The sequence below is a fragment of the Barbus barbus genome (genome assembly GCF_936440315.1).
Source record: "Barbus barbus genome assembly, chromosome: 38".
Lineage (NCBI taxonomy): Eukaryota > Metazoa > Chordata > Actinopteri > Cypriniformes > Cyprinidae > Barbus > Barbus barbus.
The window spans coordinates 11,589,564-11,649,156 of NC_136716.1; the positions used below are offsets into that span (position 1 = coordinate 11,589,564).

The following is a 59,593-nucleotide window of genomic DNA, read 5'->3' on the forward strand; positions in this document are numbered from 1 at the left end:
AGGTGGCCTTAACTACTATGTACTTACATTTAAATTAATCATTTGGTACAATGCACTTATTGTGTGCATACATGTTCTTACATTGTACTTATATTTTTAAAAATGCCTATATGTAGTTACATCTGTAATTAATTTCTGTAATTACATTTATAATTACACTTTTAACCCATCCCTTACACCTTAACCCACCCTTAAACCTACCCATACCACCAAACCTGTCCCTAACCTTACCCTTATCCCACCTCAATAGCAGCAATAGTGTGTTGCAATACAATATGAGCACAATAAGTACATTGTACTTATTTTTTTATTTAAGTACATAGTAGTTAAGGCCACCTAATATAAAGTGTGACCGATAAAAATCCTTCCTTTAAAATAAATGTTTTCTATTAAATAATGTAGTTTAAAATGTAATTTATTCCTGTAATGGCAAAGCTGAATTTTCAGCAGCCATTACTCGAGTCTTGAGTGTCAAATGATCCTTCAGAAATAATTTTAATATGCTGATTTGGTGCTCAAGAAACATTATCAATATTGAAAACGGTTAAAATTTGTTGAAACCGTGATAAAAACAATTTCCAGGTTACTTTAATGAATAAAAAGATGAAAATGAACTCAAATTCTTTGAAATATAAATGGTTTGTAACATATAAATGTCTTTACTGTCACTTTAAATCAAGTTAATATATATATATATATATATATATAATATTACATAACGTTTAACCTTACTGACCCCAAACTTTTGAACAGTACTGTATGTATCTACGTGAAGCGGCATAGTACAATATTTGGCCTCTTTGGTTATAAGTTTTAATGCCACAGAACCCCTAAAACACAAGCGAGAACCTACCAAAGTTAGTGTATCACATCCTTTCTCCTCCACTTGCTTGTCAGAGTAATAGTTTGTTAGGTGTACGTAAAATATTGCACCAGGCTGCATTATAACAGCAGTCAGTTATGCCAAAAACTGCTCTGAACAGTCAGACATGTATTATTCCTTACTAGACTAAATTTGTCCCCAAAGCTACACAAGCAGTGAAAGATTTTACTAGTTAAAACTAGTATTTGGCATTTTTTCTTCCCTGGAGAGGCCACAATTTGGACAGTACAATGCCTTAAAAACAGAGCCGATGAGAGTTAATCGTTCGACTTGTGAGCGGACGACACACGTAACACTGAAGCACAAAAAGCTGATAAATGTTCTCTTTAATATAAGCTCATCTGTAAGGTGCTTTTTGACGCTGTGCGGTTGATCTAACTGTGACGAGCAGCTCATCACTGCAGCAGCAAAGTGCTGTACATATTGTACAAATAATGTATGTCCCTTTGGATCAAACATAACTCTCTTTACATAATCTGAAAGACGTGCGTTCAAAGCCAGTGGACGCGTATTGCCTCGCTGAATGAAAAGGTGTCACGTCAGAGCATATATATATATATATATATATATATATATATATATATATATATATATATATATATATATATATATATACACATATACATATACATACAGTCATGGCCAAAAATGTCTGCTATTTTTGGCCATGACTGTATGTGTGTGTGTTTATGTGTATATATATGTATATATGTGTATATGTGTGTGTATATACAGTATATGTGTGTGTGTGTGTATATATATATATGAAATCCATGAGGTGGCTGACAACATTAAATCATGAAAGAAAAGCACAGAAAGGGCTAAACAGAAGGAAAAACAACAAGAGAATGTTTCTCTGAAAGACATCACATCAATTTGATTATTCACATGCTGCCAAGATATTTGCAAATATATATATATATATAATGTTGTTCATTTACACAGATATTTCATTTGGATGGTCTGTAGCAATTTCGAACAGTACAACTCAAACATAAAGGCAGGAAAACAGACAGAGACGCTCAGCCATACAAACACATGCACCCACACGCAAATATTTAGCAGGCATAGGAACCTGACAAAACAGGCCTGTTAAAAATTTCAGAACAACGAAAGCACACAAATCTGGATTCATTTGTTCTCTGATTCCCTCAACAAACTAATTATTAAGCTGCCAGTGAAATTTAACATGCAGTAAAGTCATCAGTTAACACTTCAACTGTCCGGTCTGCTTCTGAAAATACAGAGAGCTTTGCATTTTCAAAACTTTTACTGGAGGAATAAACAGGACAAAGTTGCCCTGTGTTCATACGTAATATATAGTACTGTTTGAGATCACTGTATTTAGTGTCAGCTGTAACTTCTGGTGGCTTCATTTACATAATCTCTTTCTAAAAGCAGCATCTCTGACGAAGTTTTATTCCATGGCATCAAAAATATGCAAATAAGAACTTTATATAGCAATGAAAATATAGCAACCACTGTGCGAACTGAACTGAGAAAAATGTGGGAAAAAAACTGGAACTTCCTTACAGTATATTGCACCGAAAATCAATTGAGTCAAACACACAGCATTCCACTGAAGTGACGAACAATCACACACAGACACACTGATTCACAATTCACATACACACAGACAAGGGGTCAGACATCCAACGAGTCAGACAAAATGCTTTTGCTTTTTGCTTTTCTTTTCTTTATACAAATATTTGTTCTCATAGATTATTATTTACATTACTTTCATAGATTCATTTCAGACCATTTCCAAACGGTATAGTGGAACTGATCGCCTGTTAATCGAAATGGGATGTTTTTTGGCTGAAATTGAGAGCTGATTGATGACAAATTAACTGAGACCAAATTTCCGCGTCCAGGACTAAAATAAATGTACAGCCTACGTCTGCAATTCTCAGATGCAAATCAAACCAAATGCTCTTTGCAACCTCATCTAGGATCAGCCGTTTACGTTTACAGGAAATTTGCAATTGTAGCCACTTCATAAAAAATGAATCAATCCCTCTAGTCGACAGCCAGCCAAACAGCATCATAAAAAGGCAGATTTTCTAAAAAGTTGACAAATGATATGTTAATTAGATCTTCTCCATCAAACTATAATACCATTTAAAAGTTTAGAGTCTGTAAGATTTTTTTGTTTGTTTTTGAAAGTATTCTTTTATGCTCACTAGGCTGCATTTATGTAATCAAAAAAAAAAAATAGCTGTTTTCTATTTTAATATATTTTAAAATATAATTTATTACAAAGCTGAATTTTCAGCAGCCATTATTCCAGTCTTCAGTGTTACATGATCTTTCAGAAATGTGCTGCTTAATATTTGATGGCAATTGAGATATATATATATTTTCATATTATTAATATATTAGGATGAATAGAAACCTTTTGTTACAATGCATATTGTATATTACATTGTAAACCTTTTGTTACATTGTATATTATATTTTGTAATAATATAATATTTGTCTATATTATAAAATCTAACTTTTCATTGGATACAAAGTATGTATGTCCCTTTTGATCAAATAATTAGATCTTTGCTAAATAACACTGAATTTCTTTTAAAAAATCTTACTGACCCCAAACTTTTGAATGGTAGTGTATTTGCCACTGAATCTTGCAGACACCAGGCTGTTACTGCAGTCAGTGCTGGAGAAGGGGATTCTGGGAAACATGACTTGACTGCCAGGTTGAGTCTGACATTCTCATCCTCCACACAGACACTCATGATCACGGACTGGAGCACTAATGGCATCATCGCTCAATTTTCAATTTTGCGCAAACAAAGTGAACTCTACCGTGATGCCACATCATTTGGAACCGACAGCTTACCCTTCCTTGAAACTAGCTGTGAGGATATTTATGGCCTGACTGCAACCAATCCGATGTCAATGGCACATGAATGAAAAAAAACAAAATAGCAATACAGCAGAATTCAATCTACCCAAAAGCAGCTCCCTCTCAGTATGGCACAGCAAAGAGAGCCCTAGCCAGCATTACCCACAAGGCTCTTTTGTCTTTTCTGATCAAAAGGTGAATGAGAACAGATGGTGATTACAACCGGCATAAGTGAAGTGTACAGCTGAGCTGGAGTCTAGTCACATAAAACTGCTAGACGTGAACCACCGCTACACAGACGATCCCTACTTCCCCCCATAAGCAGACAGCTTGTTGTGCGAGTGAAAGTATAACCATGTTTGAAGCGATTCCTGTCAGTCCCAGTGCAGCTGCAGATCATGAGCGTCCAGGAATTCAGAGGTGATGCCCAATGGATTGAGTCCGCCGATGGGCCCAGGCATAGTGATGTCCAGCCACTCCATGTTGTCCAGGCCAGTGTCTTGGAGACTAAAGGACAGAGCGGAGGAGGAAAGTGCAGGCGAGTCGGTGAAGCCCAGCTCTGATGTGTCCATTGGGGAGTTTGGCTGCTCCAGTATCTGGTTTTGAAGCTCCTCCAGCAGGCCCAAAGTCCTCTGCTCTGGCCCAACCAGCGTGCCCTCCAGCAGAGCCTCCAGCTGGTTGTTGGAGTCCAGGGAGGCCAGGCTGGGCATGGGATCTACCATGAGCACCGGCGGGGGTGCCATCTGCACCTGGGCGGGTGGACGGGACAGGGCGGTGTTGATAGGCAGGGTGGTGATGCTGGCCGTGACAGGCATCATCTTAGGCACAGATGGGTCCTGTTGACTAAAGGGAGTGATCTCTGCAGAATATAAAAGAGGGTGGCACAAGAAATTAAAAAGTTAACATTTTAGTTTAAAAAAGTTAAATAGATCTTCTCCATCAAACTGCACAAAAAATTCAAACGTTTAGGGTTAAGACTTTTCTTTTGAGTCTTTTACTCCAGTCTTCAGTCTCGCATGTTCTTTCAGTAATTATTCCAATATGCTTATTAAGAAATTAATACTCTTATTCATGTTTCTCGAACACCAAGTTCAAGAAACACGAACAGCAGTATTAATTTCTTTCAAAAAGAAAATCTTACTGACGGTAAACTTTTGAACGGTAGTTTATTGAACGGTAGCAGATGCCAGGCTGTTACCGCAGTCAGCACTGGAAAAGGGGATTCTGGGAAATGTAGCCAGGATAAGCCTGACATTCTCAGCCTCCACACAGACACTCATGATTATCAAGTGTGAAAATAAACATCTGTATTTGGATTTATAGTTTGAGTTGACAAATGAACATGATCTATTGTAGTCTGCAACAAAATGACAAACTCACCTCCACTTTCTATTAAAATGTCAAAGAGATCATCCATCTGTTGACTCGTTGCTGTGTTAATCTGCAAACCGACAAAAAATAAAAATGACATTTCAGATCAAGGACAGCACTGAAGAAAAGGCAAATGAGAAGAAGCAATAATTGCAATCAACTAAACTGTAACTAAACTAACTACAGTTATCACAGCAGTAAACTATGGACAAGGACTAACTTTGGTTAACTGCAACAAACGTCTTAAGAGACAGTTCTCATGAAATACAAAAGTATTTCTATAGCACCTTAAAAAAAACATTGTTTACTGAATTCTTGGAGAAAACATAAAATGTCATACAATAAAATATTGATATAGTATACTCAGGGCTTGAATTGAGGGGGGATGCGGGGGGATGCCATCTCCCTGGTCGTAAAAATGACATAAAGCATCCCCTCTGTAAAACCATCATCCCCCCTTACCATCCCCTTTGGATTATTAATTTTGTGTATTACGTAAAACTTATCATGCACATGAAATGTTAAAATTCTCTACTTATGATCATTTACGAACTGAATAACGGTGATTGGCCAATCAGAACTTGGTACTGTAACAAGCTACACACAAGCGGAAGCAATTTCGTCATTTTTCATGCAAAATGGTTAAATCGCAACTTTTGAAGTTTTTTAAGACAACAGATTTTTCCTTGATTAGAATTTAAAGACATTCTCCTGACATAATGTATGCGTGACTGTGAGGGACCGAGACGATAGGAGAGCTGATATTATAAAAAAAAAAAAAAAAAAAAAAAAAAAAACACGTCTTGAGAGTCCAAAAGCATTCACTGCGTGATGAAGCCCATTAGAATACAGTTAGAATACCCTTATAATTCCACCAATGAAACAAAAAATACCAATGTATGAGTTTTTATATTCATTGAACAAGCAATGTACTTTTCTGTATATCAGCACAAATGTGCTATTAGTTTTATACAACAGTGCAGAGCAATACGGTGGTACATTCTGTGAATGAATACATTTTTGAACGAATCGAGTGAGCCAGTGATTCAACGGTCCATTCACTTGTTTCCTTTCTATTGAATCAGCCGTTTTGAACGAATCGTTTGATATGAATGATTCAGTAAGTAATTTATTAAAACAGGGACTTGCTGCCACTTACTGGCGGTTTTATTGTCATATTTATTTATCCATGACAGACCTAAATCAGCCGAGGTGCCAGCACAAAACACATTCAGCAAAATATTGTTTAATTATCAATATTGACCAAAATTCCTCTATTTCAGGCCCCAGAAGGATTTTTTTTTTTTATATAAATAATAGTTCATTTAATAAGGCAAATTTTTAATGAAATAGAAATCTTTTTAAAAATGAGACCAATTTTGTAATCATTGTATGAAATTAGCCACAGGACCCTTTAATTTAAAATTGAACCCTTTGACATGTAGGACCACACCATTTTGATTAGAACATCCAGCACGTTGTGATAAACTGCTAAATTTAAATATGCTTTCACGCTTTGACTAGCACCGAGCTAGAGAGAAACTTTCTTACTGCACATAATTGGTGAATTTTTTTCTATTTTGGAGATTGGTAGTATAGACCACCATCCCCATTCCATATATGATAAACAGGCTCACTGCTTAAGATCTCATTTTGTGTTTCACAGAAGAAAGAAAGGGATTGGAAAAACATTGGAAGTTAATTTTTGAGTGAGTTAAAAATTGACAACTGCTGAAACAACCCACTATTCAACCCAGAATGTGTATGAGCATGCATAGATATATAGGAAACCGAAAGTCATCACCTCTGAGATGGCAGCATTCTGTAGGCTGCGGGTCTGTTTGATGGCCTCCTCATAGCGGGGTGGTTCTCTGTTCTTGGGCATCTGGTTGAAAACTGGGGACTGCTGGATGAATGATGTCTAGGGATAAAAATCTCAGTGAGCAATCAACTCAAAACAGAACAGCAACACTAAAAACATCTCAATAAAAGTAGGATGTTCTACTTTGTTTAGTGGCCCATTAATAAGGGTTGATGGGACGGGAGACGTCTGAGGTGAGATCCTGTTATCTGGGGAGCTGCTGAGGAAGCACTGATGTATCTCCAGGCCTGCTGGGTTCTCATTGGTACCATGCTGGAAACCTGACCTCTCTGTGGTGCCCACAGGCAGGGTCTGCATGAAGAGTAAACCAATAGACCATGAGCATCCATAAACACCCACTAGCATCATATAGAGCATTTGACTTTGTGTTATGATCTTCTGCTTGGTATGAGAACAAGTCTCTTCAGGTCACGCTGGCAAGGATCCTCCAGGCACGGCCGTCGATGAAAATGTTATCGGCTCATCACAACCAATGAGCTCTAGTTACACAAGTCATCCAGGACTCAGGCCAGGCTCATTCACTATGCCAAAGTAATGGCCATCTAGCTGGGAAACCTTAGCATGGTGCCCTGCTGCCAGGACAGACCAATTACAGTAGAGTGAAAGCCTAGAAAGAAATGAGACCAACAGCCACCATCCATCTCACTGATGAATGACTTTGCTGGACAGACAAAATTAGATGATCCCAGAGCTCACAGATTATGTTCACTTGTTCTGATTGCTCCTGCTGGCACTGATCCTGTTCTTACTCAGATTACACAGTCATTCAATACTCTGTAAAAAAAAACCCTCTATAGTGTGGATAAAAGTGATATGCCTGTCTGACGTTTGGTCATCTTGAGAGCAACATCAATGATAACTTTACTAAATTTTTTTATAATAAGCAGTTAGACAAAATTGTTTGATTTATCTACATTTCAGATATATTTTATGCTGAACATACTCATTTTGAACATATATCTATGGAAGACCGTTTCCGCTACTGAATAAAAAGAAAAAGAAAAAAGGAAACAGAAAGGAAACACCACTGAAACAAATCTCAAAGTTGCATGACATAAACTCGCAATTGCTAGTTATATAGTCAGAACAGTGGGATATAAACTTGCAACTGCGAGAAATAAAGTCAGAATTGCGAGATAGAATCAAAAAGTCAAAATTCTGACTTTTTTCCCCTTGCAATTGTATTGCAATTCTGACATTTGTTTTCTCAAAATTGTGAGATATAAACTCGCAATTGCGAGTAATAAAGTCCAGTTCTGAGGGGGAAAAAGACAGAGGTTCTGACTGAACTCACAATTGCAATTAAGAGAAAAAAGTCACAATTGCGAGATACAAACTTGCAATTTTGAAAAAAAAAGTTTAAATCCTGCAATTCTGAGTTTTTCTTGCAATTGCAAGTTTATATCATGCAATTTTGACTATATTTCACAATTCTGAGAAAAAATGTCAGAATTGCAAGATGTAAACTCACAATTGTGAGAAAAAGCCAGAATTGTGAGATAAAAATGTCAAAATTACCTTTTTTGTTTATTCAGTGGTGGAAACGGGCTTCTATAAATATCAGCTTAATTACACAGAGTAAAGAAAGCAGATCCAATCACATAATATTGTTCATATGGTGCTTCAAATGAACTTCTTACATACAGAGTGTGTGTGTGTGTTTTTATAATAACTGTCTTATTTTAACAAATTTTAAAATGTCATTTATTGCTAAAATGGCAAAGTTAAATTTCAGCAACCATCTTCACTGTCACATGATCCTTCAGAAATCATTCTAACATGCTGATTTGGTGTTGAAGGACCAATTCTTAGTATTATCAATGCATTATTAAATATTATATAAAACACATGTATATTCTATTACATAATATTTATGCTATTATATTTGTTCAATTATATAGTATACGGCAACATATTTGTATTTGGTTATAAGACTGACCTGAACTATGTGGTTATCACTGAGCAGCTGTTGGGATGCCGGGCTCTCTGCTTTGGTGGGCTGTATTTGGGGGGTCTGAATTATACCTGGCACTGATGGAGAGACAGCCTGCAAAACTGGCTACAAAAAGACATCAAGATTAAATTTAAGTATTGACAAGTATATACTGTACCTAACACATATATACACAAGTTTTGTGTTACCTGTAGTTTGACATTAGTGTTGGGCAGCTGGATAGTAGTGGTATTATTTGCCAGGGGCACTGGAAGAAGGATCTGAGTGCCCCCATGCGGAGTGGTTAGAAGAGTCTGGTGCTGTCCTATGACCTGTGGGACTCCTTGGTGGCTGATAATGAACTGACGGAGAGGAGTAGCTGTCACCTGGTTGGGATGGGCCTCTTCAAGCTTCAATAGCGTTGGCGTAGTGTGTGGACTCAGTGTGCAGTTAGGAGGGACAGTGTTTTCTCTTTTGACAGATGCCGACATAGTGGCTGGACAGGAAGTGTTATTATATTCTGCAGGTGGAACAACCTGTCCACTTCTTTTTTCCACCTCCAGCTGCATCTTCAGTTCTTCCACCAGCTTCTGCTCCTGCTCCAGTTTACGCAGCAGTTCCTTAATCTGTCGCTCCTTTTCGTGTAATCTCCTGTCCTGTTCCCGAGGGTTTCCAGCAGTTTCCAAAAAACTGCGGTTTTGACCCTCTGCCTGTCCCTCCATGGATGCGTCCTCTTTGCTGTGAAGCGCTGAAGAACCAGGAGACACAGGTGGAGTGGAGCTCAGATTTTCAGAGGGCTGTTGGATGGGGGATAGGGTTGTAGTGGTGCTGGACACCTCCATAGTTGTGCTGCAGGGCTGTGTGTTAGGTCCTGTGCAGTTGTTGGGTGCAGTAGAGGCATTGTTTTTTTGGAAAGGCTTAAGCCGTTCAATAAGGTCTGTTTTTGTTCCTGACACTGGAAGACCACGTAACTTTAACTCCATTTTCAGCTCTACCACCTGCCAAAATAAACCCATTATTAGTGAAATTATTAATTCTATAAATACTAGCTCCATAGAGAAAATAAATCATAGAGAAATCATAGAGTGATTTCTGGGTTACCACATATATCACCATAAAAATAGCTACAAATCATCTGGATTGTATGACATTTAATAATTAAGATTAATATTTACTGGAGACAAACCATGTTAACCAAATTTTACATAATGGAAAAGTCATTTATTTCTTTATTTTATTTTTATTTAGTATACACAATCGTATTAAAGTTTGGAATTGGAAATTGAAAATAATACTTTTTTTATTAATTAATGATGTATTAAATTGATAGCCAGAGATATTGTCAAAAACATAAATTATTGGCAATCTTAAAAGGATTTGGCATTTCCAAATAATGTAGGCCTGTTACATTCTTATTTTTATTAGGCCTATTATTATTATGAAGTTACTTTTATTATTAAATTAAAAGTACTACAATTAATTTGCCCTGCAATAATTGCCATATAACTGATGCACTGCGAGGATAAGATTAGGCTATATTTACTCCTCAATTAAAATGTTTTTAAAAAAGGTCTTTTAAACAGGTCTATTAGGCTATAGGCTACCTACAATGAATTAGGCTATAGTCCTATAATTACACTGCAGTCATCAATAATAATCAATGAAATAAAAAGCTTTTATTTCAAGCACCGACTTTCAAAAACAACTTAAAACGTTGTTGAAAAATACGTTTCTTATTTTTTTCAGTATGTACGGGCCACAAGAGAAATATAAAGGAAATAAATGAAAACAACTATAGGCTATACCGTAATCAGCATATGTTGAAGTAGATACGTCTCTCTTTGTCTCTGAGAGAATAAGCAGCGTCATATACCATATCCGTCATTACGTTTTTACTTTCACTTTCTGCTTATAGTGAATTGACTGAGATTAAGACGTTCACCAACAAAAATCTTGCGCAAAGTTTGCACGTGTGCAAACCCTGGTGCAAACGCGTGCTTGTGTGATATCCATTGGCTCGCCTTCATGGTTTAAAACAGAAATATTTCCAACATTGCGACGTAACCAATTGCCCTGCCCCCCATATCGAAAACGTATCGAACCGTGACACCACTGTGTTGTATCGAACCGAACCGTGAATTTTGTGAACCGTTACACCCCTAATAATTATATATTTTCTGACGGATCATGTGGCCCAGAAACTGACGTAATGACTGCTAAAAATTCAGCTTTGCCATCACAGGAATACATTATCATGGAAAACTTCATTTATTGTGTAACAATATATATTACATTTTATTGTATTTTTAAATGAATCCAGCCTTGATGAATATAAAGAAATTTCTTTCAAAAGCATTGAAAAACTTACCAACTACAAACTTTTGAACAGTCATGTATCTATTATTGATTACATTTATTCTGTTGAAAATAAGAATCTATTGGTACCTTCATCTCCTCCAGGTTGGCAGGTAGTATGCCTGCCTTGCGGTTGGAAAGGGTGCTGTTGGGCCGCACAGGTGTTGCTGTGGGCAGAGACAACACAATAGAGGCAGCAAGGCTGCTGGTGCTGTTGATAGCCATTGTGGCATTGCTGTTTTGGCCTTCTATCACAGGCCTGGTGAGTAGGGAAGTAGATGGGAATAAAGGGAGGAAACAACACTTAACATCACAGAAGGAACAATTCTCAATAAATAAACTCCATCGAACAATGCAGAGGCAGAATAGAACGACAGCTAAAATAAATCTTGCACAAGAGATGGAAAAGGAAGCAGAGCAATAACCTCATCGACTTCCTACCATTAATGAAAATCACTAAACAGGATTTGTTATTGGAAAATAGGTAATGGTCCCGATGGCCACCGGTAACAATAATAGCGTTTTCTACCTAAAACCATTCATATGCAGCCATTATACTAATGGTTGACAAAACACGGCAAATTTCAAAAGCAAAATATGACCTTTACCAAATTAGGCAGGACAAAGGCCAAATGGTTTGCATCCACCGAACTCAACGATAGGATTGGTAAAGCAGTACAAACCGAAAACATCAGGACCTGATACACAGATAACAAACACACAGATCCGGATCTCCTTGCTTACTTGAGAGGTGCAGGAAGGATGGTCTGGTAGTTGTAGTGCTGCTGTTGCTGTTGGCTCAGGATCTGTAGCTGCAAAAATAGCTGCTGTTGTTGTAGTAAACGAGCATATGAGGAGTCCATCGGGGCTTGGGTGGGTTCTTGTTTCTGGTCTGGGGGAATGTATTGATGATATTTTAACTTTTTCACACGTGGCTTGGCCTCCTTACACTTCTTACTGCGGCTCTTGTCCCCAGGTAACTTAGGCTGACTTTGCTGTAAATTGAACAGAGATTGTAATCAAGGGGATTTCATTATTTTGGTTGTTTCTTCAGTTCTTTACTGACCTTTACAAGGGTGGGCCCAGACTTCACAGGGGCCACAGTGACTAGCTGTGGCATGGGTGCTGGAGGGCTAACTGATTGCTCATTGGTGGGAAAAGGCTTGAGGAATTCTATTGAAGTGGTGGTCACTGCAGGAAAGTGCTGTGAAAAACAACACATTATGAATCTCGGGTGTTCTGCAAAACCTAAATTACTAAATTCATTTTTTTGGTACCATGAGCTCTGAAGTGAAAAGGAGGTGGCAAGAATACCTGTAAGAAGTTATTAGGTAAGGGTGAGGACTCTTCAATGGCCCAGACCTCCCCAGGTGAGGCTGCAGAACCCTGGGACTCCTGACTGGCTGGCTGCTCGGGTGAAAACGCATCTCCACTGTCCTCATCAGCTGGTTCCTCTAGAGTTCTAGGGTACTGCATCTGACCATCTACCCAATTAAAACAAAGGGCAATGTATCATACTGCATTCAATTTATGTTCCACGTGCATATTTACCCCAGTTTAATACATTAACATGTTTAAGTTTAATAAGTTTGCATTTTCACCAATGATGGCCTCCTTGACGCTGGAGTCCACAGGCAGGATGTTCTTCTCCACCAGCTCCATGGGGCCAGGGCGTTGAGCAATCTTCTCATTCAGGTCATCAGCCAATCGAGCTCTCTTCAATTTCAGCTGGGTGGCCTGCAGAGAAGGCACCGCCACCGTCTCTGCCAACCCACCAAAAACCAGAACAGCAATCATTTCAATCCACACTCCTACTGAACCACCACAACAATCCCACAGTGGTCAACTCATTTACAGAAGTAAATAATGCACAAGTACAGCATCTGGAGGACTCTTTTGAACATGATTTTTTTCTTGTTTTGTTTTTTTTATTCTGACTGGTTCAGCTGTCACTGCTTTCTGCTGAACTATCTAACTTGATAGCATAGTTTGGTAAAATTCATATTTTATTTTTATAATGTACCAAGGGAAGTCTGCCTGTATTAGTGTTTTTAGTGCAACTGAACGTATGCCTCTGCTGCTGGATCTTCAGCGGCATGGCAAAATAAATAATATTTTACCAGATTTGTGAATATTAGTTTGCAGTCTTTATTGAATCTGAATTCATGAAAAGACTGTGAACAGCAAAATAATGTCAAGAAATGTCTTTCTTTTAAAGGGTTAGTTCACCCAGAAATGTGAACTGTCATCAATTACTCTTCCATGAAACTTTTGTTTTTTTTCTTTGAAACAATAATGAAGACTTAATTAACACCTGAGAGATTTCTGTCCCTCCACTGTAAGTCCATTCCACCAAAAATATAGAAATTGCATAGAAATTCATATGATTCAAGCTGTTTAATACAAAACATCTGAAGAGATGCAATTTGATAATGAACAGATTTAATTTAAGCTTTTATTCACATATTAACATTGATCATCGTACATACATCAGCATATATTGTACATCAGATATGGTCAACATATGTTCAACCATACTTGATTAAACCAACAGTTATTTAGACAACATACTTAGACAACAAACCTGACTGGTATGGTTGAGCTTCCATTTACCATATTTGTTGTGCTCTATGTATATGTGCATTGTTCAATGTTTATATGTGAATAAAAGCCTAAATTAAATTTGTTCATCATGCAAAGTGATCATATCTCTTCAGGAGATGGAATAATCTGGCATTTTATATGGATTACTTTTACGGTGTCTGATTTTTTCTGATCATCTGATGTGTCAAAGTTTTGGTGAAATGGACTTTCAATGGATGGACAGAAATCTGTCAGGCTTCATTAAAAGATATCTTCATTTATGTTTTGAAGGTAAACTAAAGTTTTATTGGCTTGGAACGGGGTTCCATTTTTGGAAAGTTGTCCCTAAGTTGTTCTTACAGGCAAACATATAGACTCCCAGACAAATGGCTCTCACGTGTCAGTTCTTTTAATAAAAGATGAGTTAAAACAATGCTTTTTATTTATAACAGCAGTAACAGAGAGAAAATGTAAAGTAAAATGGATAAGAAATTACTCCCAAATGATGTGAATCCAGAATGAACTCAAACTCAAACTGAATAAATAGTCTTGGATTTGGAATCGAATCAGAAAAATCTGTATTGATGCCCATCTCTACTAACAAGATTTGAGAGCTACAGCTACAACTTTGTTTAAAAACACAGTAGATAAAAAAAACTTTTCCCAACAGGCAGAATAGCTGCCATTACATGTATCGTGAATGGAGGATTACCTTGTAAGATGTGCATGCGGACCAACTCGGCCCTTTCTGGGCGGCTGCGTATTTTGTGCTTTAGGAAATTTTCAGTCTACAGAGAGAAAGGATACAGAGTTTCAGAAAACAAAATCCCTTTGTAATTCAGGGATCAGAAAGTAACAATTATAATGATCTCCACTGTGCTTTGCAAATAACAAACACATTTACAGAAGGCTTAAGCTATTAAATCAACTGAGAGGTTCACATGTGTCCCATTACAGAGAGCAACTCTGAAGAGGTTTCAGGGAGGATCAGAGAGCCCAGATGGCTGAGGAAAGTGCAGGAGGTCTGGGGCCTGGTGCCCTGCTCTTACCCTGGCTCTCTCAAGGCTGCGGATCTGTTCATGGAACGCTGCAGGGCTCTTCAGGGCTGTAAAGTCACACACACACACAAAAGCAGAGCATCAGTCTCATGAGGACACAAGACCATCACCCACACTTCAAACACACGGCTCTTTCATCTCCTGCAGTCTTTCTAAATGCTGTAGCGCCTGGTCTCACATATTACTCAGAGCGGAGATGGTGGGCCCACACAGAGATTAGCACCCAGACTACACGGTGCCCTTCAGGACCAGACAGCTACCTTTTAATTCCAGCAGAATCTATGCCTGATATTACACAGAGCTATGAGACAGCATACAGTGAATCCCATCAATCAGCTCAGACATGGCCAGAGGAAAAAAAAAATGTACGTTTATATAAGTATGAGAGATTTCACACACTGCTCGGTGACTAGGCTGAACGGAAAACTGGTTATGAGCAATAACAGAAAGAGCGGTGGTGAGGCGAGAGGTGAGCTTTTGGAAAAATACCATGTGCATTGGTCACCTATGCCTGGTTGTGAACTATGCTGAAGTGTGAGAATACACAACTGATTCAAAAGCGGATGTGGTACAGAAACCACAGCACCAAATGATTTCTTAAATGCACAGTAAAAAAGGAAGGTTTACAAGACTTAATGCAGGGTTCGTTTCGTTTAGGGACATCAACAATTCAGGGGACTGTCAAAGACTGTATAAATGTGTCACAATACAACATTATGTAATGTGGAACACAAAGGTTACACTACCACTCAACAGTTTGGGTTTGGTAAAATGTTTTTGTTTTTGTGAAAAGTTTCTTATGCTCACCAAGTTGCGCTTTTTTTTAAAATTAAAAATATGAAAAAAATACACAGTTAAAACAATAATAATGTGAAAACGATTAGAATTTAAAATGGATTTATTTTAAAGGTTCTATTTTAATATATTTTAAGATGTAATTTATTCCTGTGATGGAACAGTTTTGAACGGTAGTGGAAAATTAAATCGGGAGCAAGATCACTTTTAAATATTTTTAAATAATGTGACCTAATTCTTCACATTTACATAGAACAATTCATATTCCATATAAGTTAGCCCTGTAAAGTCAACATAACATTTATTAAAAAACAAAGTTGTAATCTTATCAAGATTTTGGAACTAGTTTTTTTAGTCTCTCTTACTTTTTGACGTAGTGCCACTTTTCACAATCCAATTAATTCATGATGGATAAAATAAAATCCCACCATAAATATTTTTTAGATTATGAAGGAAAAATGGGTCACAAAATGCCATTTCATGAGTGAAACATTTACATATTTAGTTAATATCAGCAGTTTTCATACAAGAGTAAATATGAATCATCCTCTCGTTCATATGCTGGTGCACACAGCAGTATTAGATGGTAGGGGCTGTACTCACGTGGCATGATGCCCTGATCAACAAGCTGCTCACGGGTGCGTCTCTGCTGTAGCCTCAGCTGGAGAACTGGTGGAGAGAAGCAGAAGCAGCGTTGCTTGTCAACACTACACACAGTATGGAACTTTTCCACCTGATTAACACACTTACACACACACACACGCAACAAAAGGAAATCTAACCTTCAGCACAACCGAAATCACACACATTTCCTCTCTAGAATTACATAAGAGCCACCATTCAAAAAAAACTAGACGTTCTTCCTGCTACCAAATCAACAGGCTCTTGAGCGACCCTTTTGAAGCGTGCTGTTTGGAAGACTTCCTGGGAAAATTCTCAAGACATTTTTCTTTGCCCTCTTGGCTGAGCCTCCCGGATTTACTTGGCTGATTATAAAAACAGCTCAAATTGGTCAGAAAGACAACATGATAACGTCTGACATTTATCAAGAATCATGAGCTCTATTAGCTGGGAATTTATAAATCTATGACGGCAAGTTCAACACACAGCTGCATGGCACACATGCCAATATCTGCATGAGGTAATTAAAACAATTTGTTGTTAATGCTCAGTTCTTGTAGTTCAACATGGCACTAGCAACATCATCAACATACATTTGATGTATATTAATAAAACATTTACTGTCAGTCTGCCAGTGTCAAATGCAATGATGTTCTACATGCTTAAATGCAGAAACAGAAAGGTTTAATCTGACTAAAAACTGAGTCAGTTTACTATTAACAAGGTCAGCTGAGGTTGAGCGAACGAAACTCTGGAGGGTGCTGAGGGCACATGATTGGCATTTTATTGTTTTCAGTATGAATCTGTGCACTTAAAGCTGAAGTGTGCAATTTCTGCACCACATGTGGCACTGAAGAAAGCTGTATGAACAGTTACTACTGATAATTGTAAATACACTGAAACATTTTACACATAAAAAGGACTTACTTCAGCTCTGAGAAGAGGAATGATTGTACCATGAAGGAGATAATAATGGGGCCTCTGCTACAGTATTGCAGACGCATTCCTGGTGCCCTGACTACACATGACTCAACATTAACCTTGATCCTAATCAGGTTCATTTTTTACTTGGGGTACAGAAGAAAAAATGGTTTAGGTCTCCTTGATTGCACAACGTAACATTGCAGCTTTTTAGGTTGAGTTATTCCACATGATAAGTAAAACATCTTCCATCATCTTGGTAACAATCAAGACAATATGATCTCAACACTCTTTCAGATCCTTTCAAAGATTTTTGACAATCAGAATCTGCTCAAACATGGCAAACACACTGAATTAGTGGCTTCAAAATAGCTGTGAGGATCAGAGAATTATATAATAACAGTTTATCTAACATAATTATATTATTGTTACACACATTGCAATTCAAAAGTTTGGGGTCAGCAAGATTTATTTTTTTTATGTTTTTTTTTTCTTAAATTGACCCAAAGTGATTATAAAAATATTGATAATGTTACAAAAGCTTTCTATTTTGAATAAAAGTGTTTTTTTTTACTTTCTATTCTAAAAAATATAAATAAATGCATCAGTTTCAAAAAAAATATATTATGCAGCACTGTTTTCAACGTAAATAATACGATTTTTTTCTTAGATTCTGAAAATTTGAAATCACAGGAATAATTTATATTTTAATCTACAATAGAAAGCAGTTATTTCAAATTTGCAAATATGTTTTATCAAATAAAAGCAGGCTGGTCAAGGATAAGAGACTTCTTTCAACAACATTAAAAAAATCTTACAGACCCCAAACTTTTGAACAAAAGTGTAACATAATTTAAATAATAATAATAAAAAATAATAATACTGACATTGATGCCTTTAGTGTGGCTAATCAGCTGTTCTTTACCTGTTAGTGAAGCCACATACATTCAGACGGACATCTTTGGCTGTAGCATCACATCTAAGCATCTCAAGTAAAGTTTTTAATTAAGTAAAGTTTTATTATTTAATCACATTCTGTTCCATTCAGCGACACATCTTCTATAAACAACCCCTATGAAATGCATCCAATCAAACCAGCCAAATTATAAAGGACTTCATTAAAACCTATTAACTAACTAGCCGATTTTGAAAATAAGTAGCTTTATGCATCGATATCATGCCAATCTATGCTGTCTTTTGTTTAGATGGAAATGCTATTATCTTAATCACTGACCTTCCTGTTGTGTATCTGATGGACAATCTCAACCATTTGCAGCAGATTACCTTGATTGTCCATGGAGTAATGCACATAGCTCTCTCATGAAAAGCCAATCAATAGTAGCTTTCTTTTTTCAAATGCTGTCATGCAAATTTCCATTAAACCTAAGCCTAGCAAACAAAGCTTCAGGCAGCCAGTAAAAGCTATTCAAAATAAGCTAAACCTATATATCCTCTCAGCGATAGAATGATATCCACCTCTCAGAGTCGAGCAGCAAGCTGCAGAACCTGGTATGAAGTTTCCTCTGCAGATGCTGTGAGTCTCCAGTCCTAAGCAGGCCATGCTGTCTGCCCGTCCTGCCTCACGTTCAGAGTATTTTAAAGTGGGCTCCTGACAGCACCAGAGCTTTGTGAAAAAAACACAAGGACCTTGTTCTTCAGGGCTCTCCATTCATTATCAGCAGCTCCAGTGAAACTGGGACTCCCTTAGAGACGACAACATCTCTGCTCCACCAGCAGACGGAGAGGAGGGAGCAGAAAGACCGGACCATTATTAACCCCTCCCTGCCATTGGAAGTTCAATTCTAGATCATTAAAAAGTGCTCCTTTTTATAGTTTAGAAGAACGATGAACGTTCTCTGTATGGAAGAGTGCATCACGGATGCTTTATTTTTGAGATCTGAGAGCAGCAAAAAACATACAATAGCTCTCAGTTGAAATAACCCTCCTCTTCATCAATACTGTAAACATCTTGTTTGACAGACAGCCAGAGGATGAGTAACTGACACGGGCCATGCTCTGCCAAAGTCGTTTACATTTCCACTCGCTGTGACGGTGTGACCTCAGCATAGCTAGAGACCTAGAGGAGCAGCCCTCACAGAGCTGTGAGCCACAGCATGCAGACTGCGCTGTCCTGTGACCTTTCACATGTCAATCAAAAGACTGCGCCCAAACTAAGAGGCAAAGAAATGTCAGGATTGTGGAGGCTGCTTCTGTGCGTCAAGACAGAATGGAAAAAGAGCTTCTCATTTTCGGCATGTACAGAAATAAAATGTTATTTAATCACCTGGAAATAGAGGCAAAACTAATCAGGATGTGGCGTGAATTGAACTAGGCAGCGAAGAGAGAGAGACAAAAATTAAATAGCTGAATTTATGTAGGCAGTGATTACAACCGGGCAAACGAATTCCATTCCAGAACATGGGTAAATTTGAAATCTCACAATAAATTCACCAAAAATGGGTAAAAAAATTCTGACTGATGGTGAACATTTAGACAAGAGGGACATCTAAATCAGATATCGTCTGTGATTTTTTTGAAGGACAAACAACTTAGTACTGCTCTGTCCTTTTCTGAGACAAAGTCTCAGAAGCCAGCCGTTTCTCACATCAAATGTGTCAATACACTAGGCTTGTCGGAACTGCAGGTTAACTACAAACATCTTCGTCGGCTGATTTTTATATTCACATTACTGTCAAAAAATGCTTGACTATTTTGTCTACACTACTGTTTAAATCAGGGGTCGGCAAGTAAGTTTGGCATCGGGCCAAAAAACATTTCACCACTAGATGGCGGGCCAGAACATAGTCAAAGGATAATTTAAGATATTAATTGATGAAAAATGCAACCAGAATTAGCTGTGACAGACTGTTCCAGTGTATTTTGAAACTGGTAGTGAGCTGTTACTCTGTGTAAAATCCTGCGACAGTCATTAACAAAAAGCCACATTTGTGTGGCGGTGTCCAATCAGAGTATGTTAGCGGAGTGAAGCGTCAACAATTTTCCCTCTGCGCTTCGAGCATTTATTAATAATCACTCCACTATAGAAGAAAAGTGGAGTGATTATTAATAAATCACTCCACTTTTATCAGAAACGCTCACTGATATCAGAAACACCGCTCCACGTCTGAAGTATTTCAGTAGCTATGTTTGAAATATCATAGTTCTATGGAAGCCCGTTTCCGCCACTGAATAACAAAAAAAAAAGGTTATTGCAACTTTTTATCTCACAATTCTGACTTTTTTCCCCACAGAATTGAGGTATGAACTCGCAATTCTGACTTTTTTTCTCAGAATTGTGAGCTATAAACTCGCAATTGCGAATTATAAAGTCAGAATTACGAGTTAAAGTCCAGTTTTGAGGGGGAAAAAAGACTGATATGCTCTCAGAATTGCGAGTTTATCTCAGAATTATGAGTTTTTAACTCGCAATTGCGAATTACTTCCCGCTCATGTCCACTGCAGTCATCATAGCTTTCACATTCTTTCTGATTTGAGTGATCCTTTTCTTCTATAGCTAGCTAAATATGTTTAACATGTGAATTCTTGCTTAATATGCAGTTATATTACGAGTCGTTGGCATGAATTGTACTCGTGATGGAGCGGTGATGGAGCACTCTTGGAGCGAGTGAAAGCCACGACGCTCCGACTTTAAAAAAATTTGCTCCTCGCTCCATTCAAAATCACACCGCTCCACTCATGCTCCGCTCACATAGCCTACTCTGATTGTGAGTAACTGTTGCTGTCATGAAAGATCCATTTCAGAACCACTATCTAAATAATCCGGCTACGGGCGTGGGCCTGATATTAATTGCTGGCGGGCCACTTTTGGCCGTGGGCCGCCTGTTGCCGACCACTGGTTTAAATGAATGCTGCTCTTTTGAACTTTCTATTCATCAAAGAAGCCTGAAACTGTATCTCAAAAAATATTAAGAACAAACATTTTTCGAGCACCAAATCATCATATTAGAATGATTTCTGAAAGATTATGTGACATTTAATTTTTTTTTTAAATATACTAAAATAGAAAACAGTTACTTTAAATTATAATAATATTTCACAGTATATGGTTGGTTTTACTGTATGATCAAAGACTTAATGAGCATAAGAGACATCTTTTAAAAACATTACAAATTCTTATCAACCCCGAACTTCTGAACAAGTGTATTACAAATAAAACAATAAAGTGAATTTATGCAAGTGAATGAATTTAGGCATTTAGAGTTTAAACATTATATGAGGGTTAGATGATGGCAACGTTAATTTTAAAAGTGAAAATCATCATGCACAATGAAATATCCAACATCAGCCAATATATAGCCTAGTAAAAAAGTAATATTTTTTTAAAATACATTTATTTCATACTAAGTATAGTTCAAATGTATTACCATATTTACTGACATGCCGCTCAAGACTTACTGATATAAAAATTATAATTAAGCTTTATTTGGAGTACTACTTGTGCACAATGCACATTTCTTAATATTAAACCTAAAATGTGTTTTAATGAGGATTGTATGATCTTTGAATAATATTGGTATTTATAGGTAAGATATTTAAAGTGTACCTGATGCATTAAGTACAAAATTAGTTGTTCTAATTTAGCAGACTTTAAGTATACCAGGTTATATACTAAAAGTACAATTACAGGGTATTTTACTACATGCATAAATATGTAAATGTATTTGTAGTATACTTAGAATTAAATAAAATGTATTTCAAATACCATCCATCCATCCATCTTCTTCCGCTTATCCGGGGCCGGGTCGCGGGGGCAGCAGTCTAAGCAGAGATGCCCAGACTTCCCTCTCCCTAGACACTTCCTCCAGCTCTTCCGGGGGGACACCGAGGCGTTCCCAGGCCAGCCGGGAGACATAGTCTCTCCAGCGTGTCCTAGGTCTTCCCCGGGGTCTCCTCCCAGTGGGACGCGCCCGGAACACCTTCCCGGGAAGGCGTCCAGGAGGCATCCGGAACAGATGCCCGAGCCACCTCAGCTGACCCCTCTCAATGTGAAGGAGCAGCGGCTCTACTCTGAGCTCCTCCCGAGTGACCGAGCTTCTCACCCTATCTCTAAGGGATCGCCCAGCCACCCTGCGGAGAAAGCTAATTTCAGCCGCCTGTATCCGGGATCTTGTCCTTTCGGTCATGACCCAAAGCTCATGACCATAGGTGAGAGTAGGAACGTAGATTGACCGGTAAATCGAGAGCTTCGCCTTGCGGCTCAGCTCTTTCTTCACCACGACAGACCGGTACATCGACCGCATTACTGCAGAAGATGCACCGATCCGTCTGTCAATCTCCCGTTCCATCCTTCCCTCACTCGTGAACAAAACCCCAAGATACTTAAACTCCTCCACTTGAGGCAGGAACTCTCCACCAACCTGAAGTGGGCAAACCACCCTTTTCCGACTGAGGACCATGGCCTCGGATTTGGAGGTGCTGATTCTCATCCCAGCCGCTTCACACTCGGCTGCAAACCGTCCCAGTGCCTGCTGAAGGTCCTGGCTTGATGAAGCCAACACGACAACGTCATCTGCAAAAAGCAGAGACGAAATCGTGTGGTCACCAAACCTGACACCCTCCGGCCCCTGGCTGCGCCTAGAAATTCTGTCCATAAAACTTATGAACAGAACCGGCGACAAAGGGCAGCCCTGCCGGAGTCCAACATGCACCGGGAACAAGTCTGACTTACTGCCGGCAATGCGAACCAAGCTCCTGCTTCGGTCATACAGGGACCGGACAGCCCTTAGTAAAGGACCCCGGACCCCATACTCCCGGAGCACCCTCCACAGGCCGCCGCAAGGGACACAGTCGAATGCCTTCTCCAAATCCACAAAACACATGTGGACTGGTTGGGCAAACTCCCATGAACCCTCCAGCACCCTGTAGAGGGTATAGAGCTGGTCCAGTGTTCCACGGCCCGGACGAAAACCACACTGTTCCTCCTGAATCCGAGGTTCTACTATCGGCCGTATTCTCCTCTCCAGTACCCTGGCATAGACTTTCCCAGGGAGGCTGAGAAGTGTGATCCCCCTGTAGTTGGAACACACCCTCCGGTCCCCCTTCTTAAAAAGAGGGACCACCACCCCGGTCTGCCACCCCAGAGGCACTGTCCCCGACCGCCACGCGATGCTGCAGAGGCGTGTCAGCCAAGACAGCCCCACAACATCCAGAGACTTGAGGTACTCAGGGCGGATCTCATCCACCCCCGGTGCCCTGCCACCGAGGAGTTTCTTGACTACCTCGGTGACTTCAGCCCGGGTGATGGACGAGTCCACCTCTGAGCCCTCTGCTTCCTCAATGGAAGACGTGACGGCGGGATTGAGGAGATCCTCGAAGTATTCCTTCCACCGTCCAACGATATCCCCAGTCGAGGTCAGCAGCTCCCCACCTCTACTGTAAACAGCGTTGGTAGGGCACTGCTTCCCTCTCCTGAGGCGCCGGACGGTTTGCCAGAATCTCTTCGAGGCCAGCCGATAGTCCTTCTCCATGGCCTCACCGAACACCTCCCAGGCCCAAGTTTTTGCCTCCACAACCACCCGGGCTGCAGTTCGCTTGGCCTGTCGGTACCCGTCAGCTGCCTCAGGAGTCCCACAAGCCAGCCAGGCCCGATAGGACTCCTTCTTCAGCTTGACGGCATCCCTTACTTCCGGTGTCCACCACCTGGTTCGGGGATTGCCGCCTCGACAGGCACCGGAGACCTTACGGCCACAGCTCCGAGCTATTTCAAATACATTTTAGTATATTTATTTTTTTCACTAGGGTATTACATTTTAATCAAGTACTTATGGTAATGATATATTGTGCATTGCTAATTCCTGTAAATGACTCAATCCAACGATTTGTATTCAGTATCATAGCAACTGACGTACCATTTTTGCGTTCGTTGAGGGGGGGCAGCCTTTGGCTGGGGTGCAGGGACAGTTCGCCCATCTCATGGGTTACAGCCTCACTCTGTGGGCTGGCCACCAACAAACCCTCAATCCCAGCATACCCCTGGTCCTCCATGTCTCCTCAGTGAGGAGTCAAGGGATCAACAGACGATATGGTCACAGGAAGCTCCTCACTTCAGTTTCTGCAAAAGACAAAGTCGGTATGGATTAAAGTGAAGAAAAAAGTAAACACCAAAACATAAGCAAAGGAATTTGGCCCAAGTTAGGCAGACTTTGTTTTAGTAATGCTTGAAATCATAAGTGAAATGGGGTGTTTAGGAATGATGTAATAGTTCAAGGATGTGGTGTATGGTCTGTAATATCACTTTAGACATGAAAAATGACCAAAAACACAGCGGATGTGTTGAATCTATGGCATATACAGTTGCTGCTGTTGCACATCTATCAAAACGCTAGCAAATAATAAAAATGAGCCTTTCCACAGACGGTGAATGAATAGACTTTGTGTTTGAAAGCCTATCATTACTCAACTTTACATCATCCTAGTGGTTTAGATGTGAAACCAATAAAAACATAAACACAGCGCTCACCATGGTGCTGTAAAATGTTAGAATACACTATGACCACATCAGCACAAACCACAATCATTCATTCCCATGAAACACTTGCCATTCAAAACCTCCTGTCACATGGGAACTGAGAGGCAAATTTTTCTGTTGCTAATTTTACAATACAAATTTCAGTGGCAGATCAATTCAGCAACTGATCTCAAACACAAGGGGACGGTGATGGATTTTGTTTAACTAACAAACTAAATTTTGCCAGTGATGGATTTGGTTTCCTAACTTAAAACATTAAAAGGGTCATATGACGTTGCTAAAAAGAACATTATTTTGTGCATTTGGTGTAATGCAATGTGTTTATGCGGTTTAAGGTTATTTTCCACATACTGTACATTATTGTTGCTCCTCTATGCCCCGCCTTTCTGAAACGCGTAGATTTTTACAAAGCTCATTGTTCTGAGAAGCGAGGCCAGCTCTGATTGGCCAGCTATATAGTGCATTGTGATTGGCCAAATACCTCAAGTGTGAGACGGAAATGTTACTCCCCCTCACCATATTGTGATGCCATGTCCTGGCGCGACGACACAAAAAAAATAAACCTCATTATAAATGAAGCATTTGTTGCATCTAGTGGGGACATAATTACTGATTATAATGACTTATACTGTCTTTTTATGCGTTGCGTTGCATTGCGCATAAACATTACGATGTCTGCATTTTTGATCGGAGAAACGACAAACAACAAGCACTACTCTACACTGCTCAAAACTCGCGTTTGAATAGTCAGACAGGCTGTAAGTCAGAAGCGTCAGACTGTCCTTGCAAAGTTGGAATTGCCTCACTTTATAGAAACAGCCTTTGTGCAAGCCAGCATTTTAGGCTACTCTTCCATGTTCAGGAAATTGTCCTCCATAAAATGCGCTGCACAGCGCACACACTCTAACATTTGGGTTGAACTGTTCTGGAACAGTGTTGTAAATATAACTTAACAACTGACTTCTAGTTGTGTCTTCTGTTGGAAGCTTTCACAACTAAACACAGTGTCCCCAGGACATGGCACCGGCAGTAGCAACACTACTACAGCGAGAATAAAAATCACGCCCCCTTTCATTGCGTATACATGTTTTGCAAATCTTCCCACACCGTGACGTAGACATGTGGGGGCGTGTTTAAATGAGCCGTTTTAGGGGAGCGTGGCAGAGTCTTAACTTTTATATACCTCTTTGGTCTTGAGACTTTAGTATTTGCAACTTCAGGGATCTTATCTATGCACAAACAGCTTGTAACACTCCAAAGAGAAAGGAAAACTTGAAATCGCATCATATGACCCCCTTTAAAGCAAATAAAACATCACATTCTGCTTAAAAATAAAAAATAAAAAATCCATTCATTTTTTTCCTCTTCCTGTGGATTTCCACATTCAACCACCTCTGAGCCACCCCACACACCACCCTGGCCCCCGAAAAAAAGGCAAAAAATTGATTCTTTTAACTGCCTGTAATATCGGATCCATCCTTTCAAAAAAAGGGCAGGTTTTAATAAGAAATCCAGCTGTTTGCACTGGGTTATCAATGACTCAGGCCATTTACACAAAAATGTATTGAGTAAAACATTGTGGGACATGCGGTCACTGACCTAATAAAGATCCCAAAGCATGTTTTGATATGGAGACGGATAGTATTGGAAAACCGCATGGCCTGATATGACCTCAGAGTAAAAAGAACATTAGCAGCAACTACTCCTCCAAGTTTTTGCGATTCTTTGATCACTAATGTAGAATTTTTTGCATACATGCATAATTTGCCATTTTAAAGTGCCCCTATTATGGATTTTTGACAATTACCTTTCATGCAGTGTGTAACACAGCTCTTAGTGGATAAAAACATCCTGCAAAGTTTTAAATCTGAAAGTGCACCGTGTATAAAGTTATTGTCTCTCAAATGAAATTAGTATATTGCCTGGCCACTTGTTGGTCTTTTCACGTTGGTCTGAATGAAAATGCAAATGCATTCTTTGCCACTAGGTGCCGCTTTTGGAGCAGTAAAATAGCCGTTTCCCCGGTAACGCTGTACACAAAGCAGCACTGAGCTCACAAACACTGCTTTATCAGGCATTACAAGCAAGATGAAATGAAAATGAGACCAATCTGACCAATCACCGCAGATTAGCGTCACGCAAAGGAGGGGTTTGGAAAAATGAATTGTTGAACGAATCGTTTGGGAATCGTTGAGCAAATAAGGTAAAAATAAATGCATATTATAAGACAATGAAAGTGTTTTTTGACCTTGCATGCATGTCAACCTGTTGTTGGGGACTCCCAAAACCAAAATATGAACCTTTCATAACCCATAATAGGGGCACTTTAACACATAATAACTGCAAAAAGCATCATACTAGTACTACCAAAAGTTAGACTAAAACAATGTATGAATGAGGAAGTAAAGTGTTAGGGGTGTCGAAATTAATAATTTCTAAGATGCATCACAATACAGATGAGGACGATTTGGTATTGGTTCAGTAATAGACCATAACCGATTTTAATGTACTGACGCTTTTCGGACTTCAATTGTCACATGCGTGCTTTGTTGCGGTAGCATGCAATGGAGGTGTTTTACATTTCGGGTTTTATGAACAACCTGGTAAGCACGACCTGGAGAAAACATTTGTTTTCATTTAAATGTTTTACAAGAAAGTATGGTTTCATTAGCCGCACACGTTTGGCCCATAGTTAACTTTCAGTCTGTGTTTGTTTATCAGTCTGGGCTGCGTTTCCCAAAAGCATCATAAGCCTAACTTGACCGTAGCTCCATTGGTTTCAATGGGTCTACGATGTACTTAAGCTTACGAGGCTTTTGGGAAATGCTGCCCTGGCTAGTGGGTGATGAGTAGACTGACGTTGAGCTCAGATTGTTGTGCTGTGGGATGCAATGTTTCGTTGAATAAATAAGCACTGCACGTTTCAAAATCACAATGTGTCGCAGTCGTTTTTTTATCACTGTATTTCTGAAGTAAACTGAATGTCTTCAGAAAATTTTTGATGTCATTTTAATTTCATCTCTGCCTGTAATGCCTGATAAAGCAGCGGTTGTGAGCTCTATTGAACAAGCCCGTCTGATTTACGCATCAAACATATTTTTCTTATTATCAGAAATAATATACTCTAGTGGGACCTTGCTGTTGTTATTGATTTTTTGCGGAAGTCTACCGAAAGTTAAGTTTGGGCCACAGAGTGAGTTGTCTTCTGTGCCAAGATATGAGCTTTGTTTGATGTTTGATACATTCAAGAAGCATGTTTTCTTTGAGCAGGTAAAATTAAAGGTTCAGTTCATATATCTGACTACAAGTATTTCTTGACAAACTTGTATACATGTGTCAAAAGTCAGTCATCTGATTATACTGTGCATAATAAATTTGTGTTTATGAATTACACAGACGGGGAGCACGGCGGGATAAAAATAACACCATAGCTGTTCTCATGCTATCACAAACTTTGTAAGCCCCACTTTTTATTATTATTAATAATTGTATATTATTAAATTTTTTATTATTATTATTAATAAACTTTGTCTGGAGCTGATGTTCGTGTACGAATCGTTGGTATAAGGCTGGTTGTTTTCACACTGCAGCCACACAACTGTGTTCAAACACCTTATAAAAGTGATTTTTGCATAATAAGTCCCCTTTAACAGAACTTATAACTTGTACACTGAATAACAGTAGTTTTAACAAAGACCAGTGTATTTATGAATACAGTTAAAATTATTCTTTTTTTTTTTTTTTCTGAAGCATTTTGCACTGTTTGTACCTGAACTTCAAGCACTCATTTCTATCTTTAGCTCTATTCAGACGGTATTGTTTCTCAGGGGGACATAAGTGATTTTCACCATTTACAAGGGGTAGTTGGTGGTTTTAATGCCATCCGAATCCAGCATGTCAGTGTTTGTCTCTCACCACCCTCGTAAAAATCCTCGGCCGAATTACCTACTGTTTTTTGACAAACACCAAGGTCGTGTGGTAATTTAATTGCCATCTGAATCCACATCTCTGAGTTTACGAGAATAAATCGATTCAAAATTCAGTGTTTAAACCCTTTTTGAGCATTCCCGAACACTGTAAGGTAACGTTGTATTTCGGTGTAATTTGCATACATATTTATTTCTGAAATTCTGGAAAGTATTTAAAAGAACAATACTTCATAACTGCTCCACCACAGCGACTGGGAGCAGAAAGAAGAAAAGCACGTAAACATTCGAAATGGGTCTTTATTATGGCAGAAGCAGGTTTTAAAATGTGTATTATAAACAGATATATATCGCGTATAATTATATACAACTATAGCGCGTCTAGTTTCCTATTTTTAAACAAGAGTAATGACCCAAACCAATAACCAATCAGGGATTTGAACATGACATACTGCAAACACTCGTGCACAAAAGCATGCAGCTACAATACTAGCAGGCCAAGCATCATTGTATTCTTACATAACACACCAGCAAATGTCATCTACTCGTCCTCCTTATTTTTGAATTTTTAACATTCTCTACACTGTAAGGTCTTTTGGTTTATAGTCAACACAATACACAATTTGTTTATGTTTTGAAGGGTGGTGTGCCAACATCCAAAACACTGTATGTATGTGTAATGAAGTCTGCTATTAGTCCTTGATAGTCACTGTTGCTAGGATACAGCAGCCTCCCACACAAATAAACTCAAGCTGCTGGAGCTGCTCTCGCTCTCTCAACAGTACACTGTTTAGTAATCACTCACATAGGACAGGTCAAATGTAAACTTATGTACACTGAAAAGTTTAAGAATGTATTTTAAAATTTAAGCCTAAAAGGTACAAATAAATATTATGTAAAAAAAACATATATTAGCAATAAAATTAACTATTTCCCTTTCAGTATCTCAATTTAATGCTCATTTTGCAATGTCATACTAAATCTTGTTTATTATTTAGAAATGTATATTCTATGGAAGGGCACATTTATGGAGCATATGATTTAATGTCGCACCATGTGAATTTTTGCATGCAATTAGCTCAGTCTGTGGCATACTCACCGCCACAAGCAATGGTGACGCAACACGAAGCAACAAGCTGGCCACAAACTGTGAAATTGCCATGGCAATATTGATATAAAAATATTCAATATATTCAATAATAACACTTCGACACTGTACAAAAGTCAACACTCCAGACACATGCATGTCCTCCACCACATACAGTCAAGCAAAGCTTAAGACGGCCATCTGATGTGGATCCACTGCGTTCACACAGTCCACATCTGGCTTACACCACATTAAATATGTGGTACAGTGATCTATGAGATACACATCTCTCTACTCTAAGGACAGTTACAATAACAATGTATATCTTACATAAGAAAAACAGAGGGGCTGTACTGCTTCTGTGGTCTGCTGTTTCTGGCATGCCTCCCTGTTAGAGCTCATGGCTATACCCTTTTCCATAAAACCCTCAAACCACATACACTTCAAACTATAACAGTGAGTGCCAAACTATCTATCACAATCGATTCAGTTATTGAAGGCAATTAGAGTAAACATCAACACATCTTAAAAAGGAGCGAGGAAAAAAAACTAAAGAATCACTTGGTTTTCTATAGAAACTGCAAGGTTTGCTCAAAACTAAGCAGGTAAACTAATGGCACCACAATGAGAAATGACCAGCCTTCATGTTGACGTCAGGAGATGTCAAAGCGTAGTTACTTAAAGGGACAGTTCACCCTAAAATAAAAATTCTGTCATCATTACTCACCCTCAAATCATTCCAGACTTTCATTCATCTTCAAACACAAATTAAGAAATTTTTTTTATATTCTTTCATCATTTTTGTTCACGAAACCAAAATTTCCATGCTTCAAAAAGCACATATAGACATCGCTCAACCATATATGTTTGACATGGAGAAAAAATCTCAATAGATTTAGCATGTTCAGCAATCACGCTGGATCTTCTGTGATTACAATATTTGATGAGCTCTGTTACGTCCCGTATTGTTCTGGGAGAGATGCTTTTTCTCCTTTTTCTCTCTCTCGTCTCACAGGACCTGTGATTGGACCATGCTTCCGTAAATCATCGATTCTACTCGACGCTTTGAGGACCAATCAGACGTTAGTGGGCACGTATAAAGATCCGGATGTGATGCGAGTTCGGGAGGAGCGTTTGCTTTTCATTTATTTGCTCTCCCACGTTAACTTTGGTGTTTGCTCCTGTTTTTGCTGTAGTTTTCTGAGTTGTGTGTTTGAGTTTTCTCTTTGTGAAACTTTACTGTTCATTGGCTGTGACTCGACTCTCGGTTTATCTGATTTTATTCAAGTCCTTTTTCGACACATAGTGATGGGACCAGTTCAGCATGTCACGTGACTTACAACATGCAGGGTAAAGTCGTCTAAACACACTAGTTTATGAGCGAGTGCCATTTTCTGTAATATTGAAATATTTCTCACTAAACGCAATCTTTATATTCAGTTTTGCTTCTGTCTGCTTATTTGCAATAATAATTATTTTGTACCTCCACAGTAGAGAAGTGTTTTAGCTTAAATATTCTTTTACTTATTAAATGATTTGTGTTACCTCCCAAAACCCTAGACGCCAAATAATTAGGGAGACGTAACAAGCTCTATGTGCATTGATCAAAGCCTAAATTAAATCTGTTCAACATATAAAGCAATATTGCCTCTACAGACGGCTTGTATTAAACCAATTTCTGGATATAGATTACTTTTATAGTGTCTTTATAAACTTTCTGAAGCTTGGAAATAGAGAGTGTACAATAATGACTTTTTTTTTTTTTTTTTTAACAAATTGTTTAAAAAGGCTGATTCATTAATTGAATTAATTCCTATAATTTGAATTATAGGGGCATTCTAACTGCATTCTAATAGACATCATCATACAGTGAATGCTTTTGGATTTTCAAGAACTGTTTTTGTTTTTTTGTAAAGTCAGGGACATATTTGATAATGTTAGCTTGCATATCATTAAAACAACAATTATGATATTATTGCAGACGATAATCAACACAAACCCATACTTGGAAATTTTGGTTGCGTGTACTTTCAATGAAAGGACAAAAATGATGAGAGAATATTTGAAATATCTTCATTTGTGTTCCAAGGATGAGCAGAAGTTTTGGGTTTGGAACAACGGAAGGGTGAGTAAAGTCTGAGTTTTCAGTGACTAATAACCACCATTCAAATATTACAAACCAAAAAACTGCATCAAGCATTGCTACAACTCAACATTTCATTTCAGGGATTACATTTGATCTAAAAATGGATTATACTTTACAGGATTACCAGTGTAAAATATCAGGAACACCGTTAAAAACAACAATAAAATACAGTATTTGATCACGCTTTGATAATTTTAATTGAACCAATATACCGATCAAACATCAATCAGCCACAAAGCGACTTTAATAACTAAACTAGTTCTTGTTTCATATCTGTCGCAATAAGCATTGTTCTAGTAAGGAAGTTACAACACTCTTGGTTTTCCTTTAGGAAGGTGTGCCCTCAAGCTCTAGTTCTCCATTCACCCTATTAGCACAATAGCTTCCCCTTCACAGTGGCCAATAATCTGTCTCAAGTGGCTTTAATGTCGTCAGTGATCTTCACCTGATTCTGCTGAGACAGCATACTATGAGCCATGACTAAATACTCTGGAAAATATCAAATATCAATTAAAAAGCAAAGCCAGATGCTTGATCCTTTTCATGTGTCGTGCTGGAAACACAAGCAATGATTTCCATCAAAGGAGTTCATCAAAGGAGAATAACAAGATGGGCCGGCACAAGATAAATGTTTAGTTTACTTCAGCCCAGCGCTTGTGCTCAACTTCCTCAGAGAGGTTAATGACAAACTTTAAGATTAACTTTTTACAAATGGTCCATTAATGATTTCACGTGGAGGATCAATAAATGTCTACGTATGTACACTAAAGAATTTGTCCATTATGAAAGGTCCCAGCTGCATATAGATATGTACTTTTTTGCATTTTAATGTAGCTGCCCGTGTACATCCTAAAGTCAAGTGAGTTATCAAAAGACATGGTGTTAAAGAAGGGTCCTTAACAGGGGGTCCACAATGGAACAACAGGATGGTCTGCCAATGTTATTAAAGATTTTTTATTAAAATTTATTTTAAAAAATGACAAAAACAAATCAGTGTTATTTTAGTATTAATAATAAAGCATTAATTAATATCTTGCATTAGCTTTTGTTTTATATTTTCAGTTCCCATTCAGTCAGTCACTCCGAGTCACGTCGGATGACCGACGAAATTGGGATCTCCCCAGAGAGACCAATCCACTTCGAGTGTAACTAAACGAGCCAATGGACATTGGCATGCGAACATTGCATCCAGCTGCTGCTGATCACAGCGTGAGTATATGAGGCAGCAGGTGCACCGCATTAATTCATGCTTTTGCTTCAGAGCCGAGCGGTAGTGGTGAAGCTACTGCTCTACCCTTCCAGAGAGTGTTTCTGCGAGCGAGTGTGGGCGTTACGGCGCAGCAGCGGTGGTCATGTCGGACGGGAGAGAAAGATCGTCTTCAGGCTGACAGCCACACTAGGAGTGTGCAGTGGCCAGCTCCCCTGCGTGCTTCAGCACTAAAAGAGCATTTCTCTGAAAGAGCAATTTCTCTAAAAGAGTAACACGGGTGATCGCATCTTTTTAAAGATGTCTTATCACCTGTGTGTTTCTGGGCGTGGTCATTTCCTGGCGCCTTAGGGCGGTCACGATTACTGCCTCACGTGTCTGGGCATTCAGCACGCTGAGGAAGCTTTCGTGGAAGGTTCATGTTCTTCTTGTGGGGACATTATCATCTCGGAGTTGCGTAATAGACTCCGTTATGTCAAACATGGCGGAGTCCCTCTGCCTCTGCCACGATCCAGCATTCGTCCCGACACCCAGGGTGGCGCTGCATCTGGTGGAGTCAGAGGTAATTTGAGGATCACGGTGAGGGCTTCACCAAGTGGAGCTCCTCACCCCTCAAGCACTCCGCAGCCTGTGGAGCTGCCGAAGGAGCGTGCTGGGCCCTCTGCTGGACGGGGTGCACCAGGCGTTTCCTTCGGTGCCCCCTCTGACGACCAGATGTCAATCGCTGCATCGGAGGGTGAGCGATCTCTCTCCGGGGATGAAGACTCGGCTGCATTGCCCCCTTCGGGTGTGGTAGCATTGTCCGAACCAGACCCAGAGATGACGGCTATGCTTTCCCAGGCCGTCGAGAATGTCGGGTGTGGAATCCTCCACCGCGTCCCGATCCTTCGAGGTTGGATGAGTGGTTTCTCAGAAGTGGGGTCGCGCTGGTTTTCAGCGCCCCCCTCCAGTGCCATTCTTTCCGGAAATGCATGAGTAGCTTACAAGATCGTGGAAGGCACCTTTTACTGCCCGAAACCAATCTTGTGGCTCTTCCTCCCTCACCACCCTCGATGGTGGGGCCGCTTTGGGGTATGCGGGCATCCGCTCGGTGGAGCGGTCTGTGGCCATGCAACTATGTCCAACAGCCGCTACCACCCTGCTGGGTGACCCGTGTCTCCCCTCATGGGCCTGTAAGTATTAGTCAGGTCTAACTGGCAGTGCTTATAGAGCCTGTGGGGAGGCGGCTTCTGCCCTCCACGCCATGGCGTTACTGCAGGTCCACCAGGCCAAGACTCTGAAAGACCTGCACGAGGGTGGTCACGACCTGGCGGTTCTACATGAGCTGCATGCTGTGACGGACCTCGTGCTTTGAGCGATGAAGGTGACTGCACAGTCTCTGGGTCGTGCGATATCCAAGCTAGTGGTCCAGGAGCGCGATCTCTGGCTGTGTCTCGCTGACATGAAGGAGCAGGAGAAGGTACAGTTCCTGAATGCTCCCGTGTGAAAGACTGGCCTCTTCGGCGACGCTGTCGAGAGCTTTGCCCAGCAGTTCTCGGCAGCACAGAAGCAGACTGAGGTGATCAAGCACATCATGCGCCGGAGGAAACCTGCTGCTTCCACCCCGGCTGCAGCCCTTCAGCCTGCTCGTCGCTGTGGGCACCCCCCTGCTCCCGCGCAGCAGCCTTCCACCAGGCAGTGTCGTGGAGCCGGTTGCAGGCAGGACGCTCAGCCCGTCCAGGCCCCCGCCAAACCTGGCAGCAAGCGCAAGTGCAAGACGGGCGACCCAGAGATGGAGGAGACTGCTCGTCGGGAGATGGTGACCGCACCACTCCCTCCCCCGGAGGAGGGCCGGGTGGAGAAGAGCGGTTTCTTCAATCTCTGGGTCTCAAGAGGAGGAGAGTGGTGAACCGTGCATCACGGGACCACTTTCCTCCTCCTCTCTCTCCAGGCAGCGGGTGGTTGCCCAAGAGCACCCCCCCCTGCCCATTCGTGGAACCAGGGAAGGGCGGTAGCACTCGAGTCCCCGCTTCAAGTCGTCAAACGCTGGGCTGTCACAAGCCTCAAGCCGGGTTCCTGTGTTTCCTCCCACACGAGGAGGAATCAGGTGAATGTTACACTACACACCCAGACCCCACCCCCTGCCATTACAGGCCAGGCCGTCACAGGCCCCAGGGCGGGTCCCTGTGTTCCACCTCGCTGCCCCTCCGCGGGTATGTCGGTAAGCCTGCTGGTACGGTCTCTCTGGCTAGCACTCCCCAGTCCGTCTCTGTGGCTCCTGGGGACCATCAGACTCGGCTACGCGATTCAGTTCGCCCGGCGTCCCCCCAAGTTCAGGGGCATGCGGTTCACTTCAGTCAAGGCCGTCGATGCCCCTGTCTTGCATGTGGAAATCGCAGTCCTGCTGGCGAAGGACGCGATAGAGCCGGTCCCTCCAGCCGATATGAGGTCACAATTACATTGTGCCCAAGAAAAGCAGTGGGTTACGACCAATCTTGGATCTGCGACAAGATGCCATTCAAGATGTTGATGCAGAAATGCATTTTCGGGTGCGTCCGTCCCCTAGATTGGTTTGCAGCGATCGACCTGAAGGACGCGTACTGTCATGTCTCGATTCTCCCGCGACACAGACTCGAGGGTCGGGCATATCAGTACAAGGTCCTGCCCTTCGGGCTGTCCCTTTTGCCTCGCATCTTCACCAAAGTCGCCTTGTTCCCCTGAGAGAACGGGGTGTGCGCATCTTCAACTATCTCGACGACTGGCTCATACTTGCACAGTCTCGAGAGCAGTTGTGCGCACACAGGGACCTGGTGCTCAGGCACTTCAGCCAGTTGGGCCTTCGGGTCAACTGGGAAAAGAGCAAACTCGTGCCAACGCAGAGGATCTCTTTTCTCGGCATGGAGTTGGATTCGGTCAACCAGACAGCACACCTCATATGAGACCGCTTCAGCACTGGCTCCATGGCCGAATCCCGAGGTGGGCGTGGAAACGCGGTACTCACCGGGTTCAGATTACACTGGCCTGCCGCAAAACCTTCAGCCCGTGTTCAGATCCCTTGTTCCTTCGGGCATGAGTGCCCCTGGAGCAGGTATCCAGACATGCTGTGGTATTCACAGATGCCTCGGCCACCGGCTGGGGAGCCACGTACAACGGGCACGCAGTGTCAGGGGTATAGACGGGTACCCCAACTGCGTTGGCATATCAATTGCCTCGAGCTGCTGGCAGTACGCCTTGCCTTGAGCCGCCTCAGAGGGCGTCTTCAGGGCAAGGACGTTCTGGGACAACACTGCGACTATTGCGTATATTAACTGGCAAGGTGGGTTACGCTCCCGTCGCATGTCGAAACTCGCCCGCCACCTCCTCCTCTGGAGTCAGAAGTATCTGAGGTCCCTTCGTGCCATCCACATCCCAGGAGTGTTCAATCAGGCAGCCGACGAGCTGTCTCGAGCAGCACTTCCAGGGGAGTGGAGACTCCATCCCCAAGTGGTCCAGCTGATTTGGAGTCGGTTTGGAGTTGCTCAGGTAGACCTGTTTGCATCTCCGGAAACCACCCACTGCCAGTGGTTCTACTCCCTAACCGAGGCAGTGCTTGGCAAGGATGCACTGGCACACAGCTGGCCCCAGGGCCTACGCAAATATGCGTTCCCCCCAGTGAGCCTACTAGCACAGATACTGTGCAAGATCAGGGAGGACGAGGAGCAGGTCTTGTTAGTGGCTCCATATTGGCCCAACAGGACCTGGTTCCCGGAACTCATGCTCCTCGCAACAGCCCCTCCCTGGCCGATCCTCTGAGGAAGGATCTGCTTTCTCAGAGACAGGGCACCCTCTGGCACTCCATGTGTGGTCCCTGGCTGGGACGCGGAGGTTCTAGGTGACCTACCCCAGGAGGTAGCACTCACTATCGCTTCAGCAGGTGCACTGTCCACAAGACGGGCCTATGCTCTGAAGTGGAACCTGTTCGTCGAATGGTGTTCCTCTCACCATGAGGACCCCCGGAGATGTTCAATCAGAGCCGTGCTTTTCCTTTTTGCAACAAAGGTTGGAGGGTTAAGGGTTGTCCCTAAAGGTTTATGTTGCTGCTATTTCCGCTCACCACGACCCCATAGAGGGGAGGTCGGTGGGGAAGCACGATCTGGTTGTCAGGTTTCTTAGGGGGGCCAGGAGGTTAAATCCTGCTAGGCCTCCCTCCCTACCCTCTTGGGATTTGGCATTGGTGCTAAGAGCCCTACAAACTGCCCCCTTTGAGCCTTTGCAGTCAGTCGAGTTGAAGTTTCTCTCTAAACCCTACTCCTGACTACGTTGGCCTCGATCAAGAGGGTGGGGGACCTGCAGGCATTTTCGGTCGACGAATCGTGCCTTGAGTTTGGCCGGCTGACTCCAGTGCAACAATGAGGCCGTGGCCCGGCTATGTGCCCAAGGTTCCTACCACTACCTTCAGGGACCAGGTAGTGAACTTGCAAGCACTGCCCCTGGAGGAGGCAGACCCAGCCCTAGCTTTGCTCTGTCCTGTACGCGCACTGCGACAGTACGTGGATAGAACTCAGAGCTTCAGAACGTCAGAACAGCTCTTTGTCTGTTACGGAGGACAGCAGAAGGGGAAGGCTGTCTCCAAGCAGAGGATGGCCCACTGGATAGTGGATGCCATCACCTTGGCCTATGAAGCACAAGGTGTCTGAGGGATTCAGACAAGTGGCTTGAATTTTCTTCATCGATCGCTTAAGTCTGTGATCGATTGCTTCAGTCTGTCCCTGTCTGTTGTGCTACTGAGAGGTTTGCGTTTGTAGCTCCGCTTTTTTATTGAATCTTTACCTTACTTTCACTCTCTGTTGTTTAAAGTGATAATATATAACTTAATTCCCACCATATTTCTGGTATTGTCCATCAAACTAATCTAACTAATTTGATCGTTCGCTTTTTAAAACCAAAAGAGAAATGAAAACGAAGCGAGAAAAAAGAAAACAATAATAGGCGCGAATAGAAACGCGAATGGAACCGCGAGTAACAAGCTAACCAGCTGATGCGCTGCACTCGGTTCCATTCGCGTTTCTATTCGTGCCTATTATTGTTTTCTTTTTTCTCGCTTCGTTTTCATTTCTCTCTCACTCCGTTTTTCACGAGTTCATCAAACAACAGTGGTAAGTGGTGAGTTAAGTTGGTATCATTCATCAGTCACGGTGAGTAATGGCTTCTTCTCCTGCTATTGTTGTTTGCACTTCATGTCACATGTATAGTTTATCTCTCTCTGTCGGCGATGAGGGATTCACATGTGATAAATGCAGGGAAATAGTTAGGCTGACAGAGATGGTTTCAGAATTAGAGACATACATCCAAACTTTTGTTGATGATAGTAAGAATGTGAGGGCTGTAGATACTGCTTTGGATTCGACTAGCTCAGGGAGTCCTGTACATTGTTCGGTTCCGGTTGAGCCCGTGCAGCAGGGCAGCTGGGTGACTGTAAGGCGGCCTAGTCGCGGGTCAAAACACCGCTCTTCCGTTCCGATCAGAACATCAAACAGGTTCTCCCCACTCAGTGAAGCACCCACTGAGAAACCTGATGAAATTGCTCTGGTTATTGGCGATTCTATTGTACGGAACGTGAAAATAGAGACACCAGCCACCATAGTCCATTGTTAACCGGGAGCCAGAGCGCCTGACATCTTGGCAAATTTAAAAGTGCTGGCTAACGCTAAACGTAAATTCAGTAAGATTGTTATCCACGTCGGCGCTAATGATGTTCGACTTCGCCAGTCGGAGATCACTAAAAATAATGTTAAAGAGGTGTGTGAACTTACAAGTACGATGTCAGACACTGTAATATGCTCTGGTCCGCTCCCTGCTTACCGTGGCGATGAGATTCATAGCAGACTGTCATCACTCAATGGCTGGATGTCTAAGTGGTGCCCGCAGAATAGCATTGACTTTATAGACAATTGGATGAGTTTTTGGGGCAGACCTGACCTGTTGAAAAGAGATGGTGATCATCCCTCCTGGGGTGGTGCCGCTCTTCTCTCTAGAAATATGGCACATAGTCTTAGAGTTCGTACTTGACTAACTGGGGCCCAGGTCAGGAAGCAGACAGACTGGCTAAACCGACCGTCTGCTAGCCGCCTTACGTCACAGAAGTCAGTTAATTCTCAGCACATAGAGACTTTTTCACCCAGATATCACACTATAGAGACTGTGTCTGTTCCCCGAACCAAATTAATAGTAACAATTTAATTGATGTTCAACAAATAATTTTTTTTTACAATACAGAGAAACAATTGATAAAGCTTGGCTTACTGAATATCATGTCCCTTTCTACAAAAGCACTTTTTGTAAATGATTTGATCAATGATAATAATCTAGATTTGATCTGTTTGAAAGAAACATGGCTAAAACCAGATGAATACATTACTTTAAATGAGTCCACGCCCCAAGATTACTGCTATAAAAATGAGCCACGTCCAAAAGGTAAAGGGGGAGGTGTTGCTACAATTTATAGCAATATTCTCAGTTTTTCTTAGAGGGCAGGCTTTAAGCATAACTCGTTTGAAGTTATGGTGCTGCGTATAACATTATCTAGAGAAACACGTGTTAGTGATAAATCCCCTGTGATGTTTGTACTGGCTACTGTATACAGGCCACCAGGGCACCACACAGACTTTATTAAAGAATTATGCAGATAAAGTCTTAATTGTTGGCGATTTTAATATCCATGTTGATAATGAAAAAGATGCATTAGGATCAGCATTCATAGACATTCTGAACTCTATTGGGGTTAGACAACACGTTTCCGGACCTACTCATTGTCGAGATAATACTCTAGATTTAATACGGTCACATGGAATTGATGTTAGTGGTATTGAAATTCTGCAGCAAAGCGATGATATCTCAGATCATTATCTAGTCTTGTGTAAACTCCATATAGCTAAAACTGTAAATTCTACACCTTGTTACAAGTATGGTAGAACCATCACCTCTACCACAAAAGACTGCTTTGTAAGTAATCTTCCTGATTTATCTCAATTCCTCAGCATATCCAACAGTGCAGAAAAACTTGATGATGTAACAGAAACTATGGACTCTCTCTTTTCTAGCACTTTAGATACAGTTGCTCCTTTACGCTTAAGGAAGATCAAAGAAAACAGCCTGACTCCGTGGTATAATGAACACACTCACACCTTAAAGAGAGCAGCCCGGAAAATGGAGCGCAGATGGAGGAAAACAAAACTAGAGGTATTTCGTATAGCCTGGCGGGAAAATACCCTATCCTACAGAAAAGCATTAAAAACTGCTAGATCTGATTACTTTTCGTCTCTTCTAGAAGAAAACAAATATAACCCCCGCTATTTATTCAATACAGTCACTAAATTAACGAAAAATAAAGCATCAACAGGTGTTGGCATTTCCCAAAAGCACAGCAGTAATGACTTTATGAACTACTTTACTTACAAGATTGATTCTATCAGAGATAATATGGAAATCATGCAGCCGTCAGCTACAATATCGCATCAGATATAGATATCACATCAGTGCACTATAGATCCCCTGAGGAACAATTTCACTCATTCTCTACTATAGGAGAAGAAGAATTGTATAAATTTGTTAAAACATCTAAACCAACAACATGTATGTTAGACCTTATTCCATCTAAACTACTAAAAGAGCTGCTTCCAGAAGTCATAGATCCTCTTTTGGCTATTATTAATTCATCACTGTCATTAGGATATGTCCCCCAAAACCTTCAAATTGGCTGTTATTAAGCCTCTCATTAAAAAACCACAACTTGACCCCAAAGATTTAGTTAATTACAGACCGATCTCAAATCTCCCTTTTCTGTCAAAGATACTAGAAAAGGTAGTATCCTCGCAATTATATTCCTTCTTAGAGAAAAATAGTATTTTTGAGGAATTCCAGTCAGGATTTAGACAGTATCATAGTACTGAGACTGCTCTCATTACAGTTACAAATGACCTGCTTCTATCATCTGATCGTGGTTGTATCTCTTTATTAGTTCTACTGGATCCTAGCGCTGCGTTCGACACTATCGACCACAACATTCTTTTAAATAGACTAGGAACACTTTGCTGGCATTAGTGGAAGTGCATTAGCATGGTTCAAATCGTACTTATCTGAACGCCACCAGTTCGTAGCAGTGAATGAAAAGGTATCATATCGATCACAAGTGCAGTACGGAATACCTCAGGGCTCAGTACTAGGGCCGTTACTTTTCCCTTGGGAGATATTATCAGGAGACATGGTGTTAGTTTTCACTGTTATGCTGATGATACTCAGCTCTATATTTCTTCGCGGCCCAGTGAAACACACCAAATTGAGAAACTAACGGAATGCATAGTTGATATAAAAAGCTGGATGACGAGTAACTTCTTACTGCTAAATTCTGAAAAAACAGAGGTGTTAATTATCAGACCTAAAAACCCCACATGTAATAAGCTAGAACACTATCTAACACTTGACGGCTGCGCTGTCAATTCTTCTTCATCAGTTAGGAACCTAGGTGTGCTGTTTGATAGCAATCTTTCATTTGAAAGCCATGTTTCTAGCATCTGTAAAACCGCGTTTTTCCATCTAAAAAACATATTTAAATTGCGACCTATGCTCTCAACGTCAAATGCAGAAATACTAATTCATGCGTTTATGACCTCAAGGTTAGACGATTGTAATGCTTTATTGGGTGGTTGTTCTGCACGCTTGATCAACAAATTAGTTGGTCCAAAATGCAGCAGCTGGAGTCCTTACTATAACCAGGAAGTACGACCATATTAGCCCGGTTCTGTCAACACTGCATTGGCTCCCCATCAAACATTGTATAGATTTTAAAATCTTGTTAATTACTTATAAAGCCCTGAATGGCTTAGCTCCTCAGTACTTGAGCGAGCTCTTATCACATTATAGTCCTCCACGTCTGCTGCATTCTCAAAACTCTGGCCATTTGATAATACCTAGATTATCAAAATCGACTGCGGGCGGCAGATCCTTTTCCTATTTAGCACCCAAACTCTGGAACAATCTACCTAATACCGTTCGGGAGGCAGACACACTCTGTCAGTTTAAATCTAGATTAAAGACACATTTCTTTAACCTGGCTTACACATAACACACTAATACACTTCTATTATTCAAATCCGTTAAAGGATTGTTAGGCTACATTAATTAGATCAACCGGAACCGGGAACACTCCCCATAACACATGATGTACTCGTTACATCATAAGAAGAATGGCATCTACTCAAATATTTGTCTGTTTCTACTTTGCTTCTCAGTCCCGTGTCCGGATTAGATGGTGGATCGGCGTCGGGAGATAATGTATGTGGCCCTGATCGTCGGCGGAGGCCGGACACCTGGATGAGCCCCGGGGACATATCCCCAGTCACCGTAGCCACCAATCCGGTCTGTATCCAGCCCAGATGGTCACTGCAGTCAACAGATCCAGTCCGTATCCAGATCAGATGGTGGATCAGCACCCAGAGATGACCTCTACAGCCTTGAACGTCAGCGGAGACCAGGACACCGAGATGAGCGCCAGAGACAGATCCCCAGTGAGGACCCCGCCACTTAGACAGCCATCGGGAAAGACCACTGAAACCAGTTGAACCCTTACAATCTGACTTTGCTGCAGTTGGAATTGAACTGCTGGTTCGTTTGGCCAGAGGAGAACTGGCTCCCCGACTGAGCCTGGTTTCTCCCAAGGTTTTTTTCTCCATTCTGTCACCGATGGAGTTTTGGTTCCTTGCCGCTGTCGCCTCTGGCTTGCTTAGTAGGGGACACTTAATTTCCAGCGATATCGTCGACCTGATTGCAAACACACTATTTAAACTGAACTAAGCTGGATGATGACATCACTGAATTCAATAATGAAATGCCTTTAACTTAAAATCTTTTTTTAATCTTTTCATTTTACATTATTGACACTATTTTCCTTTTTTGATATTGTGCAGTTGCATTGACACAATTTAAATGGTTAAAAGTGCTATATAAATAAAGGTGACTTGACATGAGTTGACCCTGTCCGCTCAGGTTGCGTGCTCACTCCACTAGGGGTGTCGCATCGTCCTGGGCGCTGGCTCGTGGTGCCTCGCTAGCAGACATCTGTAGAGCTGCGGGTTGGGCAACTCCCAACACATTCACTAGGTTTTATAGCCTACTTGTCGAACCGGTTTCCTCCTGTGTTCTCACCTCAAATGGGTAGTGGCACTGAGAGGCCTGGCTCAGAGTCGGCTTGCGGCGTCCTTACTCCTATTTCTCCAGAGAGTTCCTTAACCAGGCAAACCCTGTCGAGTCCTCCAGCACTCCGGCATCCAGACGTGGCAGAGCATCCGGCGCCAGGCCTTTCAGCCAATGAATTCTTGAAATCTGGTGTGAGGCTAGTGCCCATATGAGAGACCCTGTCGGGATCCCATATGTGTATTCCACGGTATATGGACTGGTCTGCCATCTCTAATGATGCAGCTTAAGCCATCTCAGAGACTTCCATGTGCAATAGGGCCCTACGGAGTTACTTCACATGTCTAAATGTCACTTAACCCCTTCTGGGAGAAGGTGACGCCGCAGTGTGCCTCTTCCAAGCGGAAGGGCATGTTTCCCAATGTTATCCAAGTCCTACTGTTGCTCAAGGAACAACAGTAGTTGACCTCCTCTGTGTAGAGCCCGGTCCTATCGTCTGCCTTATAGGAAGGATCAGGAGGCTTACACAGGGCACTGGAAGGGGCAGCTCCTGTGGCGCTTTCCCAGGTGAAAAACAAGTACACTTCCATAATGCACTTAAAGTGCTCTATTTTCGCGCACTAATTTTGTACTTAATACACTAAAAATGATCCTTTAGTACTTCTTAAGATAAACTTAAGATCATCTAAGTGTACTCAACTGTGCTATTTTGAATACATTTTTGCTATTTCAAAAATGTATTTAGCTACCACTTGTAGTACACTTGAGTGTACTAGTGTATGAAAGATGGGTTCAAGTGTACTACAAGTGGTAGCTAAATACATTTTTGAAATACAAAGATAGTATGCTAAAAGTGCATTTTAGTTCATATTCATGGTGTCTCAAAATAGCACAGTTGAGTACACTTAGATGATCTTAAGTTTATCTTAAGGAGTACTAAAGGATCATTTTTAGTGTATTAAGTACAAAATTAGTGCGCGAAAATAGAGCACTTTAAGAACATTATGGAAGTGCCCTTGTTTTTCACCTGGGTTGGTAGGGATCCCAATTTCATCGGTCATCCAACGTGACTCGGAGTGACCGACTGAATGGGAACGTCTCGGTTACGTATGTAACCCTCGTTCCCTGAAGGAGGGAATGGAGACGTCACGTCCCGTCCCGTCGCGTCGCTGTACCACCACTGAACTGCCGTATCACCGGCTCGGCTCCTCAGCGAAAGCATGAATTAATGCGTTGCACCTGCTACCTCTTATACTCACGCTGTGATCAGCGGCAGCTGGATGCAATGTTCGCATGCCAATGTCCATTGGCTCGTTTAGTTACACTTGAAGTGGATTGGTCTCTCTGACGAGATCCCAATTTCGCCGGTCATCCGACGTGACGTCTCCGTTCCCTCCTTCAGGGAACGAGGGTTACATACGTAACCGAGACGTTTTCATTTTAATTTTGTTGTGCACTGTTGTCATTTTATTACTTTCTTTTTTATATTTCTATTTAGCTTCTATTTGTATTTCAGTTTTAATTTGAGTAATTTTAGCACTTAAACGTCAACTTATTTTATTGCAGTTAGTTACAAAATTTCTGATTTTCATATGTAGTTTTTTTAATCTAATATTTACATTAAAGTTCATATTCTATTTGTTATATTCAGCTTTATTTCAATTAACAAAACTCTCATAGATTTAAAGAATGATAACTCTGAGCTAAATGTGTTATTCTCTCACACGATAAGTAAATTAATTATACAATAATGTGACACTAAACACATTATTATTGGACAGACAACACTCAATTTTATGCAGTATGTCTCTCCTATGAGTCCTGAAAAAGGTTGAGGACCCCTAGTTAAGTAATCAAAACTTAGGAATCATAGTCAGTAGCTGAGACTACAGAATACACTTGATAAAAAATATTAATTTCTGTAGAAATCTAGATATGCGGATAACATGTGGTAAAATCTAAATTTGCATGAAACCAACAAATCAAGCAAATAATAGCATGTGAAATCTCGATTTGGTTGCTAACTATACATTTCGTATCAAAAACACACCACAGAGCATGCCATAAATCTGGCATCCATACAGAATTTGATTTCAGACATTCATGACTTGCGGTGGCATGAAGTGGAGATGCCAGGAGTCTAGTCTTAAGAGTTTCCCATATAAAGTTACACCTGTGTATGACTCACGAGTTGTTTGAAGACTGCATTTCTATTAAGTTGTTTACTCTCATTCACATGCAGTCTCAGTTTCACCAGGAGAGTCAATGAGACACAAACAGGATGCAAAAACTTCCAGTGCGTTTAACCTTTCTGCCATACAGATGCTTAAATCATCAACAGACCCTTCCTCCTCGGCCATCTGACACTGAGGGTCTCAACATGTAAACCCCACTGTCTCAGCATAAACATCATGGGAAACAGCAGTGTTTATCTACAAACATCAAAACTCAATGTTTACAGATAATACAGTAAGTTAGCATGCTAGTAGCCTACATTAAGTATCTTATCTTTTGTAAAGCCTACCCGAGAATACTCACTATTTCATGTTTATGTTTTTATTTTAGAGTGTATATGACAGTCATGCTCCGTGTTTGTCAATGGCTCAATCCTCTCATCAGCAAACAGGCTAGCACGAAAACTACAGCGCTACACATTAAATCTCTTACTGCCATATAATGTCGATTCTTACCCTGTTCCCTATAGCTGTGTCTAGCTTCCTTGTCGTAGCCCCTTGGTTTAATGCTCCATAACTGTCCTTGATGTGGTCACCCATGTATCCAGAGATTGATTCTGTTTTTCTTTGGGACTGAAGTTTTTTTTTTTTTTTGAGGAAGTAAGATGGCCGATGCTCCTCTGTTTGTCTGAACTCTGTGACGCAAACACTGTTATAGGCCAGTTACTATGCTAGTGTTCCGTCTGTCTTTTTGTATATGTTAGAACTTAATTAAAATGTATTTCATTTTAATAAAATTACTGTTAATTTACACAGAATTGTTTAAAGGTACAGTTAACCCCAAAATATAGATTTACTTCTCAGTCACCATTCACCTTCATTGTAAGGAAAAGCTCGAGTCATTATGAAAGTAGTCAAAGAACAACATGCAGTTTTGGAACAATATCGGGATGAGTAAATTACAGAACTTTGTTTTTGTATCGAATACACAGAGATAATTACATTATTTTATTCATGACAAAAATGTTAACATTTTTCTAAGAGTGGAATTTACCAATGAAAATATTAAATATTAAAATAAGCAAATAACTGCATTTAAATGTCTACAATACACAGCAATGTCACAAGTCATAACAAACTGGAAAGTTTGATTCTAACAAACAAGGCATTTAAAGGGATTGTTCACCCAAAAATGAAAATGCTGTTATTAATTACTCACTCTCATGTCATTGAGGGTGAGTAATTATGTCCTTCCTACATTTCTGGACCTTGATCGTGTTAGGATCCTTGTCTGTCAAAAATATCTTTGTGTTCCGAAGATGAACAAAGGTCTTACAGCTTTTGTAACGACATGTGGGTGAGTAATTAATGACAGAATATTCATTTTTGGGTGAACTATCCCTTTAAATATTCAGAAATGCAATAATTCACTACATTTTATACAATAATTTCATAATAAATATGAATATAAATCCCTTTTGACAAGGCACAATTGCCAAACCTGAGAATACGATGCAAATACTTTTCTTCTTTACGATGTCTACTTGTTTTTCTGAACAGGCACCACATTCATTGGATTGTGTAGGAATTCATAAAGCTGCCTGGCGTTGCTACTACTGCCCAATATCTCACTGAGCTTTTCCTGACTAACTGTTACAAGATCAGCCAGACAGGAAGCGTGTTTTATAAGGCTCTTGAAGTTTTTCACATTGACTCCAGGCATACGGAGCAAGAAGTCGTGAGGTCCGGGGTTGTACAGGTCTGCTGATTCCGTCACCGTCTCTGATTCGGCAGTAATGGCCTGAGCTGTGGCAGCGTCAGGCTCCGGCCGGCCGTGTTTGAGCTCCTGAAACAGCTCTGCTGTCACATAGGGAGACGGGCACCAGAGCAGCCTCAGGCGGGGGAAATGGAGGGTGAGGAGGGTCAGTTTGGAGGTGAGGTCACTGGCAGAGATCTCCTGACGAAAGTCACTGCGGGCCACCAAGGAGAAAGGCTTTGCAGGGTCAAACTCGATAAGCAGTACGGGACGGCGATAGAACCGAGTCATAGAGAGGCACTGTGTGTAAAGACGCCCACTCTGCAGAGAACCAATGAGGTCACTGACACTTTTGCGCTCCACACAGATCTCTGAAGTCAATATGTAGTCGCCAACCTCTAAGGTGACGGGTTCAGTGTCGAGACCCCTTTGATGCAGAAGGGAAGGAAGCTCACTGCGGAACTCCCGCATGTCAACTATGATTCGCTGAGGCTCTTTAACTTCTTCACGACCCCCTAATTGAACATATCAACCATTATTCAGCACATTACATGTTGAACTGACAAAACCATATTGTAAGAATACGTCAGGTGGAACAATGAAGGTTTACCTGCTTTGCGGGTGTTGGTGGTGGCATTGGCAGGTTCCTGACTGCGGACAAGATCTAGGTTGGTGTCTTCCCTACCCTCTCTCTCTTCTGGCACAACCATGCTAGCCTTTTCCCTATTTTAAAAAAATAGTAATTAAATAAGCAGTGTCACAAAAAGATAATGCAATTGAACAAATTTTTGAACTCTGATAAATAGGAAATATTGAGCTAACCTTATGAGGTACTCGAATGCTTGTTTTTCTTTGCTCAAGACTGTAAGATACCTCTGTTCTTCTGTCGAGCCTCCGTATATAAGAAAATACACACTAAACATAAGGGGAAAACAATCAGGAATATTAAATACATTATATTAAATCTAAATATGGATTTTTTTTATTATTTATCTAAATAACTTAAATTATTTGTATAAGAATATATAAATGAATAACACCGTTCAAAAGTTTAGGGCAAGTATGATTTTTAAAAAATTAGAAATTAATGCTTTTATTTACTGAAGATGCATTAAATTCAAAAGTCACATTATAAAGACATTTATAATGTTATAAAATATATATATGTGTCCAATGAATGCTGTTCTTTTGAACTTTCTATTAATCAAAGAATCTTGTTAAAAAAAACTATTAAGCAGCACAACTGTTTTTCACATTAATAATAATGAAAAAACACTTCCTGAGCACCAAATCAACATAATAATGATTTCTGAAGGATCATGTGGCACTGAAGATTGACATAATCCCCGTTCATCTTTACCACCACAAAATTTTGCATTTTAAAATATATTCAAATAGAAAACAGTTATTCTAAATTGTAATAATGTGTCACAGTATTACCTTTTTACTGTATTTTTGATCAAACAAATGCAGTCTTGGTCAGCACAAGTTATTTCAAAAACATTTTAAAAATCTTACCGACCCCAAACTTTAAGTACTATTGTTTCTTAGATTATACATTTGCTCCATGCCAATATACACACCGGAGAGGTTTTCCTGGCCTGCTGGCTTTATAAATCTCAAGTTGCCGCACAAAACTGAGTTCTGCATCATACAAAACAACAAACATGGGGTCAACTTCATGCAACACCCGTGTCAAACTGTAGGGGTCGCTGCATCCCTTCAATGGGTGAATGACAGTCAAAGGCTCTTTAAGAATGCCATAGTAGTCATCGGAAGAAAGATCAAGAATAATCTCTTCTTCCTCTTCAGCCAACCTTCCTTCATCTTCACTGTTTCCAACAAGGTCTTTTTCAGCTTCTTCCTGCCTCTCCATCTGAGAGACTCTTGACTGTCTCTCATTCTTTCTTGGTCTCTTTGAGTTGATTTTGTTTTTTTTCGGCTGCCCATTCTTCCCTTTGCTCCTAGCAGAGTCCTTCTTGGGCCAGCCTTTGTCAAGCTTCAGTAAATCAGGCTGAGGATCTTCTTTTCCAATGGTGCGTGAATAAAGGCGATTCAGTAGGTGCTCTGCTCCTTTTTGGATATATTCCTTCAGCTGAGCGCATGTTCTGTCATCACTGGCGCATATCAACACACGGCCTGGTGTACAGACAACAAAAATTAACTTGATGCTTTGTATATGAATGGTTATCATGAAACGCTTTACTGTTAAATGGTTTGACCTGGTTCACACTCAGAGCTGCTGTTTTCTTTCTCAATCTCTTGTAGTACCTCTGTTAGCGCTTCCCATTTTGGATTTTTCTCAAGCACAAGCTCTCTTATTGGAGGGGCTAGTTTTATACATAAATAGAAAAGAAGATACTAGTATGCACGTGTATTAAACATTTGAAACAAATATGTGAACACCTTTTAGAAGAAACACTACACATCAAACATATTGTACCTAGGGCACTTTTCTGGTCAGTCTCTCCAACTTTTAGTTTCTTCTTTGACTCCTGAATGCGATACACGCGGCAGCGAGCATTTACAAACATTGATGTGCTTGAGTCCAAGAATAACCAACCTGATTCAAAACAGGAGAAAAATAAAAGAATCAGGTGACCTTTACTGACTATAATTTGCTCTGATGAGTTCAACTAGAGCAACAGATCAGCTGACTGTACCTGAATTACTACCAAAGCTTTTCTGGCTGGTTCTTAAAGACTCCAGCAGATTGAGGAAGGTGACACAGTCGTACTGAGTGAGGTAGAGAAGAAGGGTTCTTAAAATCTTCAGGTCCTGAACGAGAGATTTGGTCCTGGACCCCAGCTGATGCCACAGTGGGTCAAGATAATGACGAATTGTCTACATTTGAAAAAAAACAACAACAAAAAACATGGTCAGCCACTCACAATTTATCTTTCTTTTTTGTTTTACTTTTACTTTTTTATCATGGTCTTGACATTTTATTCATTTTTTTTTTTTGCCTCAGCAATACAGCACTTTTTAAAAATTTATATAAAAATAAATAAAATAATTTATTTACAACTATTATTTCATATAATTATCATTTAGAATATTTGTATCACTATTATAAAATATATAATGTAATTATTTTGATTACTGCATTTAAAATAATAATGATAATACTATTACTTAAAATAATTTGTAATTCTTTTTATATAGTAAAATACTATGAACAAGTGGAAGTGTTCACTGTTATTTTCATAAAATTAAAGCATAAAAATGATTTAATATTATTATATTTTATTTATATTATATATAAATTAATATATTATACATATCTATATTGTATTATTGGTCACACTTTATTTTAAGGTCCACTTCTCGCTATTAACAAACCATTAACTACGACTTCAGTCTCAATAAATTCCTAATTTGCTGCTTATTAATGGTTAGTAAGGTAGTTGTTAAGTTTAGGTATTGGGTAGGATTAGGGATGTAGAATATGGTTATGCAGAATATGTGCTTTATACGTCCTAATAAACAGCCAATATGTTAATAATAGGGATGCTAATAAGCAACTAGTTAATAGTGAGAATTGGTCCCTATACTAAAGTGTTACCGTATTATTTATAACCAATAGTTAAAACTAATAGTTAATTTAAGAACAAAATCTTAGGTCACAGAGTAAAAAAGAAAAAAATATAAATCAAATTAGTATAAATAAAATTGTTAAATATGAAATGCAGTGTTATATTATTATTATTATTTTGTTTTGTTTTTTTGAGTGTGTGTGTGTGTGTGTGTGTGGTACAGTGATTTTTTTTTTGGAGTGTACAGTATTATCAATAGCACAATGAAATGTCTTTTCTCACTTTCTCAAAGGAAGTGCCCAGGCTGTTCTCCAGAGAGAGGTCCTCTGCTTCCAGAGTGGGATTGTAGCGCTTCAGCTCTTTCAAGCAGGCGTTCATGATGTCCAGAATAGAGCTCTGAATGGCTCTCATTGCTGGAGTCAGAGACACATGCAGCTCCACCACATCTGGCTTGTGTTTGTCCAGCGTTGTGTTTACTGATGCTTGAAATCTAGCAGATAAAGTGTTGCAAATACACCCGATTTATAAACATTCACCAACCAAAATCATAAATAGAGTAAAACAAAAAAATTAAATGTCATACCTTGGCCAAAGAAAGAGCTTCTTCACAAACAGGTTTCTCATGACACGCTCGACTTTACAGAAGCCAGAAGAGAAGGATGTGGCTTTGTCCGTAAAGGCCTTGATGAACCCGGTCTTGTTTTTCTGCCGATAAAGTCTCAGAATGAAAGCCTCCTGACAAGACTCAATGATCTTATGCGCACGATACACCAGGATTCCTGTGCAAATACACAGTAAGACAATTTAGTCCAACAACACATTATTGAAAAACTTCTGCATAACCCAGTTGTTTTCGCAACAGCCTTCCACTGACCTGTTATGAGGTGAGCAGGAATTCGGTCCGTAAGGAAGTCCACCACCAGGATGCGGCTGGTCACAAAGAGAACTCCTCCTTTAGTGTACACATTGTATCTTTCATTATTATGCACATCACTGGTCACAGTCTGGGGAAGATGGCTCACTCCTTCAGCACGGAGCTGCTCTGTAAAATACTCCTTTAACAGGCACACACATTCATCATTATTATTGAATCACTTTATCCATATAAAGACTAAAACATTTTATAAGGTAAGCAAAAGATATTGTTTGAAATATTTAAAGATAAACATTTATTGGACTGAAGCAACTTACTTGATTATCCATACGTTATTTATTTGGAAAAATAATTTAAAAAATGTGAGGAATGTTTACTTGTATCTCTGATTCATCACTGCATTGCATTTAATTATACGTCTTGCCCCCCACAATTAAAACTACAGAGCTTGGCCATGAAACTAAGCATTTTAATATCATATTATGTATTATTAATACATACTATTTGGAGATATAGAGTGACAATGATATTTACAAGCATTTTATGCAAGTAGACTGCTATATTGATTTACATTACAATTGCATCTTACGTTCCGGCCTTATAAATAACAACACCTGCATCAAAATAGCATATTTTTGCTCAGTTTGGGCCTCTGAATTCAAACTGAGGTGTTTTCCCATCCTTGAGTATCATATTCCCACTTCTCATTATAAATATTTTGTCTGAAGGTTAAATAAACTGTTCCATTTCAAAAGATTAGACTTTCTTATTTTATATATCAGGCTTTACAGGCATAACAAAAAAAAGCATAACAATGCAATGCATATAATGAAAATGTTGATGCATGCTCAAAGTGCTGTAACTTTTATAGCCATGCATTCAGGTTTACAACCATTTGTATCACTTTCTTAGGTCATTTGCAATTCACATATGAACATATACAAGCTACATGCATAATACAATTATACAAGAATTAGCTAAATGTAAAATTCGTAAGACATATCACTGCTTGATTTGCCATGTCCTCTCTTACTGTATATCAGTCGCAGTGTAACCGGATAAATCAGCCTGACCCACCTGTTCAGGAGTGGTTGTGTTTAACAGGAGCACCAGACTGCCCTCCTCTGAATACACTCTCATGAAGTGTAAGAGAATGCGGTCGATCCCGAGCCCCTCGGCTGTGATCAGCAGTCCGTCTGAGCTGAACAAACTCAGAAACAACTCCGTCTCATACTCCAGCAGCGGGCTCGCCATCTTCAGGGGCGACTGATCACCTACAGTCTTGCAGTTCTACTGGCTTTTATCAGGACGAACTAAAGAATAGCGCTTCCATTTAATGTCTGTTTTTTGCCGGTAGTGCACACAAAATCACAGAACTGAGCAAAACCTGTTTTGTTTAAGCTATATCATATTCCTTCACATTACACAAGTTTTGCTCGCCATCGTTGTTTCAAAAAGGCGTATTGTGTCACGTGACGTCGTGGAGTTTAGTATATATTGGCGCCACCTGCTGCACTGGATGTAAACACAAAATCCCCAGCTACCGCACTTCCAGCAGAAACTTAGTACAATTTCCTAATTTCCGTTCAGGTCATTAAAAATTGAGAGTGTATTTTTTTCTGTATATCAGCACAAATGTGCTATTAGTTTTATACAACAGTGCAGAGCAATACGGTGTTTCATTCTGTGAATGAATCAATTTGTGAACGAATCGAGTGAGCCAGTGATTCAACGGTCCATTCACTTGTTTCCTTTCTATTGAATCAGCCGTTTTGAACGAATCGTTGATATGAATGATTCAGTAAGTCATTTATTAAAACAGGGAGTTGCTGCCACATATTTATTTATCCATGACAGACCTAAATCAGCCGAGGTGCCAGCACAAAACACATTCAGCAAAATATATATTTTTAATATAAATAATAGTTAATTTAATAAGGCAAATTTTTCATTGAATAGAAACCTTTTTGAAAATGAGATCAATTTTGTAATCATTGTGTAAATTAGCAACAGGACCCCCCCACCCCCCAGACCACACCATCCCCCCTTTCATTTTTTACAATTAGACCACTGCTCATTAGTCCTAAAACTGTACATACAATATTTACCACAACCCTATTCTGTGCAGAAGGCTGCAGAAACCATAAATCACTGAGTGGGTGCACTGCTACTTAGTGTCCTTGAGAGAGCAGTAGAGCACTTCTGTGTGGAGTGCTACTGAAGTGTTAGCTGTTTATCACAGTTTAAGTGGGGCATGCTTAAAAATAAATAGGAAATGGATTTAAAGAGCTATTACGAAGAATACAACATGTACGAGGATGTTTTTATGCATAATCTTTTTTTCTTTTTGGAGAAAATAGAGAGAAAAACATTTTCATATTGCTATCAACATAATTATACAAAAATATTCTGTAGCAAATACACAAAATCTATGCAAACAGATGAATTAGTTGGAAACTCACCATATCAAACAGCTACAGTTGTTTTCAGGATTTCATGCCTCTAGGACTCAATTATGAATGTGATATGTATAACTGCTATACAACACTGCTGTTTAAACCCAAACCAGACTCTATGCACAGTTCATTGTCCACTCTTTAAACGTAAAGGTCTTACAGCACTTTAGCTTCCAATATAGACACCTTGTCAAAATAGAGTGAAGAAATAGTGGATTCCAGGTCTGCATCTATGTGTTATGTTCAAAAATCTTAAGTGCATTCTTCTGTCGCTCTGATGCTTTCATTATTTATTTTGCTTATTTGCTAAAAATGAATAGAAAGGAAAATGTACAGAGTGTATATCAGGAAGCCCTTAACTCATCAAGTGCTCTGGTATCTTGTTTGAAATTAAGCGTAAATTACCTCAAATAACATGAAAGAGCACCACTTGTTCATTCATTGTATCTGAGAGGCTAAAAGGAAAAAAAAAAAAAAAAATCGAGAGACCTGCTGTTCAGAGAGCTTGTTATGTTTTTTGAGGTCACTGACTAAGCACTTAAGGAGAGGAAGCCCTAATGGTAAGTAAAAGAAAGCAGGATGAACCTTTTATTCTGCCTGGTTCAAAGTTTAATAAGAGCCTTTCTCAAACATCACCATGTCAGGAAGGATGAGGTTAGGGGGAGATCTAGAAGAAGCAAACAAACACTCGTCCCAAGCAGTAGTGGAGCATTGCAGTGACTGGGCATGTCAAGAAGCATATGAGATTAATCGAGGCAGGAAAAGGCGCCGGCTCAGAGAGCAGCTGGATTTTTAGCAGTCTTTTCAAAGGGTGACAGGAGGTGTGCTGCTTAAACAGCGTTATGTCAATGACTCATTCAAATAAGTCCAAATGTTCAACTCACTGTAATCTTTTTTTAAAAAATTTTATGGAACATATTATTGAACCTTTTTATTTTGGAGTATCATATTTTTTGGCTATATATGATATATAAGAGCATATGAAGCACATAGGCTACCTGAGAAAGAAAAACACCTCAGTTTTATTCAGAGGACCAAACTGAGCAAAAGTATGCAATTTGGTGCAGTCACTGATATTCATATATCCCCATTAATGTAAATCTATGAAATCTTTACAACAGTATCTCACACTACACACACAAAATGCATTTAAATATCAGTTGTTACTCTGTATATCAAAGTAATATGGTAATAAGATGATATTTAGGAGGCTTAGATTTACAGTCAATGTTCTGTAGTTTTTATTATGGGGGCAAACATATGATATAATGCAATACCACCATGATTATGAGATGTACAAATAAACATTGCTCAAAAGCCTGATGTATCGTATTTGACACTTATTTTAACATGATTTAAAAAAATGTATTTGGATAATCAGTTTTCATCTTGAAATATTACTATAACAATATACAAGTTATTCTGTTTACGGCAACCTAAAAGGGGACATTTTTAGAATTAAACTAAAAGGCCTTTTACTTGCTACAAAACGTATAAATTAAGACAAGATAGAAGGTATGATTGTGTACAACAGGCTTTTCAGCAAGTTTTGATCATGTTGATAATTTTAGAAATTTACATCCTCCGTCATCCACTGGAACACGCAAACGACAGTTAGCAAGATTATGGTTTGTAAAGGTTTAAATATGGATATTTTTCTTACACAAATGCATCGATTCACTACAGGAGGCCTTTATTAACCTCCATGAGCCATGTGGAGTATTTTTTATGATGGATTTATGCACTTTATTGGACTATTGAATCTCAATAGCTTGTTCACTGCCATTATAAAGCTTGAAAGAGCCAGGAAATGTTTTTTTTAATATAACTCTGAGAGAAGAAACTCATATACACCTGGCTTGAGGGTAAGTTAATCATGTGGTAATTTAAATTTTTGTGTATTAACTATCCCTTAAAGGAATTGTTCATTCTGTCATCATTTCATGTCGTCGCAAACCTGTATGACTTTCTTTTTTCTGATAAACATGAGATGGTATTTTGAAGACTGTTGTGGTTAAATTTTATTATAAGGGCACATTTCCAAAACATCTTGTTTCACAGGGAAATAAAAGTCATACAGGTTTGGAATGACATGAGGGTGAGTAAACAATGAAAGACTTTTCATTTTTGGGTGAACATTCACTTGAAGTGTTCAGCTGTGCGGTCACATGTTGGAAGAGTGAGGTTTTGGAGAGATTGTGAGTTAGTTGAAGGGATACAGCACCTTTAAGGCAGAGCCTACCACAAATTGGATTAAAGTCACCAAGGTACATGACTAACACTGCAGGATATTTGGTTTGCAAACACCAAATGAAGTTACAGTGAGAAAAGTGTAAGCCTGATGAAGTAAACTCAAAAACCACTGAGGGAACATTCTTGTGGGAATTTAAAGCTTCAAGGATACAAAATAAACTGGCTAGTTAGATGATAAATGATCTTTCAGTAATACAGAGTGTTTGGGGAAAATCACAGTTGCGACTTCACTGCTGTCTCACATTTAAAATGCACTGCTGCGAGTCACCAGAAAATACATTTCAACAGAACAAATAATAACAGAAAATACTTCACGGTTGAAAGTGGAAACACGTTTCATATTTTACGAAATTACTACAGCTGCTCCATTTTGTGCCAATGAATTTAAAAATGGAGCTCTTATTGTTGAAACCAAACTGCAGCGTGGCTGATAAGTCTAAAGGTGCTTTTAATAAAAAATATTAGCCCCATTTTGCAATTCACTTTAATCCAAATATTAATATCATGTGTAATAATCTAATTGAAGCAGAGGATGAAAATCAAGGCTGCCCGGTGTGAGAAAATGTGGTGGCAGATTATCCGCATTAGTATTCTTATTGGATTTGAAAAGAACCAGTAAAAAAAGGATTAATGTTTACATACAATGTAGAATATAGAAACCTTAAGAATAAGTCTTTTCTACTGTATGTTAAAAAATGAGTTGAAATTCTAATTAAAGAATCAAACGAGGTATAAACAAGACAAGGTCATATGTGAGGTCACACGATCCATGGCATTATGTATGAGAAGCACGTTTTGTTTTTAAGTGAAACATCTCAATCCATCTAAAATGAATAGGGGTTATTTAGACAGGTATTTATTTATAGGCCAAGTCATTTTGCAATGCCAATGAGGCATCTTAATGATGTAGTGTGTCTGCATCTCTTTGCTAATGTGCCCTCCACCTCACTGCATACTGAAAATGACTATTACAGTCCAACTCCACTAAAATAGCTTGCGCAGATGGGCAGACTGTACAGCAATCTGTCAAAGTCTGTGTGAGGGTTGACTGACAACCTCAAGTGTTGGCTTGTGGAAAGTTCTTGCTTCAGAAACTTTTGGACCCTTTATTTTTTTTATTGGAAAAGAGGGAATTTTACGCGTGGGTTGGCTGAATGCGAATGCACGTGGATGACCTTATCCATGTTTTAAGATGCCTTTTCATTAACTCCGACATTTGCATAGTTGTGGCATTTCACCCTTTAGTGGCAAAAATTTAATATTGCGTGACATACATTTTAGATAAAATAATTGTCAACTTTGTCTGGTGTTGCACTGTCAACACAAACAATTTAAAATAAAGCATTAGTAAAACTGTTGGTGGTGTTTCATTCCTGAATGAACCAGCATTTTTCAATGAAACAGTTAAGTGAATAATTCAGTGACTCACTCATATTACTCATTAGTCAGTCACTTTACCTCTATACCCTCAAAAAAAATGTCACTGGGCCGGTCTCCTTTCAAAAGGTACTAATATGTATAATTTAGTAGTAAATAAGGTACAAAGATGTACCTTTTAGTTTTTGCACCTTAGAGTACTGTGACAGTGAGTGTACCTTTTTTCTGAGATTGTAAATAAATTAGAATTTGTTTAATGAATCTGTGAGTGAATTAATCAGTGATTCGCTCATATAGACAGTCATGAATCAATGTTTAGAATGAATTAGTTGAATGAATCACTCGTAAAGACATTCACTTGCCGCCACTGGTGTGTAGATGTAACCTGCAGAAAAATTTCCCATCACAAATTCAGACAAACTGACTTATTTAAAATTAAATTAAATTCTTTGTACTTTTCTGATTGGTCTAGTAGACCTTAATTAACTGTTAAATAAAGGATTAGTTTACACTTCAATATAGCAGCTAAGATAAAGCCAGTTCTGGCTGTTCGGCAGGTGGTTATTATTGGTGGTTTATATGTCAGGCTGTTGATGCCCTGTGATTTACTCAGTGTAGGAGTTCATTCTGCTGTGTGAAGAAAACCAACCTGCTAAATGTCAAATGTCCTCCTGTTCCAAGACTGAATTCATCTACATGCTATGCTGCCTGTCCGTGTGAGAATCAACCGGGATGGGCAAGAAAAACTGTGCTTTACAAACTGACCAATGGTCTATAAGAAACCTGAATTTCTATAACAGAAACCTGTGTATCTCTTTACAGCTGACTTACTGTGACATATCCAAATTATCAATGTAAGAACAGAGGCCATTACTACGGTGTAGTCACTGACCTGGACAAATCGTATTATGTTGTACATCCTTGAGTACTGCATGCTATCTTAGAGTGACATGTTGATTACTTGCCCTCAGGCTTGAGATCAGAACAAAAAGCACAGGAAGATGCTTTCAATATACAAGAGGAAGACGCTGGAGAGAAAATAAGGTAACATGACAAGGGACATCTTATGCCTAGGTTCACTGAGTCAGGTCTGTGCACTATGGAAGCCCGTTTCCGCCACTGAATAAAAAATAAAAAAAGGTTATTGCGACTTTTTATCTCACAATTCTGACTTTTTTTTTCTCATAATTGCGTGATACAAACTCGCAATTCGGAATTTTTTCTCAGAATTGAGTGATATAAACTCGCAATTGCGAGTTAAAAAAGTCATAATTCTGAGATATAAACTCGCAGTACTACGGAGCCCTTTAAGGGACGTGGTGGGAAAAATTTGGGGTGAGTGGAAAAAATTCGGGGTGGGAGGAAAAAATATTTTTTAAATGTTTTGCGTTCGCAAAAACAGTTGAGTTCGGACAAACTCTTCCTGTTTACTTTATAGCTTGCAGTGGTTCATACAGCTCCTTATGTTCAAAATGGAGCAGTTCATAGAGTTTTATTTTGAACTTGGACTCAGATAAAGAAATATGTCAGTGCTTAATGTGGCTTAATGTTTTAAAACAGTGACATTGGAGGACCAAATTTCATAATAATAAAAGCTGATCAAATTTTTAGGCTAATATTAATAACCTTATTAGTAATATTACTAAGCAGAATAGCCCAGAATATGAACGCAACGCCCTGCACGCAAGCTTTTTCTCCCCCATTAAGGTAGGCTAATGAATGAAAACGGTGATTTAAAAATACCAAATCCGCTGAATTCATATTTTGGGCTATTCTGCTTTATTAATAGTAATATTATTAATAAGGTTATTAATGTTAGCCTAATAATTTTTATCAGGATTTATTATTATTGAATTTAGTCCTCCAATGTCACTGTTTTAAAACACTAAGCCACATTAACCCCCGGTTTCAAA

At 39.8% G+C, this 59,593-nt stretch overlaps 2 protein-coding genes across 4 annotated transcripts; both read right to left on the minus strand.

The window, feature by feature from the left end:
• Nucleotides 1–3,968: 3,968 nt before the first annotated feature.
• LOC306857683 (myocardin-related transcription factor B-like) lies at nt 3,969–46,127 on the minus strand. 2 transcript variants are annotated; one of them, XM_079397734.1, is made up of 16 exons: nt 45,945–46,127; nt 24,123–24,325; nt 16,315–16,380; nt 14,908–14,963; nt 14,571–14,646; nt 12,877–13,038; nt 12,590–12,759; nt 12,342–12,479; nt 12,020–12,270; nt 11,366–11,534; nt 9,130–9,918; nt 8,927–9,046; nt 7,111–7,278; nt 6,910–7,026; nt 5,115–5,175; nt 3,969–4,593 (listed from the first exon to the last, which is right to left on the minus strand). In XM_079397734.1, exons 2-16 carry the CDS (start codon nt 24,256–24,258, stop codon nt 4,109–4,111), a joined length of 2,964 nt encoding a protein of 987 aa, XP_079253860.1. In that variant the 5' UTR covers nt 24,259–24,325; nt 45,945–46,127; the 3' UTR covers nt 3,969–4,108. The 2 variants fall into 2 exon arrangements, with proteins under 2 accessions (XP_079253860.1, XP_079253861.1); XM_079397735.1 differs by lacking the exon at nt 16,315–16,380.
• Nucleotides 46,128–46,287: 160 nt separating this feature from the next.
• On the minus strand, nt 46,288–53,064 carry ercc4 (excision repair cross-complementation group 4). 2 transcript variants are annotated; one of them, XR_013783130.1, is made up of 12 exons: nt 52,672–53,064; nt 51,595–51,775; nt 51,304–51,499; nt 51,003–51,210; nt 49,848–50,028; nt 49,628–49,747; nt 49,407–49,514; nt 48,768–49,323; nt 48,007–48,099; nt 47,795–47,907; nt 46,838–47,699; nt 46,288–46,608 (listed from the first exon to the last, which is right to left on the minus strand). XR_013783130.1 is itself a non-coding variant. In XM_079397745.1 (11 exons), exons 1-11 carry the CDS (start codon nt 52,846–52,848, stop codon nt 46,969–46,971), a joined length of 2,664 nt encoding a protein of 887 aa, XP_079253871.1. In that variant the 5' UTR covers nt 52,849–53,064; the 3' UTR covers nt 46,406–46,968. The 2 variants fall into 2 exon arrangements, 1 of the variants encoding a protein (XP_079253871.1); XM_079397745.1 differs by having other exon boundaries at nt 46,406–47,699.
• Nucleotides 53,065–59,593: the final 6,529 nt, after the last annotated feature.

What these genes read in the sequence shown, in the direction of transcription:
- LOC306857683 (XM_079397734.1), bottom strand. Translation starts at nt 24,258, where the DNA reads ATGGAGGACCAGGGGTATGCTGGGATTGAGGGTTTGTTGGTGGCCAGC. An exon ending in CCTCAACGAACGCAAAAATG is followed by an intron (nt 16,381 to 24,122) that starts GTACGTCAGTTG and finishes TCTCTCCACCAG; the next exon opens with TTCTCCAGCTGAGGCTACAG. An exon ending in TTAATGGGCCACTAAACAAA is followed by an intron (nt 7,027 to 7,110) that starts GTAGAACATCCT and finishes TTTTATCCCTAG; the next exon opens with ACATCATTCATCCAGCAGTC.
- ercc4 (XM_079397745.1), bottom strand. Translation starts at nt 52,848, where the DNA reads ATGGCGAGCCCGCTGCTGGAGTATGAGACGGAGTTGTTTCTGAGTTTG. An exon ending in TGGGCACTTCCTTTGAGAAA is followed by an intron (nt 50,029 to 51,002) that starts GTGAGAAAAGAC and finishes TTTCAAATGTAG; the next exon opens with ACAATTCGTCATTATCTTGA. An exon ending in AAGCTTTGGTAGTAATTCAG is followed by an intron (nt 49,748 to 49,847) that starts GTACAGTCAGCT and finishes GTTTTGAATCAG; the next exon opens with GTTGGTTATTCTTGGACTCA.